Here is a 72,089-nt window from a genome sequence, read left to right as displayed (position 1 = left end):
TTGCCAATAAATAATAACTGGACCCATGTATTTCCTATAATCCTGGTCTTTTTCCTTCAATATAGAATATATTTTTCAAAATTCAAGATGTGACGCCCTCGTTCGGGGCGTCGCGGTATAGGGGCCGCGCCGGGTCACCTGCGATGCAAACGGGACCTGCAGGTAAGCAAACGCATACACAAGAACGCAACTTGAAAACTGAACGCAAGAGGGACACGAGAGTGAGGGACGCGAACGAATGATCAATATCATAAGAAAGTTCCGAATACAAGGGACGCAAGTAATCACATGAAAAGGGGGCTGGCAAGTTGGGGGAAGTGGCACATACTTCCCTTATATACACCCCCGGTTTGAGAGAGCTTGACGCCCACGTCAAGCCGAGGTTTTGAGAGGTGCCGATACAAAAGTTGATGCCGAGGTTTTGGGGCGGATATTTACAAGGAGGGGAGTTAGATGTTTCCACGAAAATGTCTAGCTACCTAGGGTGATGCTAGTTACAAGTGGGAGGAGGACTTCTTTGTGTGGTTGTCATTTAGTGGCTTGTCCTCCTCTTCAGTCGGCATGTTGTAGAAGCGCAGCACAAGGGGTCTCCCGAGTCGAAGCATGATTTCTTCAGGTACCCAAGTGCATTCCTTCATAGGGCGATTTCTCCATTTGACATAGAATAATTGTCCCCGGCGTCCAAAACGCGACTTTAGGATGGCCTCCGGCTCATGTGGCGGGCCATCCTTTACATATTCGGGGAGGCTTCTACCATAGGTGTTATCCGGCACGAACCTTTTGAGTAGACTTACATGGAAGGTGTTGTGGATGTTGATGTGTGATGGGAGGTCCAGCTTGTAGGTGATGTCGTTGTAGGACTTGAGCACTTTGTATGGCCCATAGTAGCGGTGGTTGAACTTCGGGGAGAGGCCTTGAGGGAGGGTGATATTCAGGGAGCTGACGAGAACTAAGTCACCTTCTTGGAAGAGTTCGGCAGGCCTTCGCTTTTGGTTGGCGTATTTGGCGATGCGTACCTTGCTTTGCTCGAGACTCTTCTTTGCCCTTTGCATGCGGGTTTGCCATTGTTGAAGAAACTCTTCACATTCCAGATCCTGGGCATGCACGTCGCCGGTTGCCAGTGCAAGAGGTGTGATGAATTCTTTACCTATGGAGAGCTCGAAGGGGGTGTAGCCAGTGCTGCTATGGATGGAGTTGTTGTAATGGAATTCCAGGACGTCCATGTATTCGGACCAGTCCTTTTGATCTGCCTTGACGTAGCTGCGGATGTAGTCTTCAATGCCTTGGTTGACTCTTTCAGTTTGACCATCGGTTTCTGGGTGGTAGGCGGAGGAGAAGCGGAGCTGGGTGCCTAGCAGCTTGAAGAGCTCGCGCCAGAGGTCGCTGAGGAAGCGGGTGTCGCAATTAGAAACTATGGCTAAGGGGAGGCCGTGGTATTTGAAGATTTTGGCTTGCTTGGTGAAGTGGTCGACGACCACCATGATGGTAGTGTGGCCGTGGGAGGGGGGGAGGTCGACTATGAAGTCCATACTTACCATGTCCCAAGGCCGGGAGGGTGTTGGCATGGGGTGGAGGAGGCCAGCAGGCTTGACTCTTTGAGCTTTGACCAGTTGATAGGTTGGGTAGGTGCGCACGTAGTCGATGACGTCGTCCTTCATTTTTGGCCACATGTAGTGTTGATGGAGTTTGTCGTAAGATCTCTTCTGGCCACCATGTCCAGCTAGCTTGCAGTCATGAGCCTCCCACATGAGGTTTTTCTTTAGCTCTGGATCATTGGGGATGTAGATTTTTCCATGCGCGTAGAAGAGGTTATCTTTGACTTCAAAGAGACCCACTGCCGCTTTCCCAGAGATGTGGTCATTGAGCATGCGGAGGACAGCAGGATCAGCTTTTTGAGCGTCGAGGATGCGTTGGCGTAGAGTGCTGGTTGCTGTGGAGATAGCCGTGAGGGTGGGCATTCGACTGAGAGCATCTGGCATGACATTTGTAGTACCTGGTTTGTGGATGATGTCGATGTCGTATTCTGCCAGTGTATCTTGCCACCTGGCTTGCTTGGGGGTGATTTTTGGTTGTGTCTAGAAGTACTTGAGGGAGATATTATCTGTGTAGACCTTTGTGTGCTTGTCTTGGACATAGTGTCGCCACTTTCGGAGGCAGTGGACGATAGCGAGCATTTCCTTCTCATGTGTATTCCATCTTGTTTCTACATCTGTGAACTTGTGAGATTCGTAGGCGATGGGCTGATGCTCTTGCATGAGGACTCCACCAATGGCACCATCGGAGGCATCTGTATGCACTTCAAATGGTTTAGTGAAGTCGGGTAGTCGGAGGACGGGGATACTACACATGGCGATCTTCAGGTTCTCAAAGGCTTCTTCTTCTTTAGAGGTCCACTGAAAGGGTTTGTGGCCTTTGGTTATCTCTGTAAGTGGCGCAACAATCTTGCTGAAGTCGCGGATGAAACGGCGTGTGTACTGACAGAAGCCCACAAACTCTCTGACTTCTTTGATGGATGTCGGAGGGGCCCACTTGATTACGGCGTTGACTTTCTTGGGATCCACCATAATACCTTCTGATGTGACGATGAAGCCAAGGAACTCGATTTTCTGGACAGCAAAATCACACTTCTCCAGTTTGGCATACAACTGGTGTTCGCGGAGGCGTTGGAGTACTGCGGCGACATGCTTCTGGTGCTCTTCTAGATTCTTGCTGTAGATGAGTAGATCGTCAATGTAAGTAATGAGGAAGTCATCTATCATGTCCCGGAAACTATCATGGATTATTCGACAGAAAGTGCCAGGACCGCCGGTGAGACCGAACCCCAGGACCATCCATTCCCAGGAGCCGTAGCGTGTGCAGAAGGCGGTCTTCGGGATGTCTTTAGAGGCGATGCAGACTTGGTGGTAGCCTGAGCGGAGGTTGATGCGAGTGTATTGGGCACCCTGTAGTCGGTCCAGCAGATCTTCCATGAGGGGAACTGGGTACCTATTCTTGATAGTAATTTTATTGAGGGCCCGATAATCCACGCAGAGTCGCATCAAGCCGTCTTTCTTCTTGACAAAGAGGACTGGGGCCCCAAAATGAGAGCTGCTGGGCCGGATGAAACCTTGATCCTCTAATTCTTGTAGTTGCCTCTTGAGCTCCTTGAGCTCGGTGTCATTCATGCGGTAGGGTGCCTTGGCCGGGGGTGTACTCCCTAGGATGAGGTAAATTTCATGTTGAATTTGACGGGGAGGGGGAAGGTCGGGGGGAAGTTCTGGGGGCATGACATCTTTGTACTTCTTGAGGATGGGGGTAAGTGAGGGGTCACCCACTTTGGCCTGCTCGATGGTGATGGAGTTGAGCCTTGCTCTGGGCTGCTCTTGTGCTTACATGATGCAGAGGTGAACTTGAGCTCCTTTCTTGAGAGCCCGCTCTGCTTGCTTTGCACTCATGAGATTGAGTCTGGGGGGCGAGTGTTTGGGGACTTTCTGTTTACCTTTCATCGCTGCTAACTGAGCGGGGTCTTGGCGATTGATGGGGGGGGGTTGGTTTGAGGATGCACCTGACGTGTGAAAGCTTGCTTTGTTGTGAGTCTAGCGCCTTAGACTGTAACTGCTTTGCCTTGATTGTTCAGAAGCAATTGGTCCACCTTCATGCCTAGGAGTGCAATGAGATACTTGTCGTTGAAGGACAGACAAATGATTTCCTCGAAGTCGTCCATTGGTACCACTATGAAATCAAGTCGACATGTGAATTCACCCATCTCAATCCTGACTTGACGGGCTGCCTTGACATTGCTATCCTTTCCTTGGGCAAACTTGACAGTGGTTTCATTTACGGTGGTGAGGCGTAGGCCCAGGCGAGCGGCGCACTGCAGGGATAGAAAGTTGTGTGTAGCGCCTGAGTCTACCATGATCCATTGTGGCTGGGATCCGATTGTTGCCTGAACATACAGGTTCTGGATGTCCGCTATCGCTGCTGCCATGCATTGAGGGTGGAGGGATACCGCTCCAATTCGGGGTTGTTGGTCAGCAACAGGGGTATCCTTTTCTTCGATTCTTATGTTGGGGAGGGAGGGTGGTTCTTCTATTTGGAGGGTGTTGACCCTGCTAGATGAGGATGATGCCTGATTTCTCTTGCGGACACATGCGTAGTTGGGTCCATGGGCGATTCTGCAGTCATTGCACCAAATGCGATCGGGGTGCGATTGGTTATTGTTGCCGTTGTAAGTATTGTTGTAAGAATTGCGTGCAAAAAAGGTGCGTGGGACTAAGGCGCCATTTCCGCGACCTAATCTCAGGTTGCCATTGGGTGGTGGTGGGCGGGGGTCATTGCTTTTGTTATTGGTTATAACTTCTCGGCCTCGCCCAGCGGGTGGGTTAGCTCTGTTGCTGGGAGGAAAACCTGGGGTTGAACTTGTGTCGCGTAGTTTTTCGGCCATATTGGCGGCCACTTCCCAGGTGTTGGGATTCTTCTTCTCTACCTCGCGACGGGCCCAGGGCTTAAGGCCGTACAGGAAGCCATGTAACCTGTCTGCTGTGTGCATCAATGGAAGTTGGAGCATGAGTCGTCGATATTTGACAATGTAGTCTGATATGTGTCCGTCTTGGCGTAGATCGCGCCACGAATCCTTGACTTTGTTGCCTTCATTCTCTGGGACAAAGTAGCTGAGCATGTCTCTTTGTAGGTCTTCCCAGTCCTCCCAGTGCTTTGATGGCTGTTCAGTGAGGAACCATACATAGGCGTCGTCGGCCAGGAAGGTTTTGGCCACTTGCACCCATCTGCGTCTGCCTATGTTGTTCCACTGCATGTAGTCTACTACCTCTCTGAACCACTTGTTGAGTTCTAGTGAGGTGCGATGGCCTTTGTATTTCTCTGGGGGGATGGGTTTGAATTTGCCCAGTCTGTTTTCATCTTCTAGAGTTCTCTCAGGGCTGTAGTATCGCCCTTCGCTTCGGTCATCCCGGTAGTTTTCATCTTCATCTTCGTCGACTGTCTCTAATCTTCCGAGCCGCGGTCGTCTTTGTGTGTTTCGCCGCGCGTTGACATTACTAGGCCCCGAGCGATCTTCATGTCGCTGGCCTAGCTATGCTTGCAGTAGATCGCTCAGATTAGCGGACACCACGTTGATTTGGTGTTCTACGGAGGCCATGATGCGTGCCTCCAGTCTTTCATCCATTGAGTCTTGGTGGTCTTGTCGCGACTTCTTCTCTTTGTTCTTCTTGGGGGCTCTATGCGGTTCCGGTTCAATCCTGTATCCTTCTTCATCTTCTTGATTTCCCGCCATTGGGGTGCTCTTGTGGCCGGAGCCGAGGGAAATTCAAAAATATCAAAAAACTGAAAAATTGTGCGAAAACGGCTTGAAAACGTTGGAAAACTGTGAAAACTGCGCAAAACGGGGTCCTAAACGACGCAAACCGCAAAAAATGGCTCAAAAACGGTGAAAACCGGTCCCAAACGGTGTAAGACGGGGCAAAACGAGGTAAAACGTTGAAAACCGCTGGGGAACGTGGAGAAACGCGTCAAAACGGGCCAAGAATGCGGAGAACGCGCTGAAAACGGGGCGAAACGCAGGTCAAACGAGGCAAAACGGTGAAAAACTGTGGGGAACGTGGAGAAAACGCAAGGAACAGGGCAAAACGGGGCAACCACGCGAGGGACGTGGTGAAACGGGGCAAAACGGGGCAACACAGGCCGAGAACCCGGAGAAAACGTGGAAAAATGAAGCAGACGGGCCGAAAACGTGGTGACAACCACGGGCCACGGGCCGATGTCGGGTCGGCGGGGACTCAAGCCGAAGCTCTGATACCAAGTGTGACGCCCTCGTTCGGGGCGTCGCGGGATAGGGGCCGCGCCGGCTCACCTGCGATGCAAACGGGACCTACAGGTAAGCAAACGCATACACAAGAACGCAACTTGAAAACAGAACGCAGGAGGGACACGAGAGTGAGGGACGCGAACGAATGATCAATATCATAAGAAAGTGCCGAATACAAGGGACGCAAGTAATCACATGAAAACGGGGCTGGCAAGTTGGGGGAAGTGGCACATACTTCCCTTATACAAGATATGCCTCAATCCCTTGTGGATAACTAACGGACTATCTATCCCTCACATGGTCCGCTATAGGTGCCACATCTGGATATCCTAACGGTAATTTTGGTTTCCCTTGATCATCTCTTTGCCACAACTTAATTCCTGTTTCCCTTGGCATCGAGTCACGTGATTTAGGGTGAATTTTGTAGTGCATTACTAAGATTTCACCTTGCGTATAGAAATGAAATTAGAGTGTCCAACTAGAGCATCTTCTTCGACACACATATACCCTTTTAACAAAGGATTTGAAGTCAAAAACTTGCATCATCAACGATCGTGCCGGAGCTGAGCTTTCACAGTTTTGGAAATATTCCATCAAATATGGAAAAGTGAATGCCATGCTTGTTTGCAATATCTTTGAGAGCCTACTACAAATTGCATGTGTATGACCCACACCATTAAGAATTCCAAATGCACAATTTTGAAAACACCTTTTGCTACTAGCAAGGATAAGTATGTAAATAAATATCAATTCTTAATCTCTCCTACACAACAACTATATATTTGTAGCCAAAAATTATCACGTAGTTTTTGAAATATAGGAGTGGAAATTGGTATCCACAACACATTGAAAGGAAGTTGATTGTAAGTTAGCAATATCTTCATTACATCCTTCGATAGCCAATTATGGTGTTTTTATTGATGCATTCCTCTCACGCTCTCACTTCATTTTGTGCTCACGAGCTCGTCTGTGTTTCATTTCTATAGAAATAACATGTGTGATCCTCCATTTAAATTGTGGAGCTTAGGCATTAAATCACCCAAACCTGATCAAAGCAATAGTGACATCTAATGAGGTCCAAAAGCATGGCTTAGGGGCTCAAAAGGAAGGTCTTTATGTATCTTCCTCCAACAAGAAGATCCATGCAAGACCATCATCAAATAACACACTTTGTTTGCAGTTCAAACTTGAGCTTGCTTTACACGAGAGGAGACTTAACTACGGATCACAATTGGAAATCGATTACTCCTAGAACTAATTAGGTTGCTAACGATTAAATAATAGTGTTCCAAGAGCTCAAAGACTTGATCAAACTAATCATTAGAGCTATATAAATAGGCATAAGGCATGTAGAGGACAGAGCATAGCCTAGTACTAAGGATCAAATTAGATGATCAGAAAGAACTGATCATGCTTAAGACTCTAACACAAACACAAGCGATCCGTTCATAGTTGAAATGTGCATAAAGAACCTTCTTACTTCATCTTCAAATGAGCTCCTTTTATAGAATAAGCGAGAGATTTCTTGCTTACATCATCTGTGAGGTGTGATAGGTTCTTCAAATCAGCCCAAATAGAGAGGATCATGGACAAAGGTCGCATGCACTTTTTTAGGGGCTATTTTGATCCCCTAAATGGACTCATTTGCAAGTATACTAGGTATAGAAACCTCTTTGGGACATATATGTACGGATGGGCATCATCTAGGATGTCTGAGCATGCATAGCTAGTTAGGAAAGGACTCCATAAGTGGTGTGGAATATGTCACGCACCCTAACAATCAAGGTACCTGCAATCTTCCTATACAAGGTAGCATTCTGAAGTACTCGACAAGCATCATTCCCCAACCTCAACTTTTGATCTAAGGGCATTTGGGTAGGCTTACAATCACCCTACTTTGTTCACATTTCTGAAGCATACTACGTTTGTGAGAGCCATATGGACACATTCTTGTGTGCAAATAACCTCAATGCCCAAAAAGTAGCACGAATCTCTTAGACCTTTCATAGCACCGTTTTAGATGAAATGGAAAAATCCCACAACTTTGAGACTGATTTCAATGCCTATGGAGTCCTAGGAATTTCTTGTTTGATTTCAGTTCTTTTTTGTTTAACTTGGCAATTTTCAAAATAAGGTTTGTTGCCAAGTCCTTGTGCTACATTTATGGAAAAGTGAATGCCATGCATGTTTGCAATATCTTTGAGAGCCTGCTACAAATTGCATGTATGCCCGCATGTGTATGACCCACACCATTAACAATTCCAAATGCACAATTTTGAAAACACCTTTTGCTACTAGCAAGGATAAGTATGTAAATAAATATCAATTCTTAATATCTCCTACACAACAACTATATAGTTGTAGCCAAAAATTATCACGTAGTTTTTGAAAGATAGGAGTGGAAATTGGTATCCACAACACATTGAGAGGAAGTTGATTGTAAGTTAGGAATATCTTCATTACATCCTTCGATAGCGAATGATGGTGTTTTTATTGATGCATTCCTCTCACGCTCTCGCTTCATTTTGTGCTCACGAGCTCGTCTGTGTTTCATTTCTATAGAGATAACACGTGTGATCCTCTGTTTAAGTTGTGGAGCTTAGGCATTAAATCACCCAAACCTGATCAAAGCAATAGTGACATCTAATGAGGTCCAAGAGCATGGCTTAGGGGCTCAAAAGGAAGGTCTTTATGTATCTTCCTCCAACAAGAAGATCCATGCAAGACGATCATCAAATAACACACTTTGTTTGCAGTTCAAACTTGAGCTTGCTTTACACCAGAGGAGACTTAACTACGGATCACAATTGGAAATCGATTACTCCTAGAACTAATTAGGTTGCTAACGATTAAATAATAGTGTTCCAAGAGCTCAAAGACTTGCTCAAACTAATCATTAGAGCTATATAAATAGGCATAAGGCATGTAGAGGACAGAGCATAGCCTAGTACTAAGGATCAAATTAGATGATCAGAAAGAACTGATCATGCTTAAGACTCTAACACAAACGCAAGCGATCCATTCATAGTTGAAATGTGCATAAAGAACCTTCTTACTTCATCTTCAAATGAGCTCCTTTTATAGAATAAGAGAGAGATTTCTTGCTTACATCATCTGTGAGGTGTGATAGGTTCTTCAAATCAGCCCAAATAGAGAGGATCATGGACAAAGGTGGCATGCACTTCTTTAGGGGCTATTTTGATCCTCTAAATGGACTCACTTGCAAGTATACTAGGTATAGAAACCTCTTTGGGACATATATGTACGGATGGGCATCATCTAGGATGTCTGAGCATGCATAGGTAGTTAGGGAAGGGCTCCATAAGTGGTGTGGAATATGTCACACACCCTAACAATCAAGGTACCTGCAATCTTCCTATACAAGGTAGCATTCTCAAGTACTCGACAAGCATCATTCCCCAACTTCAACTTCTGATCTAAGGGCATTGTAGTAGGCTTACAATCACCCTACTTTGTTCACATTTCCGAAGCATAATACGTTTGTGAGAGCCATATGGACACATTCTTGTGTGCAAATAATCTCAATGCCCAAAAAGTAGCACGAATCTCTTAGACCTTTCATAGCACCGTTTTAGATGAAATGGAAAAATCCCACAACATTGAGACTGATTTCAATGCCTATGGAGTCCTAGGAATTTCTTGTTTGATTTCAGTTCTTTTTTGTTTAACTTGGCAATTTTCTAAATAAGGTTTGTTGCCAAGTCCTTGTGCTGCATTAGACAAGGAGATCGATTCTATGGAAAATGTGGTTTTGAGAAACACGATTTCATGTCAGTGTTCATAAACACCTCATAAAAATCATACAAAGAATGGGGGGTGGAAACACCAAGATATGAATATAAAATGTTATTCATTTTCTCGTTTTAAGCTACCTTGTGCCTTCTCCACAACATCGGGTGGGATCTCAATTGCTTTTGCAAGTCTTCCACCCTTGTAGTCCATGATCACACAACTACACTCCCGACGATTTGGGTCAGCAAGATTGAAACACCAATTCTCTTTTCAAAAATCCCCATATATTCTTCAATGATTGTGGGATTTCTTTTTTGATGTTTCGGTGCTCAATAAGCTGCCTTGTAGTTAGGAGAGGAGCTACATCAACGTTTGACTCTGTAACTCTTAGCTTAGTGAGATCGGATATTCTGGATATGTGGGTCTCACAAGAACAAAATTCCCTTTCCTTGCATCGATTCGAGGTCTAAAAGAATCCAATGGCCTTGCACTTTGAGAGCTAACACAGTTATCATTCAATTCTTCGCATCCTTGGAGCTCACCTGTGTCTTCCTCTATTCGTTGCATTTGATGACTCTCTGTGGTCTTTGGCCAAAATGCATGCTCTAGAGATATTCACCGATGTGTTTGTTACTAGGTTGTTCAAGCTCACTAATTATGTTTTGCCAATAAATAATAACTCGACCCATGTATTTCCTATAATCCTGGTCTTTTTCCTTCAATAGAGAATATATCTTTCAAAATTCAAGAAAGATATGCCTCAATCCCTTGTGGATAACTAACGGACTGTCTATCCCTCGCATGGCTCGCTATAGGTACCACATCTGGATAGCCTAACGGTAATTCTGGTTTCCCTTGATCGTCTCTTTGCCACAACCTAATTCCTGTTTCCCTTGGCATCGAGTCACGTGATTTAGGGTGAATTTTGTAGTGCATTACTAAGATATCGAAAACCTTGCGTATAGAAATGAAATTGGAGTGGCTTAGAGTGTCCAACTAGAGCATCTTCTTCGGCACACATGTACCCCCTTTAACAAAGGATTTGAAGTCAGAAACTTGCGTCATCAACGATGGTGCCGGAGCTGAGCTTTCACAGTTTCGGAAATGTTCCATCAAATATGGAAAAGTGAATGCCATGCATGTTTGCAATATCTTTGAGAGCCTACTACAAATTGCATGTATGCCCGCATGTGTATGACCCACACCATTAAGAATTCCAAATGCACAATTTTGAAAACACCTTTTGCTACTAGCAAGGATAAGTATGTAAATAAATATCAATTCTTAATCTCTCCTACACAACAACTATATAGTTGTAGCCAAAAATTATCACGTAGTTTTTGAAATATAGGAGTGGAAATTGGTATCGACAACACATTGAGAGGAAGTTGATTGTAAGTTAGCAATATCTTCATTACATCCTTCGATAGCCAATGATGGTGTTTTTATTGATACATTCCTCTCATGCTCTCGCTTCATTTTGTGCTCACGAGCTCGTCTGTGTTTCATTTCTATAGAAATGACATGTGTGATCGTCCGTTTAAGTTGTGGAGCTCAGGCATTAAATCACCCAAACCTGATCAAAGCAATAGTGACATCTAATGAGGTCCAAAAGCATGGCTTAGGGGCTCAAAAGGAAGGTCTTTCTGTATCTTCCTCCAACAAGAAGATCCATGCAAGACGATCATCAAATAACACACTTTGTTTGCAGTTCAACCTTGAGCTTGCTTTACACCAGAGGAGACTTAACTACGGATCACAATTGGAAATTGATTACTCCTAGAACTAATTAGGTTGCTAACGATTAAATAATAGTGTTCCAAGAGCTCAAAGACTTGCTCAAACTAATCATTAGAGCTATATAAATAGGCATAAGGCATGTAGAGGACAGAGCATAGCCTAGTACTAAGGATCAAATTAGATGATCAGAAAGAACTGATCATGCTTAAGACTCTAACACAAACACAAGCGATCCATTCATAGTTGAAATGTGCATAAAGAACCTTCTTACTTCATATTCAAATGAGCTCCTTTTATAGAATAAGAGAGAGATTTCTTGCTTACATCATCTGTGAGGTGTGATAGGTTCTTCAAATCAGCCCAAATAGACAGGATCATGGGCAAAGGTCGCATGCACTTTTTTAGGGGCTATTTTGATCCTCTAAATGGACTCACTTGCAAGTGTACTAGCTATAGAAACCTCTTTGGGACATATATGTACGGATGGGCATCATCTAGGATGTTTGAGCATGCATAGGTAGTTAGGGAAGGGCTCCATAAGTGGTGTGGAATATGTCACACACCCTAACAATCAAGGTACCTGCAATCTTCCTATACAAGGTAGCATTCTCAAGTACTCGACAAGCATCATTCCCCAACTTCAACTTCTGATCTAAGGGCATTGTAGTAGGCTTACAATCACCCTACTTTGTTCACATTTCCGAAGCATAATACGTTTGTGAGAGCCATATGGACACATTCTTGTGTGCAAATAATCTCAATGCCCAAAAAGTAGAACGAATCTCTTAAACCTTTCATAGCACCGTTTTAGATGAAATGGAAAAATCCCACAACTTTGAGACTGATTTCAATGCCTATGGAGTCCTAGGAATTTCTTGTTCGATTTCAGTTCTTTTTTGTAGGTTTGTTGCCAAGTCCTTGTGCTGCATTAGACAAGGAGATCGATTGTCAAGAAAATGTGGTTTTGAAAAACACGATTTCATGTCCGTGTTCATAAACACCTCATAAAAATCATACAAAGAATGGGGGGTGGAAACACCAAGATATGAATATAAAATGTTATTCATTTTCTCGTTTTAAGCTACCTTGTGCCTTCTCCAGGACATCGGGTGGGATCTCAATTGCTTTTGCAAGTCTTCTACCCTTGTAGTCCATGATCACACAACTACACTCCCGACGATTTGGGTCAGCAAGATTGAAACACCAATTCTCTTTTCAAAAATCCCCATATATTGTTCAATGATTGTGAGATTTCTTTTTTGATGTTTCGGTGCTCAATAAGCTGCCTTATAGTTAGGAGAGGAGCTATCTACATCAAAGTTTGACTCTGTAACTCTTAGCTTAGTGAGATCGGATATTCTGGATATGTGGGTCTCACAAGAACAAAATTCCCTTTCCTTGCATCGATTCGAGGTCTAAAAGAATCCAATGGCCTTGCACTTTGAGAGCTAACACAGTGATCATTCAATTCTTCGCATCCTTGGAGCTCACCTGTGTCTTCCTCTATATAGGTGCCAATCTGGATATCCTAACGGTAATTTTGGTTTCCTTGATCATCTCTTTGCCACAACTTAATCCTGTTTCCTTGGCTCGAGTCACGTGATTTAGGGTGAATTTTGTAGTGCATTACTAAGATTTCACCTTGCGTATAGAATGAAATGAGTGTTAGAGTGTCCACTAGAGCATCTTCTTCGACACACATGTACCCCTTTAACAAAAGGATTTGAAGTAAAAAACTTGCATCATCAACGATCGTGCCGGAGCTAGCTTTCACAGTTCGGATGGAGATCCATCAAATATGGAAAAAGTGAATGCCATGCTTGTTTGCAATATCTTTGAGAGCCTGCTACAAAATTGCATTGCATGTGTATGACCCACACCATTAAGAATTCAAATGCACAATTTGAAAACACCCTTTTGCTACTAGCAAGGATAAGTATTAAATAAATATCAATTCTTAATCTCTCCTACACAACAACTAATATTTGTAGCCAAAAATATCACGTAGTTTTTGAAATATAGGAGTGGAAATTGGTATCCACAACCATTGAAAGGAAGTTGATGTAAGTTAGCAATATCTTCATTACCATCTTCGATAGCCAATTATGGTGTTTTTATTGATGCATTCCTCTCACGCTCTCACTTCATTTTGTGCTCCGAGCTCGTTGTGTTTCATTTCTATAGAAATACACGTGTGATCCTCCATTTAAATTGTGGAGCTTAGGCATTAAATCACCCAAACCTGATCAAAGCAATAGTGACATCTAATGAGGTCCAAAAGCATGGTCTTAGGGGCTCAAAAGGAAGGTCTTTATGTATCTTCCTCCAACAAGAAGATCCATGCAAGACATCATCAAATAACACACTTGGTTTGCAGTTCAAACTTGAGCTTGCTTTACACGAGAGGAGACTTAAACTCGGATCACAATTGGAAATCGATTGCTCCTAGAACTAATTAGGGTTGCTAACGATTAATAATAGTGTTCAAGAGCTCAAAGACTTGACAAACTAATCATTAGAGCTATATAAATAGGCATAAGGCATGTAGAGGACAGAGCATAGCCTAGTACTAAGGATCAAATTTAGATGATCAGAAAGAACTGATCATGCTTAAGACTCTAACACAAACACAAGCGATCCATTCATAGTTGAAATGTGCATAAAGAACCTTCTTACTTCATCTTCAAATGAGCTCCTTTAATAGAATAAGAGAGAGATTCTTGCTTACATCATTGTGAGGTGTGATAGGTTCTTCAAATCAGCCAAATAGAGAGGATCATGGGCAAAGGTCGCATGCACTTTTTTTCCTGGTCTTTTTCTTCAATAGAGAATATATCTTTCAAATTCAAGAAAGATATGCCTCAATCCCTTGTGGATGACTAACGGACTTTCTATCCCTCGCATGGCGCTATAGGTGCCACATCTGGATAGCCTAACGTTAATTTTGGTTTCCCTTGATCATCTCTTTGCCACAACTTAATCCTGTTTCCCTTGGCATCGAGTCACGTGATTTAGGGTGAATTTCGTAGTGCATTACTAAGATTCACCTTGCGTATAGAAATGAAATTGGAGTGTCTTAGAGTGTCTAACTAGAGCATCTTCTTCGGCACACATGTACCCTTTAACAAAGGATTTGAAGTCAGAAACTTGCGTCATCAACGATGGTGCCGGAGAGCTGTGCTTTCACAGTTTCCGAAATGTTCCATCAAATATGGAAAAGTGAATGCCATGCATGTTTGCAATATCTTTGAGAGCCTACTACTACAAATTGCATGTATGCCCGCATGTGTATGACCCACACCATTAAGAATTCCAAATGCACAATTTTGAAAACACCTTCTGCTACTAGCAAGGATAAGTATCTAAATAAATATCAATTCTTAATCTCTCCTACACAACAACTATATAGTTGTTGCCAAAAATTATCACGTAGTTTTTGAAATATAGGAGTGGAAATTGGTATCCACAACACATTGAGAGGAAGTTGATTGTAAGTTAGCAATATCTTCATTACATCCTTCGATAGCCAATGATGGTGTTTTTATTGATGCATTCCTCTCACGCTCTCGCTTCATTTTGTGCTCACGAGCTCGTCTGTGTTTCATTTCTATAGAATGACATGTGTGATCGTCCGTTTAAGTTGTGGAGCTCAGGCATTAATCACCCAAACCTGATCAAAGCAATAGTGACATCTAATGAGGTCCAAAGCATGGCTTAGGGGCTCAAAAGGAAGGTCTTTATGTATCTTCCTCCAACAAGAAGATCCATGCAAGACGATTCATCAAATAACACACTTTGTTTGCAGTTCAAACTTGAGCTTGCTTTACACGAGAGGAGACTTAACTACGGATCACAATTGGAAATCGATTACTCCTAGCTAGAACTAATTAGGTTGCTAACGATTAAATAATAGTGTTCCAAGAGCTCAGAGACTTGCTCAAACTAATCATTAGAGCTATATAACAGGCATAAGGCATGTAGAGGACAGAGCATATATGGCCTAGTACTAAGGATCAAATTAGATGATCAGAAAGAACTGATCACGCTTAAGACTCTAAACAAAACACAAGCGATCCATTCATAGTTGAAATGTGCATAAAGAACCTTCTTACTTCATCTTCAAATGAGCTCCTTTTATAGAATAAGCGAGAGATTTCTTGCTTACATCATCTGTGAGGTGTGATAGGTTCTTCGAATCAGCCCAAATAGAGAGGATCATTGGCAAAAGGTCGCATGCGCTTTTTTAGGGGCTTTTTTGATCCTCTAAATGGACGACTCACTTGCAAGTGTACTAGGTGTAGAAACCTCTTTGGGACATATATGTACGGATGGGCATCATCTAGGATGTCTGAGCATGCATAGGTAGTTAGGGAAGGGCTCCATAAGTGGTGTGGAATATGCCACACACCCTAACAATCAAGGTACCTGCAATCTTCCTATACAAGGTAGCATTCTCAAGTACTCGACAAGCATCATTCCCCCAACTTCAACTTTGATCTAAGGGCATTGTTGTAGGCTTACAATCACCCTACTTTGTTCACATTTCCGAAGCATAATACGTTTGTGAGAGCCATATGGACACATTCTTGTGTGCAAATAATCTCAATGCCCAAAAAGTAGCACAAATCTCTTAGACCTTTCATAGCACCGTTTTGGATGAAATGGAAAAAATCCCAAACTTTGAGACTGATTTCAATGCCTATGGAGTCCTAGGAATTTCTTGTTTGATTTCAGTTCTTTTTTGTTTAACTTGGCAATTTTCTAAATAAGGTTTGTTGCCAAGTCCTTGTGCTACATTAGACAAAGAGATAGATTCTCAAGAAAATGTGGTTTTGAGAAACACACGATTTCATGTCGGTGTTCATAAACACCTCATAAAAATCATACAAAGAATGGGGGGTGGAAACACCAAGATATGAATATAAAATGTTATTCATTTTCTCGTTTTAAGCTACCTTGTGCCTTCTCCACGACATCGGGTGGGATCTCAATTGCTTTTGCAAGTCTTCCACCCTTGTAGTCCATGATCACACAACTACACTCCCACGATTTGGGTCAGCAAGATTGAAACACCAATTCTCTTTTCAAAAATCCCCACCTATTCTTCGATGATTGTGGGATTTCTTTTTTGATGTTTCGGTGCTCAATAAGCTGCCTTGTAGTTCGGAGAGGAGCTATCTACATCAACGTTTGACTCTGTAACTCTTAGCTGAGTGAGATCGGATATTCTCGATATGTGGGTCTCACAAGAACAAATTCCCTTTCCTTGCATCGATTCGAGGTCTAAAAGAATCCAATGCCTTGCACTTTGAGAGCTAACATAGTGATCATTCAATTCTTCGCTTCTTGGAGCTCATCTGTGTCTTCCTCTATTTTGTTGCATTCGATGACTCTCTGTGGTCTTTGGGCAAAAATGCATGCTCTAGAGATATTCACCGATGTGTTTGTTACTAGGTTGTTCAAGCTCACTAATTATGTTTTGCCAATAAATAATAACTGGACCCATGTATTTCCTATAATCCTGGTCTTTTTCCTTCAATAGAGAATATATCTTTCAAAATTCAAGAGAGATATGCCTCAATCCCTTGTGGATAACTAACGGACTATCTATCCCTCGCATGGTCCGCTATAGGTGCCACATCTGGATAGCCTAACGGTAATTCTGGTTTCCCTTGATCATCTCTTTGCCACAACTTAATTCCTGTTTCCCTTGGCATCGAGTCACGTGATTTAGGGTGAATTTTGTAGTGCATTACTAAGATATCGAAAACCTTGCGTATAGAAACGAAATTGGAGTGGCTTAGAGTGTCCAACTGGAGCATCTTCTTCGGCACACATGTACCCCCTTTAACAAAGGATTTGAAGTCAGAAACTTGCGTCATCAACGATGGTGCCGGAGCTGAGCTTTCACAGTTTCGGAAATGTCCCATCAAATATGGAAAAGTGAATGCCATGCATGTTTGCAATATCTTTGAGAGCCTACTACAAATTGCACGTATGCCCGCATGTGTATGACCCACACCATTAGGAATTCCAAATGCACAATTTTGAAAACACCTTTTGCTACTAGCAAGGATAAGTATCTAATAAATATCAATTCTTAATCTCTCCTACACAACAACTATATAGTTGTAGCCAAAAATTATCACGTAGTTTTTGAAATATAGGAGTGGAAATTGGTATCCACAACACATTGAGAGGAAGTTGATTGTAAGTTAGCAATATCTTCATTACATCCTTCGATAGCCAATGATGGTGTTTTTATTGATGCATTCCTCTCACGCTCTCGCTTCATTTTGTGCTCACGAGCTCGTCTGTGTTTCATTTCTATAGAAATAACATGTGTGATCCTCCGTTTAAGTTGTGGAGCTTAGGCATTAAATCACCCAAACCTGATCAAAGCAATAGTGACATCTAATGAGGTCCAAAACCATGGCTTAGGGGCTCAAAGGGAAGGTCTTTATGTATCTTCCTCCAACAAGAAGATCCATGCAAGACGATCATCAAATAACACACTTTGTTTGCAGTTCAAACTCGAGCTTGCTTTACACGAGAGGAGACTTAACTACGGATCACAATTGGAAATCGATTACTCCTAGCTAGAACTAATTAGGTTGCTAACGATTAAATAATAGTGTTCCAAGAGCTCAAAGACTTGCTCAAACTAATCATTAGAGCTATATAAACAGGCATAAGGCATGTAGAGGACAGAGCATATAGCCTGTACTAAGGATCAAATTAGATGATCAGAAAGAACTGATCACGCTTAAGACTCTAACACAAACACAAGCGATCCATTCATAGTTGAAATGTGCATAAAGAACCTTCTTACTTCATCTTCAAATGAGCTCCTTTTATAGAATAAGCGAGAGATTTCTTGCTTACATCATCTGTGAGGTGTGATAGGTTCTTCGAATCAGCCCAAATAGAGAGGATCATGGGCAAAGGTCGCATGCGCTTTTTTAGGGGCTATTTTGATCCTCTAAATGGACGACTCACTTGCAAGTGTACTAGGTGTAGAAACCTCTTTGGGACATATATGTACGGATGGGCATCATCTAGGATGTCTGAGCATGCATAGGTAGTTAGGGAAGGGCTCCATAAGTGGTGTGGAATATGCCACACACCCTAACAATCAAGGTAACTGCAATCTTCCTATACAAGGTAGCATTCTCAAGTACTCGACAAGCATCATTCCCCCAACTTCAACTTCTGATCTAAGGGCATTGTTGTAGGCTTACAATCACCCTACTTTGTTCACATTTCCGAAGCATAATACGTTTGTGAGAGCCATATGGACACATTCTTGTGTGCAAATAATCTCAATGCCCAAAAAGTAGCACAAATCTCTTAGACCTTTCATAGCACCGTTTTGGATGAAATGGAAAGATCCCACAACTTTGAGACTGATTTCAATGCTATGGAGTCCTAGGAATTTCTTGTTTGATTTCAGTTCTTTTTTGTTTAACTTGGCAATTTTCTAAATAAGGTTTGTTGCCAAGTCCTTGTGCTACATTAGACAAAGAGATAGATTCTCAAGAAAATGTGGTTTTGAGAAAACACGATTTCATGTCGGTGTTCATAAACACCTCATAAAAATCATACAAAGAATGGGGGTGGGAAACACCAAGATATGAATATAAAATGTTATTCATTTTCTCGTTTTAAGCTACCTTGTGCCTTCTCACGACATCGGGTGGGATCTCAATTGCTTTTGCAAGTCTTCCACCCTTGTAGTCCATGATCACACAACTACACTCCCACGATTTGGGTCAGCAAGATTGAAACACCAATTCTCTTTTCAAAAATCCCCACCTATTCTTCAATGATTGTGGGATTTCTTTTTTGATGTTTCGGTGCTCAATAAGCTGCCTTGTAGTTAGGAGAGGAGCTATCTACATCAACGTTTGACTCTGTAACTCTTAGTGAGTGAGTGAGATCGGATATTCTCGATATGTGGGTCTCACAAGAACCAAATTCCCTTTCCTTGCATCGATTCGAGGTCTAAAAGAATCCAATGGCCTTGCACTTTGAGAGCTAACATAGTGATCATTCAATTCTTCGCATTCTTGGAGCTCATCTGTGTCTTCCTCTATTTTGTTGCATTCGATGACTCTCTGTGGTCTTTGGCCAAAATGCATGCTCTAGAGATATTCACCGATGTGTTTGTTACTAGGTTGTTCAAGCTCACTAATTATGTTTTGCAATAAATAATAACTGGACCCATGTACTTCCTATAATCCTGGTCTTTTTCCTTCAATAGAGGAATATATCTTTCAAAATTCAAGAAAGATATGCCTCAATCCCTTGTGGATGACTAACGGACTATCTATCCCTCGCATGGCCCGCTATAGGTGCCACATCTGGATAGCCTAACGGTAATTTGGTTTCCCTTGATCATCTCTTTGCCACAACTTAATTCCTGTTTCCCTTGGCATCGAGTCACGTGATTTAGGGTGAATTTCGTAGTGCATTACTAAGATTTCACCTTGCGTATAGAAATGAAATTGGAGTGTCTTAGAGTGTCTAACTAGAGCATCTTCTTCGGCACACATGTACCCTTTAACAAAGGATTTGAAGTCAGAAACTTGCGTCATCAACGATGGTGCCGGAGCTGAGCTTTCACAGTTTCGGAAATGTTCATCAAATATGGAAAAAGTGAATGCCATGCATGTTTGCAATATCTTTGAGAGCCTACTACAAATTGCATGTATGCCCGCATGTGTATGACCCACACCATTAAGAATTCCAAATGCACAATTTTGAAAACACCTTCTGCTACTAGCAAGGATAAGTATTAAATAAATATCAATTCTTAATCTCTCCTACACAACAACTATATAGTTGTTGCCAAAAATTATCACGTAGTTTTTGAAATATAGGAGTGGAAATTGTATCCACAACACATTGAGAGGAAGTTGATTGTAAGTTAGCAATATCTTCATTACATCCTTCGATAGCCAATGATGGTGTTTTTATTGATGCATTCCTCTCACGCTCTCGCTTCATTTTGTGCTCACGAGCTCGTCTGTGTTTCATTTCTATAGAAATGACATGTGTGATCGTCCGTTTAAGTTGTGGAGCTCAGGCATTAAATCACCCAAACCTGATCAAAGCAATAGTGACATCTAATGAGGTCCAAAAGCATGGCTTAGGGGCTCAAAAGGAAGGTCTTTATGTATCTTCCTCCAACAAGAAGATCCATGCAAGACGATCATCAAATAACACACTTTGTTTGCAGTTCAAACTTGAGCTTGCTTTACACGAGAGGAGACTTAAACTACGGATCACAATTGGAAATCGATTACCTAGCTAGAACTAATTAGGTTGCTAACGATTATTAAATATTAGTGTTCCAAGAGCTCAGAGACTTGCTCAAACTAATCATTAGAGCTATATAAACAGGCATAAGGCATGTAGAGGACAGAGCATATATGGCTAGTACTAAGGATCAAATTAGATGATCAGAAAGAACTGATCACGCTTAAGACTCTAACACAAACACAAGCGATCCATTCATAGTTGAAATGTGCATAAAGAACCTTCTTACTTCATCTTCAAATGAGCTCCTTTTATAGAATAAGCGAGAGATTTCTTGCTTACATCATCTGTGAGGTGTGATAGGTTCTTCGAATCAGCCCAAATAGAGAGGATCATGGGCAAAGGTCGCATGCGCTTTTTAGGGGCTATTTTGATCCTCTAAATGGACGACTCACTTGCAAGTGTACTAGGTGTAGAAACCTCTTTGGGACATATATGTACGGATGGCATCATCTAGGATGTCTGAGCATGCATAGGTAGTTAGGGAAGGGCTCCATAAGTGGTGTGGAATATGCCACACACCCTAACAATCAAGGTACCTGCAATCTTCCTATACAAGGTAGCATTCTCAAGTACTCGACAAGCATCATTCCCCCAACTTCAACTTCTGATCTAAGGGCATTGTTGTAGGCTTACAATCACCCTACTTTGTTCACATTTCCGAAGCATAATACGTTTGTGAGAGCCATATGGACACATTCTTGTGTGCAAATAATCTCAATGCCCAAAAAGTAGCACAAATCTTTAGACCTTTCATAGCACCGTTTTGGATGAAATGGAAAGATCCCACAACTTTGAGACTGATTTCAATGCCTATGGAGTCCTAGGAATTTCTTGTTTGATTTCAGTTCTTTTTTGTTTAACTTGGCAATTTTCTAAATAAGGTTTGTTGCCAAGTCCTTGTGCTACATTAGACAAAGAGATAGATTCTCAAGAAAATGTGGTTTTGAGAAACACGATTTCATGTCGGTGTTCATAAACACCTCATAAAAATCATACAAAGAATGGGGGGTGGAAACACCAAGATATGAATATAAAATGTTATTCATTTTCTCGTTTTAAGCTACCTTGTGCCTTCTCCACGACATCGGGTGGGATCTCAATTGCTTTTGCAAGTCTTCCACCCTTGTAGTCCATGATCACACAACTACACTCCCACGATTTGGGTCAGCAAGATTGAAACACCAATTCTCTTTTCAAAAATCCCCACGTATTCTTCGATGATTGTGGGATTTCTTTTTTGATGTTTCGGTGCTCAATAAGCTGCCTTGTAGTTCGGAGAGGAGCTATCTACATCAACGTTTGACTCTGTAACTCTTAGCTGAGTGAGATCGGATATTCTCGATATGTGGGTCTCACAAGAACAAATTCCCTTTCCTTGCATCGATTCGAGGTCTAAAAGAATCCAATGACCTTGCACTTTGAGAGCTAACATAGTGATCATTCAATTCTTCGCATTCTTGGAGCTCATCTGTGTCGTCCTCTATTTTGTTGCATTCGATGACTCTCTGTGGTCTTTGGCCAAAATGCATGCTCTAGAGATATTCACCCATGTGTTTTTTACTAGGTTGTTCAAGCTCACTAATTATGTTTTGCCAATAAATAATAACTGGACCCATGTACTTCCTATAATCCTGGTCTTTTTCCTTCAATAGAGAATATATCTTTCAAAATTCAAGAAAGATATGCCTCAATCCCTTGTGGATGACTAACGGACTATCTATCCCTCGCATGGCCCGCTATAGGTGCCACATCTGGATAGCCTAACGGTAATTTTGGTTTCCCTTGATCATCTCTTTGCCACAACTTAATTCCTGTTTCCCTTGGCATCGAGTCACGTGATTTAGGGTGAATTTCGTAGTGCATTACTAAGATTTCACCTTGCGTATAGAAATGAAATTGGAGTGTCTTAGAGTGTCTAACTAGAGCATCTTCTTCGGCACACATGTACCCTTTAACAAAGGATTTGAAGTCAGAAACTTGCGTCATCAACGATGGTGCCGGAGCTGAGCTTTCACAGTTTCGGAAATGTTCCATCAAATATGGAAAAGTGAATGCCATGCATGTTTGCAATATCTTTGAGAGCCTACTACAAATTGCATGTATGCCCGCATGTGTATGACCCACACCATTAAGAATTCCAAATGCACAATTTTGAAAACACCTTCTGCTACTAGCAAGGATAAGTATCTAAATAAATGTCAATTCTTAATCTCTCCTACACAACAACTATATAGTTGTTGCCAAAAATTATCACGTAGTTTTTGAAATATAGGAGTGGAAATTGGTATCCACAACACATTGAGAGGAAGTTGATTGTAAGTTAGCAATATCTTCATTACATCCTTCGATAGCCAATGATGGTGTTTTTATTGATACATTCCTCTCACGCTCTCGCTTCATTTTGTGCTCACGAGCTCGTCTGTGTTTCATTTCTATAGAAATGACATGTGTGATCGTCCGTTTAAGTTGTGGAGCTCAGGCATTAAATCACCCAAACCTGATCAAAGCAATAGTGACATCTAATGAGGTCCAAAAGCATGGCTTAGGGGCTCAAAAGGAAGGTCTTTATGTATCTTCCTCCAACAAGAAGATCCATGCAAGACGATCATCAAATAACACACTTTGTTTGCAGTTCAAACTTGAGCTTGCTTTACACGAGAGGAGACTTAACTACGGATCACAATTGGAAATCGATTACTCCTAGCTAGAACTAATTAGGTTGCTAACGATTAAATAATAGTGTTCCAAGAGCTCAGAGACTTGCTCAAACTAATCATTAGAGCTATATAAACAGGCATAAGGCATGTAGAGGACAGAGCATATATGGCCTAGTACTAAGGATCAAATTAGATGATCAGAAAGAACTGATCACGCTTAAGACTCTAACACAAACACAAGCGATCCATTCATAGTTGAAATGTGCATAAAGAACCTTCTTACTTCATCTTCAAATGAGCTCCTTTTATAGAATAAGCGAGAGATTTCTTGCTTACATCATCTGTGAGGTGTGATAGGTTCTTCGAATCAGCCCAAATAGAGAGGATCATGGGCAAAGGTCGCATGCGCTTTTTTAGGGGCTATTTTGATCCTCTAAATGGACGACTCACTTGCAAGTGTACTAGGTGTAGAAACCTCTTTGGGACATATATGTACGGATGGGCATCATCTAGGATGTCTGAGCATGCATAGGTAGTTAGGGAAGGGCTCCATAAGTGGTGTGGAATATGCCACACACCCTAACAATCAAGGTACCTGCAATCTTCCTATACAAGGTAGCATTCTCAAGTACTCGACAAGCATCATTCCCCCAACTTCAACTTCTGATCTAAGGGCATTGTTGTAGGCTTACAATCACCCTACTTTGTTCACATTTCCGAAGCATAATACGTTTGTGAGAGCCATATGGACACATTCTTGTGTGCAAATAATCTCAATGCCCAAAAAGTAGCACAAATCTCTTAGACCTTTCATAGCACCGTTTTGGATGAAATGGAAAGATCCCACAACTTTGAGACTGATTTCAATGCCTATGGAGTCCTAGGAATTTCTTGTTTGATTTCAGTTCTTTTTTGTTTAACTTGGCAATTTTCTAAATAAGGTTTGTTGCCAAGTCCTTGTGCTACATTAGACAAAGAGATAGATTCTCAAGAAAATGTGGTTTTGAGAAACACGATTTCATGTCGGTGTTCATAAACACCTCATAAAAATCATACAAAGAATGGGGGGTGGAAACACCAAGATATGAATATAAAATGTTATTCATTTTCTCGTTTTAAGCTACCTTGTGCCTTCTCCACGACATCGGGTGGGATCTCAATTGCTTTTGCAAGTCTTCCACCCTTGTAGTCCATGATCACACAACTACACTCCCCACGATTTGGGTCAGCAAGATTGAAACACCAATTCTCTTTTCAAAAATCCCCACCTATTCTTCGATGATTGTGGGATTTCTTTTTTGATGTTTCGGTGCTCAATAAGCTGCCTTGTAGTTCGGAGAGGAGCTATCTACATCAACGTTTGACTCTGTAACTCTTAGCTGAGTGAGATCGGATATTCTCGATATGTGGGTCTCACAAGAACCAAATTCCCTTTCCTTGCATCGATTCGAGGTCTAAAAGAATCCAATGACCTTGCACTTTGAGAGCTAACATAGTGATCATTCAATTCTTCGCATTCTTGGAGCTCATCTGTGTCGTCCTCTATTTTGTTGCATTCGATGACTCTCTGTGGTCTTTGGCCAAAATGCATGCTCTAGAGATATTCACCCATGTGTTTTTTACTAGGTTGTTCAAGCTCACTAATTATGTTTTGCCAATAAATAATAACTGGACCCATGTACTTCCTATAATCCTGGTCTTTTTCCTTCAATAGAGAATATATCTTTCAAAATTCAAGAAAGATATGCCTCAATCCCTTGTGGATGACTAACGGACTATCTATCCCTCGCATGGCCCGCTATAGGTGCCACATCTGGATAGCCTAACGGTAATTTTGGTTTCCCTTGATCATCTCTTTGCCACAACTTAATTCCTGTTTCCCTTGGCATCGAGTCACGTGATTTAGGGTGAATTTCGTAGTGCATTACTAAGATTTCACCTTGCGTATAGAAATGAAATTGGAGTGTCTTAGAGTGTCTAACTAGAGCATCTTCTTCGGCACGCATGTACCCTTTAACAAAGGATTTGAAGTCAGAAACTTGCGTCATCAACGATGGTGCCGGAGCTGAGCTTTCACAGTTTCGGAAATGTTCCATCAAATATGGAAAAGTGAATGCCATGCATGTTTGCAATATCTTTGAGAGCCTACTACAAATTGCATGTATGCCCGCATGTGTATGACCCACACCATTAAGAATTCCAAATGCACAATTTTGAAAACACCTTCTGCTACTAGCAAGGATAAGTATCTAAATAAATGTCAATTCTTAATCTCTCCTACACAACAACTATATAGTTGTTGCCAAAAATTATCACGTAGTTTTTGAAATATAGGAGTGGAAATTGGTATCCACAACACATTGAGAGGAAGTTGATTGTAAGTTAGCAATATCTTCATTACATCCTTCGATAGCCAATGATGGTGTTTTTATTGATACATTCCTCTCACGCTCTCGCTTCATTTTGTGCTCACGAGCTCGTCTGTGTTTCATTTCTATAGAAATGACATGTGTGATCGTCCGTTTAAGTTGTGGAGCTCAGGCATTAAATCACCCAAACCTGATCAAAGCAATAGTGACATCTAATGAGGTCCAAAAGCATGGCTTAGGGGCTCAAAAGGAAGGTCTTTATGTATCTTCCTCCAACAAGAAGATCCATGCAAGACGATCATCAAATAACACACTTTGTTTGCAGTTCAAACTTGAGCTTGCTTTACACGAGAGGAGACTTAACTACGGATCACAATTGGAAATCGATTACTCCTAGCTAGAACTAATTAGGTTGCTAACGATTAAATAATAGTGTTCCAAGAGCTCAGAGACTTGCTCAAACTAATCATTAGAGCTATATAAACAGGCATAAGGCATGTAGAGGACAGAGCATATATGGCCTAGTACTAAGGATCAAATTAGATGATCAGAAAGAACTGATCACGCTTAAGACTCTAACACAAACACAAGCGATCCATTCATAGTTGAAATGTGCATAAAGAACCTTCTTACTTCATCTTCAAATGAGCTCCTTTTATAGAATAAGCGAGAGATTTCTTGCTTACATCATCTGTGAGGTGTGATAGGTTCTTCGAATCAGCCCAAATAGAGAGGATCATGGGCAAAGGTCGCATGCGCTTTTTTAGGGGCTATTTTGATCCTCTAAATGGACGACTCACTTGCAAGTGTACTAGGTGTAGAAACCTCTTTGGGACATATATGTACGGATGGGCATCATCTAGGATGTCTGAGCATGCATAGGTAGTTAGGGAAGGGCTCCATAAGTGGTGTGGAATATGCCACACACCCTAACAATCAAGGTACCTGCAATCTTCCTATACAAGGTAGCATTCTCAAGTACTCGACAAGCATCATTCCCCAACTTCAACTTCTGATCTAAGGGCATTGTTGTAGGCTTACAATCACCCTACTTTGTTCACATTTCCGAAGCATAATACGTTTGTGAGAGCCATATGGACACATTCTTGTGTGCAAATAATCTCAATGCCCAAAAGTAGCACAAATCTCTTAGACCTTTCATAGCACCGTTTTGGATGAAATGGAAAAATCCCACAACTTTGAGACTGATTTCAATGCCTATGGAGTCCTAGGAATTTCTTGTTTGATTTCAGTTCTTTTTTGTTTAACTTGGCAATTTTCTAAATAAGGTTTGTTGCCAAGTCCTTGTGCTACATTAGACAAAGAGATAGATTCTCAAGAAAATGTGGTTTTGAGAAACACGATTTCATGTCGGTGTTCATAAACACCTCATAAAAATCATACAAAGAATGGGGGGTGGAAACACCAAGATATGAATATAAAATGTTATTCATTTTCTCGTTTTAAGCTACCTTGTGCCTTCTCCACGACATCGGGTGGGATCTCAATTGCTTTTGCAAGTCTTCCACCCTTGTAGTCCATGATCACACAACTACACTCCCCACGATTTGGGTCAGCAAGATTGAAACACCAATTCTCTTTTCAAAAATCCCCACGTATTCTTCGATGATTGTGGGATTTCTTTTTTGATGTTTCGGTGCTCAATAAGCTGCCTTGTAGTTCGGAGAGGAGCTATCTACATCAACGTTTGACTCTGTAACTCTTAGCTGAGTGAGATCGGATATTCTCGATATGTGGGTCTCACAAGAACCAAATTCCCTTTCCTTGCATCGATTCGAGGTCTAAAAGAATCCAATGACCTTGCACTTTGAGAGCTAACATAGTGATCATTCAATTCTTCGCATTCTTGGAGCTCATCTGTGTCGTCCTCTATTTTGTTGCATTCGATGACTCTCTGTGGTCTTTGGCCAAAATGCATGCTCTAGAGATATTCACCCATGTGTTTTTTACTAGGTTGTTCAAGCTCACTAATTATGTTTTGCCAATAAATAATAACTGGACCCATGTACTTCCTATAATCCTGGTCTTTTTCCTTCAATAGAGAATATATCTTTCAAAATTCAAGAAAGATATGCCTCAATCCCTTGTGGATGACTAACGGACTATCTATCCCTCGCATGGCCCGCTATAGGTGCCACATCTGGATAGCCTAACGGTAATTTTGGTTTCCCTTGATCATCTCTTTGCCACAACTTAATTCCTGTTTCCCTTGGCATCGAGTCACGTGATTTAGGGTGAATTTCGTAGTGCATTACTAAGATTTCACCTTGCGTATAGAAATGAAATTGGAGTGTCTTAGAGTGTCTAACTAGAGCATCTTCTTCGGCACCATGTACCCTTTAACAAAGGATTTGAAGTCAGAAACTTGCGTCATCAACGATGGTGCCGGAGCTGAGCTTTCACAGTTTCGGAAATGTTCCATCAAATATGGAAAAGTGAATGCCATGCATGTTTGCAATATCTTTGAGAGCCTACTACAAATTGCATGTATGCCCGCATGTGTATGACCCACACCATTAAGAATTCCAAATGCACAATTTTGAAAACACCTTCTGCTACTAGCAAGGATAAGTATCTAAATAAATGTCAATTCTTAATCTCTCCTACACAACAACTATATAGTTGTTGCCAAAAATTATCACGTAGTTTTTGAAATATAGGAGTGGAAATTGGTATCCACAACACATTGAGAGGAAGTTGATTGTAAGTTAGCAATATCTTCATTACATCCTTCGATAGCCAATGATGGTGTTTTTATTGATACATTCCTCTCACGCTCTCGCTTCATTTTGTGCTCACGAGCTCGTCTGTGTTTCATTTCTATAGAAATGACATGTGTGATCGTCCGTTTAAGTTGTGGAGCTCAGGCATTAAATCACCCAAACCTGATCAAAGCAATAGTGACATCTAATGAGGTCCAAAAGCATGGCTTAGGGGCTCAAAAGGAAGGTCTTTATGTATCTTCCTCCAACAAGAAGATCCATGCAAGACGATCATCAAATAACACACTTTGTTTGCAGTTCAAACTTGAGCTTGCTTTACACGAGAGGAGACTTAACTACGGATCACAATTGGAAATCGATTACTCCTAGCTAGAACTAATTAGGTTGCTAACGATTAAATAATAGTGTTCCAAGAGCTCAGAGACTTGCTCAAACTAATCATTAGAGCTATATAAACAGGCATAAGGCATGTAGAGGACAGAGCATATATGGCCTAGTACTAAGGATCAAATTAGATGATCAGAAAGAACTGATCACGCTTAAGACTCTAACACAAACACAAGCGATCCATTCATAGTTGAAATGTGCATAAAGAACCTTCTTACTTCATCTTCAAATGAGCTCCTTTTATAGAATAAGCGAGAGATTTCTTGCTTACATCATCTGTGAGGTGTGATAGGTTCTTCGAATCAGCCCAAATAGAGAGGATCATGGGCAAAGGTCGCATGCGCTTTTTTAGGGGCTATTTTGATCCTCTAAATGGACGACTCACTTGCAAGTGTACTAGGTGTAGAAACCTCTTTGGGACATATATGTACGGATGGGCATCATCTAGGATGTCTGAGCATGCATAGGTAGTTAGGGAAGGGCTCCATAAGTGGTGTGGAATATGCCACACACCCTAACAATCAAGGTACCTGCAATCTTCCTATACAAGGTAGCATTCTCAAGTACTCGACAAGCATCATTCCCCAACTTCAACTTCTGATCTAAGGGCATTGTTGTAGGCTTACAATCACCCTACTTTGTTCACATTTCCGAAGCATAATACGTTTGTGAGAGCCATATGGACACATTCTTGTGTGCAAATAATCTCAATGCCCAAAAAGTAGCACAAATCTCTTAGACCTTTCATAGCACCGTTTTGGATGAAATGGAAAGATCCCACAACTTTGAGACTGATTTCAATGCCTATGGAGTCCTAGGAATTTCTTGTTTGATTTCAGTTCTTTTTTGTTTAACTTGGCAATTTTCTAAATAAGGTTTGTTGCCAAGTCCTTGTGCTACATTAGACAAAGAGATAGATTCTCAAGAAAATGTGGTTTTGAGAAACACGATTTCATGTCGGTGTTCATAAACACCTCATAAAAATCATACAAAGAATGGGGGGTGGAAACACCAAGATATGAATATAAAATGTTATTCATTTTCTCGTTTTAAGCTACCTTGTGCCTTCTCCACGACATCGGGTGGGATCTCAATTGCTTTTGCAAGTCTTCCACCCTTGTAGTCCATGATCACACAACTACACTCCCCACGATTTGGGTCAGCAAGATTGAAACACCAATTCTCTTTTCAAAAATCCCCACCTATTCTTCGATGATTGTGGGATTTCTTTTTTGATGTTTCGGTGCTCAATAAGCTGCCTTGTAGTTCGGAGAGGAGCTATCTACATCAACGTTTGACTCTGTAACTCTTAGCTGAGTGAGATCGGATATTCTCGATATGTGGGTCTCACAAGAACCAAATTCCCTTTCCTTGCATCGATTCGAGGTCTAAAAGAATCCAATGACCTTGCACTTTGAGAGCTAACATAGTGATCATTCAATTCTTCGCATTCTTGGAGCTCATCTGTGTCGTCCTCTATTTTGTTGCATTCGATGACTCTCTGTGGTCTTTGGCCAAAATGCATGCTCTAGAGATATTCACCCATGTGTTTTTTACTAGGTTGTTCAAGCTCACTAATTATGTTTTGCCAATAAATAATAACTGGACCCATGTACTTCCTATAATCCTGGTCTTTTTCCTTCAATAGAGAATATATCTTTCAAAATTCAAGAAAGATATGCCTCAATCCCTTGTGGATGACTAACGGACTATCTATCCCTCGCATGGCCCGCTATAGGTGCCACATCTGGATAGCCTAACGGTAATTTTGGTTTCCCTTGATCATCTCTTTGCCACAACTTAATTCCTGTTTCCCTTGGCATCGAGTCACGTGATTTAGGGTGAATTTCGTAGTGCATTACTAAGATTTCACCTTGCGTATAGAAATGAAATTGGAGTGTCTTAGAGTGTCTAACTAGAGCATCTTCTTCGGCACACATGTACCCTTTAACAAAGGATTTGAAGTCAGAAACTTGCGTCATCAACGATGGTGCCGGAGCTGAGCTTTCACAGTTTCGGAAATGTTCATCAAATATGGAAAAGTGAATGCCATGCATGTTTGCAATATCTTTGAGAGCCTACTACAAATTGCATGTATGCCCGCATGTGTATGACCCACACCATTAAGAATTCCAAATGCACAATTTTGAAAACACCTTCTGCTACTAGCAAGGATAAGTATCTAAATAAATATCAATTCTTAATCTCTCCTACACAACAACTATATAGTTGTTGCCAAAAATTATCACGTAGTTTTTGAAATATAGGAGTGGAAATTGGTATCCACAACACATTGAGAGGAAGTTGATTGTAAGTTAGCAATATCTTCATTACATCCTTCGATAGCCAATGATGGTGTTTTTATTGATACATTCCTCTCACGCTCTCGCTTCATTTTGTGCTCACGAGCTCGTCTGTGTTTCATTTCTATAGAAATGACATGTGTGATCGTCCGTTTAAGTTGTGGAGCTCAGGCATTAAATCACCCAAACCTGATCAAAGCAATAGTGACATCTAATGAGGTCCAAAAGCATGGCTTAGGGGCTCAAAAGGAAGGTCTTTATGTATCTTCCTCCAACAAGAAGATCCATGCAAGACGATCATCAAATAACACACTTTGTTTGCAGTTCAAACTTGAGCTTGCTTTACACGAGAGGAGACTTAACTACGGATCACAATTGGAAATCGATTACTCCTAGCTAGAACTAATTAGGTTGCTAACGATTAAATAATAGTGTTCCAAGAGCTCAGAGACTTGCTCAAACTAATCATTAGAGCTATATAAACAGGCATAAGGCATGTAGAGGACAGAGCATATATGGCCTAGTACTAAGGATCAAATTAGATGATCAGAAAGAACTGATCACGCTTAAGACTCTAACACAAACACAAGCGATCCATTCATAGTTGAAATGTGCATAAAGAACCTTCTTACTTCATCTTCAAATGAGCTCCTTTTATAGAATAAGCGAGAGATTTCTTGCTTACATCATCTGTGAGGTGTGATAGGTTCTTCGAATCAGCCCAAATAGAGAGGATCATGGGCAAAGGTCGCATGCGCTTTTTTAGGGGCTATTTTGATCCTCTAAATGGACGACTCACTTGCAAGTGTACTAGGTGTAGAAACCTCTTTGGGACATATATGTACGGATGGGCATCATCTAGGATGTCTGAGCATGCATAGGTAGTTAGGGAAGGGCTCCATAAGTGGTGTGGAATATGCCACACACCCTAACAATCAAGGTACCTGCAATCTTCCTATACAAGGTAGCATTCTCAAGTACTCGACAAGCATCATTCCCCCAACTTCAACTTCTGATCTAAGGGCATTGTTGTAGGCTTACAATCACCCTACTTTGTTCACATTTCCGAAGCATAATACGTTTGTGAGAGCCATATGGACACATTCTTGTGTGCAAATAATCTCAATGCCCAAAAAGTAGCACAAATCTCTTAGACCTTTCATAGCACCGTTTTGGATGAAATGGAAAGATCCCACAACTTTGAGACTGATTTCAATGCCTATGGAGTCCTAGGAATTTCTTGTTTGATTTCAGTTCTTTTTTGTTTAACTTGGCAATTTTCTAAATAAGGTTTGTTGCCAAGTCCTTGTGCTACATTAGACAAAGAGATAGATTCTCAAGAAAATGTGGTTTTGAGAAACACGATTTCATGTCGGTGTTCATAAACACCTCATAAAAATCATACAAAGAATGGGGGGTGGAAACACCAAGATATGAATATAAAATGTTATTCATTTTCTCGTTTTAAGCTACCTTGTGCCTTCTCCACGACATCGGGTGGGATCTCAATTGCTTTTGCAAGTCTTCCACCCTTGTAGTCCATGATCACACAACTACACTCCCCACGATTTGGGTCAGCAAGATTGAAACACCAATTCTCTTTTCAAAAATCCCCACCTATTCTTCGATGATTGTGGGATTTCTTTTTTGATGTTTCGGTGCTCAATAAGCTGCCTTGTAGTTCGGAGAGGAGCTATCTACATCAACGTTTGACTCTGTAACTCTTAGCTGAGTGAGATCGGATATTCTCGATATGTGGGTCTCACAAGAACCAAATTCCCTTTCCTTGCATCGATTCGAGGTCTAAAAGAATCCAATGACCTTGCACTTTGAGAGCTAACATAGTGATCATTCAATTCTTCGCATTCTTGGAGCTCATCTGTGTCGTCCTCTATTTTGTTGCATTCGATGACTCTCTGTGGTCTTTGGCCAAAATGCATGCTCTAGAGATATTCACCATGTGTTTTTTACTAGGTTGTTCAAGCTCACTAATTATGTTTTGCCAATAAATAATAACTGGACCCATGTACTTCCTATAATCCTGGTCTTTTTCCTTCAATAGAGAATATATCTTTCAAAATTCAAGAAAGATATGCCTCAATCCCTTGTGGATGACTAACGGACTATCTATCCCTCGCATGGCCCGCTATAGGTGCCACATCTGGATAGCCTAACGGTAATTTTGGTTTCCCTTGATCATCTCTTTGCCACAACTTAATTCCTGTTTCCCTTGGCATCGAGTCACGTGATTTAGGGTGAATTTCGTAGTGCATTACTAAGATTTCACCTTGCGTATAGAAATGAAATTGGAGTGTCTTAGAGTGTCTAACTAGAGCATCTTCTTCGGCACACATGTACCCTTTAACAAAGGATTTGAAGTCAGAAACTTGCGTCATCAACGATGGTGCCGGAGCTGAGCTTTCACAGTTTCGGAAATGTTCATCAAATATGGAAAAGTGAATGCCATGCATGTTTGCAATATCTTTGAGAGCCTACTACAAATTGCATGTATGCCCGCATGTGTATGACCCACACCATTAAGAATTCCAAATGCACAATTTTGAAAACACCTTCTGCTACTAGCAAGGATAAGTATCTAAATAAATATCAATTCTTAATCTCTCCTACACAACAACTATATAGTTGTTGCCAAAAATTATCACGTAGTTTTTGAAATATAGGAGTGGAAATTGGTATCCACAACACATTGAGAGGAAGTTGATTGTAAGTTAGCAATATCTTCATTACATCCTTCGATAGCCAATGATGGTGTTTTTATTGATACATTCCTCTCACGCTCTCGCTTCATTTTGTGCTCACGAGCTCGTCTGTGTTTCATTTCTATAGAAATGACATGTGTGATCGTCCGTTTAAGTTGTGGAGCTCAGGCATTAAATCACCCAAACCTGATCAAAGCAATAGTGACATCTAATGAGGTCCAAAAGCATGGCTTAGGGGCTCAAAAGGAAGGTCTTTATGTATCTTCCTCCAACAAGAAGATCCATGCAAGACGATCATCAAATAACACACTTTGTTTGCAGTTCAAACTTGAGCTTGCTTTACACGAGAGGAGACTTAACTACGGATCACAATTGGAAATCGATTACTCCTAGCTAGAACTAATTAGGTTGCTAACGATTAAATAATAGTGTTCCAAGAGCTCAGAGACTTGCTCAAACTAATCATTAGAGCTATATAAACAGGCATAAGGCATGTAGAGGACAGAGCATATATGGCCTAGTACTAAGGATCAAATTAGATGATCAGAAAGAACTGATCACGCTTAAGACTCTAACACAAACACAAGCGATCCATTCATAGTTGAAATGTGCATAAAGAACCTTCTTACTTCATCTTCAAATGAGCTCCTTTTATAGAATAAGCGAGAGATTTCTTGCTTACATCATCTGTGAGGTGTGATAGGTTCTTCGAATCAGCCCAAATAGAGAGGATCATGGGCAAAGGTCGCATGCGCTTTTTTAGGGGCTATTTTGATCCTCTAAATGGACGACTCACTTGCAAGTGTACTAGGTGTAGAAACCTCTTTGGGACATATATGTACGGATGGGCATCATCTAGGATGTCTGAGCATGCATAGGTAGTTAGGGAAGGGCTCCATAAGTGGTGTGGAATATGCCACACACCCTAACAATCAAGGTACCTGCAATCTTCCTATACAAGGTAGCATTCTCAAGTACTCGACAAGCATCATTCCCCCAACTTCAACTTCTGATCTAAGGGCATTGTTGTAGGCTTACAATCACCCTACTTTGTTCACATTTCCGAAGCATAATACGTTTGTGAGAGCCATATGGACACATTCTTGTGTGCAAATAATCTCAATGCCCAAAAAGTAGCACAAATCTCTTAGACCTTTCATAGCACCGTTTTGGATGAAATGGAAAAATCCCACAACTTTGAGACTGATTTCAATGCCTATGGAGTCCTAGGAATTTCTTGTTTGATTTCAGTTCTTTTTTGTTTAACTTGGCAATTTTCTAAATAAGGTTTGTTGCCAAGTCCTTGTGCTACATTAGACAAAGAGATAGATTCTCAAGAAAATGTGGTTTTGAGAAACACGATTTCATGTCGGTGTTCATAAACACCTCATAAAAATCATACAAAGAATGGGGGGTGGAAACACCAAGATATGAATATAAAATGTTATTCATTTTCTCGTTTTAAGCTACCTTGTGCCTTCTCCACGACATCGGGTGGGATCTCAATTGCTTTTGCAAGTCTTCCACCCTTGTAGTCCATGATCACACAACTACACTCCCCACGATTTGGGTCAGCAAGATTGAAACACCAATTCTCTTTTCAAAAATCCCCACCTATTCTTCGATGATTGTGGGATTTCTTTTTTGATGTTTCGGTGCTCAATAAGCTGCCTTGTAGTTCGGAGAGGAGCTATCTACATCAACGTTTGACTCTGTAACTCTTAGCTGAGTGAGATCGGATATTCTCGATATGTGGGTCTCACAAGAACCAAATTCCCTTTCCTTGCATCGATTCGAGGTCTAAAAGAATCCAATGACCTTGCACTTTGAGAGCTAACATAGTGATCATTCAATTCTTCGCATTCTTGGAGCTCATCTGTGTCGTCCTCTATTTTGTTGCATTCGATGACTCTCTGTGGTCTTTGGCCAAAATGCATGCTCTAGAGATATTCACCCATGTGTTTTTTACTAGGTTGTTCAAGCTCACTAATTATGTTTTGCCAATAAATAATAACTGGACCCATGTACTTCCTATAATCCTGGTCTTTTTCCTTCAATAGAGAATATATCTTTCAAAATTCAAGAAAGATATGCCTCAATCCCTTGTGGATGACTAACGGACTATCTATCCCTCGCATGGCCCGCTATAGGTGCCACATCTGGATAGCCTAACGGTAATTTTGGTTTCCCTTGATCATCTCTTTGCCACAACTTAATTCCTGTTTCCCTTGGCATCGAGTCACGTGATTTAGGGTGAATTTCGTAGTGCATTACTAAGATTTCACCTTGCGTATAGAAATGAAATTGGAGTGTCTTAGAGTGTCTAACTAGAGCATCTTCTTCGGCACACATGTACCCTTTAACAAAGGATTTGAAGTCAGAAACTTGCGTCATCAACGATGGTGCCGGAGCTGAGCTTTCACAGTTTCGGAAATGTTTCATCAAATATGGAAAAGTGAATGCCATGCATGTTTGCAATATCTTTGAGAGCCTACTACAAATTGCATGTATGCCCGCATGTGTATGACCCACACCATTAAGAATTCCAAATGCACAATTTTGAAAACACCTTCTGCTACTAGCAAGGATAAGTATCTAAATAAATATCAATTCTTAATCTCTCCTACACAACAACTATATAGTTGTTGCCAAAAATTATCACGTAGTTTTTGAAATATAGGAGTGGAAATTGGTATCCACAACACATTGAGAGGAAGTTGATTGTAAGTTAGCAATATCTTCATTACATCCTTCGATAGCCAATGATGGTGTTTTTATTGATACATTCCTCTCACGCTCTCGCTTCATTTTGTGCTCACGAGCTCGTCTGTGTTTCATTTCTATAGAAATGACATGTGTGATCGTCCGTTTAAGTTGTGGAGCTCAGGCATTAAATCACCCAAACCTGATCAAAGCAATAGTGACATCTAATGAGGTCCAAAAGCATGGCTTAGGGGCTCAAAAGGAAGGTCTTTATGTATCTTCCTCCAACAAGAAGATCCATGCAAGACGATCATCAAATAACACACTTTGTTTGCAGTTCAAACTTGAGCTTGCTTTACACGAGAGGAGACTTAACTACGGATCACAATTGGAAATCGATTACTCCTAGCTAGAACTAATTAGGTTGCTAACGATTAAATAATAGTGTTCCAAGAGCTCAGAGACTTGCTCAAACTAATCATTAGAGCTATATAAACAGGCATAAGGCATGTAGAGGACAGAGCATATATGGCCTAGTACTAAGGATCAAATTAGATGATCAGAAAGAACTGATCACGCTTAAGACTCTAACACAAACACAAGCGATCCATTCATAGTTGAAATGTGCATAAAGAACCTTCTTACTTCATCTTCAAATGAGCTCCTTTTATAGAATAAGCGAGAGATTTCTTGCTTACATCATCTGTGAGGTGTGATAGGTTCTTCGAATCAGCCCAAATAGAGAGGATCATGGGCAAAGGTCGCATGCGCTTTTTTAGGGGCTATTTTGATCCTCTAAATGGACGACTCACTTGCAAGTGTACTAGGTGTAGAAACCTCTTTGGGACATATATGTACGGATGGGCATCATCTAGGATGTCTGAGCATGCATAGGTAGTTAGGGAAGGGCTCCATAAGTGGTGTGGAATATGCCACACACCCTAACAATCAAGGTACCTGCAATCTTCCTATACAAGGTAGCATTCTCAAGTACTCGACAAGCATCATTCCCCCAACTTCAACTTCTGATCTAAGGGCATTGTTGTAGGCTTACAATCACCCTACTTTGTTCACATTTCCGAAGCATAATACGTTTGTGAGAGCCATATGGACACATTCTTGTGTGCAAATAATCTCAATGCCCAAAAAGTAGCACAAATCTCTTAGACCTTTCATAGCACCGTTTTGGATGAAATGGAAAAATCCCACAACTTTGAGACTGATTTCAATGCCTATGGAGTCCTAGGAATTTCTTGTTTGATTTCAGTTCTTTTTTGTTTAACTTGGCAATTTTCTAAATAAGGTTTGTTGCCAAGTCCTTGTGCTACATTAGACAAAGAGATAGATTCTCAAGAAAATGTGGTTTTGAGAAACACGATTTCATGTCGGTGTTCATAAACACCTCATAAAAATCATACAAAGAATGGGGGGTGGAAACACCAAGATATGAATATAAAATGTTATTCATTTTCTCGTTTTAAGCTACCTTGTGCCTTCTCCACGACATCGGGTGGGATCTCAATTGCTTTTGCAAGTCTTCCACCCTTGTAGTCCATGATCACACAACTACACTCCCCACGATTTGGGTCAGCAAGATTGAAACACCAATTCTCTTTTCAAAAATCCCCACCTATTCTTCGATGATTGTGGGATTTCTTTTTTGATGTTTCGGTGCTCAATAAGCTGCCTTGTAGTTCGGAGAGGAGCTATCTACATCAACGTTTGACTCTGTAACTCTTAGCTGAGTGAGATCGGATATTCTCGATATGTGGGTCTCACAAGAACCAAATTCCCTTTCCTTGCATCGATTCGAGGTCTAAAAGAATCCAATGACCTTGCACTTTGAGAGCTAACATAGTGATCATTCAATTCTTCGCATTCTTGGAGCTCATCTGTGTCGTCCTCTATTTTGTTGCATTCGATGACTCTCTGTGGTCTTTGGCCAAAATGCATGCTCTAGAGATATTCACCCATGTGTTTTTTACTAGGTTGTTCAAGCTCACTAATTATGTTTTGCCAATAAATAATAACTGGACCCATGTACTTCCTATAATCCTGGTCTTTTTCCTTCAATAGAGAATATATCTTTCAAAATTCAAGAAAGATATGCCTCAATCCCTTGTGGATGACTAACGGACTATCTATCCCTCGCATGGCCCGCTATAGGTGCCACATCTGGATAGCCTAACGGTAATTTTGGTTTCCCTTGATCATCTCTTTGCCACAACTTAATTCCTGTTTCCCTTGGCATCGAGTCACGTGATTTAGGGTGAATTTCGTAGTGCATTACTAAGATTTCACCTTGCGTATAGAAATGAAATTGGAGTGTCTTAGAGTGTCTAACTAGAGCATCTTCTTCGGCACACATGTACCCTTTAACAAAGGATTTGAAGTCAGAAACTTGCGTCATCAACGATGGTGCCGGAGCTGAGCTTTCACAGTTTCGGAAATGTTTCATCAAATATGGAAAAGTGAATGCCATGCATGTTTGCAATATCTTTGAGAGCCTACTACAAATTGCATGTATGCCCGCATGTGTATGACCCACACCATTAAGAATTCCAAATGCACAATTTTGAAAACACCTTCTGCTACTAGCAAGGATAAGTATCTAAATAAATATCAATTCTTAATCTCTCCTACACAACAACTATATAGTTGTTGCCAAAAATTATCACGTAGTTTTTGAAATATAGGAGTGGAAATTGGTATCCACAACACATTGAGAGGAAGTTGATTGTAAGTTAGCAATATCTTCATTACATCCTTCGATAGCCAATGATGGTGTTTTTATTGATACATTCCTCTCACGCTCTCGCTTCATTTTGTGCTCACGAGCTCGTCTGTGTTTCATTTCTATAGAAATGACATGTGTGATCGTCCGTTTAAGTTGTGGAGCTCAGGCATTAAATCACCCAAACCTGATCAAAGCAATAGTGACATCTAATGAGGTCCAAAAGCATGGCTTAGGGGCTCAAAAGGAAGGTCTTTATGTATCTTCCTCCAACAAGAAGATCCATGCAAGACGATCATCAAATAACACACTTTGTTTGCAGTTCAAACTTGAGCTTGCTTTACACGAGAGGAGACTTAACTACGGATCACAATTGGAAATCGATTACTCCTAGCTAGAACTAATTAGGTTGCTAACGATTAAATAATAGTGTTCCAAGAGCTCAGAGACTTGCTCAAACTAATCATTAGAGCTATATAAACAGGCATAAGGCATGTAGAGGACAGAGCATATATGGCCTAGTACTAAGGATCAAATTAGATGATCAGAAAGAACTGATCACGCTTAAGACTCTAACACAAACACAAGCGATCCATTCATAGTTGAAATGTGCATAAAGAACCTTCTTACTTCATCTTCAAATGAGCTCCTTTTATAGAATAAGCGAGAGATTTCTTGCTTACATCATCTGTGAGGTGTGATAGGTTCTTCGAATCAGCCCAAATAGAGAGGATCATGGGCAAAGGTCGCATGCGCTTTTTTAGGGGCTATTTTGATCCTCTAAATGGACGACTCACTTGCAAGTGTACTAGGTGTAGAAACCTCTTTGGGACATATATGTACGGATGGGCATCATCTAGGATGTCTGAGCATGCATAGGTAGTTAGGGAAGGGCTCCATAAGTGGTGTGGAATATGCCACACACCCTAACAATCAAGGTACCTGCAATCTTCCTATACAAGGTAGCATTCTCAAGTACTCGACAAGCATCATTCCCCCAACTTCAACTTCTGATCTAAGGGCATTGTTGTAGGCTTACAATCACCCTACTTTGTTCACATTTCCGAAGCATAATACGTTTGTGAGAGCCATATGGACACATTCTTGTGTGCAAATAATCTCAATGCCCAAAAAGTAGCACAAATCTCTTAGACCTTTCATAGCACCGTTTTGGATGAAATGGAAAAATCCCACAACTTTGAGACTGATTTCAATGCCTATGGAGTCCTAGGAATTTCTTGTTTGATTTCAGTTCTTTTTTGTTTAACTTGGCAATTTTCTAAATAAGGTTTGTTGCCAAGTCCTTGTGCTACATTAGACAAAGAGATAGATTCTCAAGAAAATGTGGTTTTGAGAAACACGATTTCATGTCGGTGTTCATAAACACCTCATAAAAATCATACAAAGAATGGGGGGTGGAAACACCAAGATATGAATATAAAATGTTATTCATTTTCTCGTTTTAAGCTACCTTGTGCCTTCTCCACAACATCGGGTGGGATCTCAATTGCTTTTGCAAGTCTTCCACCCTTGTAGTCCATGATCACACAACTACACTCCCCACGATTTGGGTCAGCAAGATTGAAACACCAATTCTCTTTTCAAAAATCCCCACCTATTCTTCGATGATTGTGGGATTTCTTTTTTGATGTTTCGGTGCTCAATAAGCTGCCTTGTAGTTCGGAGAGGAGCTATCTACATCAACGTTTGACTCTGTAACTCTTAGCTGAGTGAGATCGGATATTCTCGATATGTGGGTCTCACAAGAACCAAATTCCCTTTCCTTGCATCGATTCGAGGTCTAAAAGAATCCAATGACCTTGCACTTTGAGAGCTAACATAGTGATCATTCAATTCTTCGCATTCTTGGAGCTCATCTGTGTCGTCCTCTATTTTGTTGCATTCGATGACTCTCTGTGGTCTTTGGCCAAAATGCATGCTCTAGAGATATTCACCATGTGTTTTTTACTAGGTTGTTCAAGCTCACTAATTATGTTTTGCCAATAAATAATAACTGGACCCATGTACTTCCTATAATCCTGGTCTTTTTCCTTCAATAGAGAATATATCTTTCAAAATTCAAGAAAGATATGCCTCAATCCCTTGTGGATGACTAACGGACTATCTATCCCTCGCATGGCCCGCTATAGGTGCCACATCTGGATAGCCTAACGGTAATTTTGGTTTCCCTTGATCATCTCTTTGCCACAACTTAATTCCTGTTTCCCTTGGCATCGAGTCACGTGATTTAGGGTGAATTTCGTAGTGCATTACTAAGATTTCACCTTGCGTATAGAAATGAAATTGGAGTGTCTTAGAGTGTCTAACTAGAGCATCTTCTTCGGCACACATGTACCCTTTAAAACAAATTTGTTAAAGGGTACATGTGTGCCGAAGAAGATGCTCTAGTTAGACACTCTAAGACACTCCAATTTCATTTCTATACGCAAGGTGAAATCTTAGTAATGCACTACGAAATTCACCCTAAATCACGTGACTCGATGCCAAGGAAAACAGGAATTAAGTTGTGGCAAAGAGATGATCAAGGGAAACCAAAATTACCGTTAGGCTATCCAGATGTGGCACCTATAGGGGGCCATGCGAGGGATAGATAGTCCGTTAGTCATCCACAAGGGATTGAGGCATATCTTTCTTGAATTTTGAAAGATATATTCTCTATTGAAGGAAAAAGACCAGGATTATAGGAAATACATGGGTCCAGTTATTATTTATTGGCAAAACATAATTAGTGAGCTTGAACAACCTAGTAACAAACACATCGGTGAATATCTCTAGAGCATGCATTTTGGCCAAAGACCACAGAGAGTCATCGAATGCAACAAAATAGAGGAAGACACAGATGAGCTCCAAGGATGCGAAGAATTGAATGATCACTATGTTAGCTCTCAAAGTGCAAGACCATTGGATTCTTTTAGACCTCGAATCGATGCAAGGAAAGGGAATTTGGTTCTTGTGAGACCCACATATCGAGAATATCCGATCTCACTCAGCTAAGAGTTACAGAGTCAAACGTTGATGTAGATAGCTCCTCTCCGAACTACAAGGCAGCTTATTGAGCACCGAAACATCAAAAAAGAAATCCCACAATCATTGAAGAATAGGTGGGGATTTTTGAAAAGAGAATTGGTGTTTCAATCTTGCTGACCCAAATCGTGGGGAGTGTAGTTGTGTGATCATGGACTACAAGGGTGGAAGACTTGCAAAAGCAATTGAGATCCCACCCGATGTTGTGGAGAAGGCACAAGGTAGCTTAAAACGAGAAAATGAATAACATTTTATATTCATATCTTGGTGTTTCCACCCCCCATTCTTTGTATGATTTTTATGAGGTGTTTATGAACACCGACATGAAATCGTGTTTCTCAAAACCACATTTTCTTGAGAATCTATCTCTTTGTCTAATGTAGCACAAGGACTTGGCAACAAACCTTATTTAGAAAATTGCCAAGCTAAACAAAAAAGAACTGAAATCAAACAAGAAATTCCTAGGACTCCATAGGCATTGAAATCAGTCTCAAAGTTGTGGGATTTTTCCATTTCATCCAAAACGGTGCTATGAAAGGTCTAAGAGATTTGTGCTACTTTTTGGGCATTGAGATTATTTGCACACAAGAATGTGTCCATATGGCTCTCACAAACGTATTATAATGCTTCGGAAATGTGAACAAAGTAGGTGATTGTAAGCCTACAACAATGCCCTTAGATCAGAAGTTGAAGTTGGGGGAATGATGCTTGTCGAGTACTTGAGAATGCTACCTTGTATAGGAAGATTGCAGGTACCTTGATTGTTAGGGTGTGTGGCATATTCCACACCACTTATGGAGCCCTTCCCTAACTACCTATGCATGCTCAGACATCCTAGATGATGCCCATCCGTACATATATGTCCCAAAGAGGTTTCTACACCTAGTACACTTGCAAGTGAGTCGTCCATTTAGAGGATCAAAATAGCCCCTAAAAAAGCGCATGCGACCTTTGCCCATGATCCTCTCTATTTGGGCTGATTCGAAGAACCTATCACACCTCACAGATGATGTAAGCAAGAAATCTCTCGCTTATTCTATAAAAGGAGCTCATTTGAAGATGAAGTAAGAAGGTTCTTTATGCACATTTCAACTATGAATGGATCGCTTGTGTTTGTGTTAGAGTCTTAAGCGTGATCAGTTCTTTCTGATCATCTAATTTGATCCTTAGTACTAGGCCATATATGCTCTGTCCTCTACATGCCTTATGCCTGTTTATATAGCTCTAATGATTAGTTTGAGCAAGTCTCTGAGCTCTTGGAACACAATTATTTAATCGTTAGCAACCTAATTAGTTCTAGCTAGGAGTAATCGATTTCCAATTGTGATCCGTAGTTAAGTCTCCTCTCGTGTAAAGCAAGCTCAAGTTTGAACTGCAAACAAAGTGTGTTATTTGATGATCGTCTTGCATGGATCTTCTTGTTGGAGGAAGATACATAAAGACCTTCCTTTTGAGCCCCTAAGCCATGCTTTTGGACCTCATTAGATGTCACTATTGCTTTGATCAGGTTTGGGTGATTTAATGCCTGAGCTCCACAACTTAAACGGACGGACGATCACACATGTCATTTCTATAGAAATGAAACACAGACGAGCTCGTGAGCACAAAATGAAGCGAGAGCGTGAGAGGAATGTATCGATAAAAACACCATCATTGGCTATCGAAGGATGTAATGAAGATATTGCTAACTTACAATCAACTTCCTCTCAATGTGTTGTGGATACCTTTCCACTCCTATATTTCAAAAACTACGTGATAATTTTTGGCAACAACTATATAGTTGTTGTGTAGGAGAGATTAAGAATTGATATTTATTTAGATACTTATCCTTGCTAGTAGCAGAAGGTGTTTTCAAAATTGTGCATTTGGAATTCTTAATGGTGTGGGTCATACACATGCGGGCATACATGCAATTTGTAGTAGGCTCTCAAAGATATTGCAAACATGCATGGCATTCACTTTTCCATATTTGATGAACATTTCCGAAACTGTGAAAGCTCAGCTCCGGCACCATCGTTGATGACGCAAGTTTCTGACTTCAAATCCTTTGTTAAAGGGTACATGTGTGCCGAAGAAGATGCTCTAGTTAGACACTCTAAGACACTCCAATTTCATTTCTATACGCAAGGTGAAATCTTAGTAATGCACTACGAAATTCACCCTAAATCACGTGACTCGATGCCAAGGAAACAGGAATTAAGTTGTGGCAAAGAGATGATCAAGGGAAACCAAAATTACCGTTAGGCTATCCAGATGTGGCACCTATAGGGGGCCATGCGAGGGATAGATAGTCCGTTAGTCATCCACAAGGGATTGAGGCATATCTTTCTTGAATTTTGAAAGATATATTCTCTATTGAAGGAAAAAGACCAGGATTATAGGAAATACATGGGTCCAGTTATTATTTATTGGCAAAACATAATTAGTGAGCTTGAACAACCTAGTAACAAAACACATCGGTGAATATCTCTAGAGCATGCATTTTGGCCAAAGACCACAGAGAGTCATCGAATGCAACAAAATAGAGGAAGACACAGATGAGCTCCAAGGATGCGAAGAATTGAATGATCACTATGTTAGCTCTCAAAGTGCAAGACCATTGGATTCTTTTAGACCTCGAATCGATGCAAGGAAAGGGAATTTGGTTCTTGTGAGACCCACATATCGAGAATATCCGATCTCACTCAGCTAAGAGTTACAGAGTCAAACGTTGATGTAGATAGCTCCTCTCCGAACTACAAGGCAGCTTATTGAGCACCGAAACATCAAAAAAGAAATCCCACAATCATTGAAGAATAGGTGGGGATTTTTGAAAAGAGAATTGGTGTTTCAATCTTGCTGACCCAAATCGTGGGGAGTGTAGTTGTGTGATCATGGACTACAAGGGTGGAAGACTTGCAAAAGCAATTGAGATCCCACCCGATGTTGTGGAGAAGGCACAAGGTAGCTTAAAACGAGAAAATGAATAACATTTTATATTCATATCTTGGTGTTTCCACCCCCCATTCTTTGTATGATTTTTATGAGGTGTTTATGAACACCGACATGAAATCGTGTTTCTCAAAACCACATTTTCTTGAGAATCTATCTCTTTGTCTAATGTAGCACAAGGACTTGGCAACAAACCTTATTTAGAAAATTGCCAAGCTAAACAAAAAAGAACTGAAATCAAACAAGAAATTCCTAGGACTCCATAGGCATTGAAATCAGTCTCAAAGTTGTGGGATTTTTCCATTTCATCCAAAACGGTGCTATGAAAGGTCTAAGAGATTTGTGCTACTTTTTGGGCATTGAGATTATTTGCACACAAGAATGTGTCCATATGGCTCTCACAAACGTATTATGCTTCGGAAATGTGAACAAAGTAGGGTGATTGTAAGCCTACAACAATGCCCTTAGATCAGAAGTTGAAGTTGGGGGAATGATGCTTGTCGAGTACTTGAGAATGCTACCTTGTATAGGAAGATTGCAGGTACCTTGATTGTTAGGGTGTGTGGCATATTCCACACCACTTATGGAGCCCTTCCCTAACTACCTATGCATGCTCAGACATCCTAGATGATGCCCATCCGTACATATATGTCCCAAAGAGGTTTCTACACCTAGTACACTTGCAAGTGAGTCGTCCATTTAGAGGATCAAAATAGCCCCTAAAAAAGCGCATGCGACCTTTGCCCATGATCCTCTCTATTTGGGCTGATTCGAAGAACCTATCACACCTCACAGATGATGTAAGCAAGAAATCTCTCGCTTATTCTATAAAAGGAGCTCATTTGAAGATGAAGTAAGAAGGTTCTTTATGCACATTTCAACTATGAATGGATCGCTTGTGTTTGTGTTAGAGTCTTAAGCGTGATCAGTTCTTTCTGATCATCTAATTTGATCCTTAGTACTAGGCCATATATGCTCTGTCCTCTACATGCCTTATGCCTGTTTATATAGCTCTAATGATTAGTTTGAGCAAGTCTCTGAGCTCTTGGAACACAATTATTTAATCGTTAGCAACCTAATTAGTTCTAGCTAGGAGTAATCGATTTCCAATTGTGATCCGTAGTTAAGTCTCCTCTCGTGTAAAGCAAGCTCAAGTTTGAACTGCAAACAAAGTGTGTTATTTGATGATCGTCTTGCATGGATCTTCTTGTTGGAGGAAGATACATAAAGACCTTCCTTTTGAGCCCCTAAGCCATGCTTTTGGACCTCATTAGATGTCACTATTGCTTTGATCAGGTTTGGGTGATTTAATGCCTGAGCTCCACAACTTAAACGGACGATCACACATGTCATTTCTATAGAAATGAAACACAGACGAGCTCGTGAGCACAAAATGAAGCGAGAGCGTGAGAGGAATGTATCAATAAAAACACCATCATTGGCTATCGAAGGATGTAATGAAGATATTGCTAACTTACAATCAACTTCCTCTCAATGTGTTGTGGATACCGATTTCCACTCCTATATTTCAAAAACTACGTGATAATTTTTGGCAACAACTATATAGTTGTTGTGTAGGAGAGATTAAGAATTGATATTTATTTAGATACTTATCCTTGCTAGTAGCAGAAGGTGTTTTCAAAATTGTGCATTTGGAATTCTTAATGGTGTGGGTCATACACATGCGGGCATACATGCAATTTGTAGTAGGCTCTCAAAGATATTGCAAACATGCATGGCATTCACTTTTCCATATTTGATGAAACATTTCCGAAACTGTGAAAGCTCAGCTCCGGCACCATCGTTGATGACGCAAGTTTCTGACTTCAAATCCTTTGTTAAAGGGTACATGTGTGCCGAAGAAGATGCTCTAGTTAGACACTCTAAGACACTCCAATTTCATTTCTATACGCAAGGTGAAATCTTAGTAATGCACTACGAAATTCACCCTAAATCACGTGACTCGATGCCAAGGAAAACAGGAATTAAGTTGTGGCAAAGAGATGATCAAGGGAAACCAAAATTACCGTTAGGCTATCCAGATGTGGCACCTATAGGGGGCCATGCGAGGGATAGATAGTCCGTTAGTCATCCACAAGGGATTGAGGCATATCTTTCTTGAATTTTGAAAGATATATTCTCTATTGAAGGAAAAAGACCAGGATTATAGAAATACATGGGTCCAGTTATTATTTATTGGCAAAACATAATTAGTGAGCTTGAACAACCTAGTAACAAACACATCGGTGAATATCTCTAGAGCATGCATTTTGGCCAAAGACCACAGAGAGTCATCGAATGCAACAAAATAGAGGAAGACACAGATGAGCTCCAAGATGCGAAGAATTGAATGATCACTATGTTAGCTCTCAAAGTGCAAGACCATTGGATTCTTTTAGACCTCGAATCGATGCAAGGAAAGGGAATTTGGTTCTTGTGAGACCCACATATCGAGAATATCCGATCTCACTCAGCTAAGAGTTACAGAGTCAAACGTTGATGTAGATAGCTCCTCTCCGAACTACAAGGCAGCTTATTGAGCACCGAAACATCAAAAAAGAAATCCCACAATCATTGAAGAATAGGTGGGGATTTTTGAAAAGAGAATTGGTGTTTCAATCTTGCTGACCCAAATCGTGGGGAGTGTAGTTGTGTGATCATGGACTACAAGGGTGGAAGACTTGCAAAAGCAATTGAGATCCCACCCGATGTTGTGGAGAAGGCACAAGGTAGCTTAAAACGAGAAAATGAATAACATTTTATATTCATATCTTGGTGTTTCCACCCCCCATTCTTTGTATGATTTTTATGAGGTGTTTATGAACACCGACATGAAATCGTGTTTCTCAAAACCACATTTTCTTGAGAATCTATCTCTTTGTCTAATGTAGCACAAGGACTTGGCAACAAACCTTATTTAGAAAATTGCCAAGTAAACAAAAAAGAACTGAAATCAAACAAGAAATTCCTAGGACTCCATAGGCATTGAAATCAGTCTCAAAGTTGTGGGATTTTTCCATTTCATCCAAAACGGTGCTATGAAAGGTCTAAGAGATTTGTGCTACTTTTTGGGCATTGAGATTATTTGCACACAAGAATGTGTCCATATGGCTCTCACAAACGTATTATGCTTCGGAAATGTGAACAAAGTAGGGTGATTGTAAGCCTACAACAATGCCCTTAGATCAGAAGTTGAAGTTGGGGGAATGATGCTTGTCGAGTACTTGAGAATGCTACCTTGTATAGGAAGATTGCAGGTACCTTGATTGTTAGGGTGTGTGGCATATTCCACACCACTTATGGAGCCCTTCCCTAACTACCTATGCATGCTCAGACATCCTAGATGATGCCCATCCGTACATATATGTCCCAAAGAGGTTTCTACACCTAGTACACTTGCAAGTGAGTCGTCCATTTAGAGGATCAAAATAGCCCCTAAAAAAGCGCATGCGACCTTTGCCCATGATCCTCTCTATTTGGGCTGATTCGAAGAACCTATCACACCTCACAGATGATGTAAGCAAGAAATCTCTCGCTTATTCTATAAAAGGAGCTCATTTGAAGATGAAGTAAGAAGGTTCTTTATGCACATTTCAACTATGAATGGATCGCTTGTGTTTGTGTTAGAGTCTTAAGCGTGATCAGTTCTTTCTGATCATCTAATTTGATCCTTAGTACTAGGCCATATATGCTCTGTCCTCTACATGCCTTATGCCTGTTTATATAGCTCTAATGATTAGTTTGAGCAAGTCTCTGAGCTCTTGGAACACAATTATTTAATCGTTAGCAACCTAATTAGTTCTAGCTAGGAGTAATCGATTTCCAATTGTGATCCGTAGTTAAGTCTCCTCTCGTGTAAAGCAAGCTCAAGTTTGAACTGCAAACAAAGTGTGTTATTTGATGATCGTCTTGCATGGATCTTCTTGTTGGAGGAAGATACATAAAGACCTTCCTTTTGAGCCCCTAAGCCATGCTTTTGGACCTCATTAGATGTCACTATTGCTTTGATCAGGTTTGGGTGATTTAATGCCTGAGCTCCACAACTTAAACGGACGATCACACATGTCATTTCTATAGAAATGAAACACAGACGAGCTCGTGAGCACAAAATGAAGCGAGAGCGTGAGAGGAATGTATCAATAAAAACACCATCATTGGCTATCGAAGGATGTAATGAAGATATTGCTAACTTACAATCAACTTCCTCTCAATGTGTTGTGGATACCGATTTCCACTCCTATATTTCAAAAACTACGTGATAATTTTTGGCAACAACTATATAGTTGTTGTGTAGGAGAGATTAAGAATTGATATTTATTTAGATACTTATCCTTGCTAGTAGCAGAAGGTGTTTTCAAAATTGTGCATTTGGAATTCTTAATGGTGTGGGTCATACACATGCGGGCATACATGCAATTTGTAGTAGGCTCTCAAAGATATTGCAAACATGCATGGCATTCACTTTTCCATATTTGATGAAACATTTCCGAAACTGTGAAAGCTCAGCTCCGGCACCATCGTTGATGACGCAAGTTTCTGACTTCAAATCCTTTGTTAAAGGGTACATGTGTGCCGAAGAAGATGCTCTAGTTAGACACTCTAAGACACTCCAATTTCATTTCTATACGCAAGGTGAAATCTTAGTAATGCACTACGAAATTCACCCTAAATCACGTGACTCGATGCCAAGGAAACAGGAATTAAGTTGTGGCAAAGAGATGATCAAGGGAAACCAAAATTACCGTTAGGCTATCCAGATGTGGCACCTATAGGGGCCATGCGAGGGATAGATAGTCCGTTAGTCATCCACAAGGGATTGAGGCATATCTTTCTTGAATTTTGAAAGATATATTCTCTATTGAAGGAAAAAGACCAGGATTATAGGAAATACATGGGTCCAGTTATTATTTATTGGCAAAACATAATTAGTGAGCTTGAACAACCTAGTAACAAACACATCGGTGAATATCTCTAGAGCATGCATTTTGGCCAAAGACCACAGAGAGTCATCGAATGCAACAAAATAGAGGAAGACACAGATGAGCTCCAAGATGCGAAGAATTGAATGATCACTATGTTAGCTCTCAAAGTGCAAGACCATTGGATTCTTTTAGACCTCGAATCGATGCAAGGAAAGGGAATTTGGTTCTTGTGAGACCCACATATCGAGAATATCCGATCTCACTCAGCTAAGAGTTACAGAGTCAAACGTTGATGTAGATAGCTCCTCTCCGAACTACAAGGCAGCTTATTGAGCACCGAAACATCAAAAAAGAAATCCCACAATCATTGAAGAATAGGTGGGGATTTTTGAAAAGAGAATTGGTGTTTCAATCTTGCTGACCCAAATCGTGGGGAGTGTAGTTGTGTGATCATGGACTACAAGGGTGGAAGACTTGCAAAAGCAATTGAGATCCCACCCGATGTTGTGGAGAAGGCACAAGGTAGCTTAAAACGAGAAAAATGAATAACATTTTATATTCATATCTTGGTGTTTCCACCCCCCATTCTTTGTATGATTTTTATGAGGTGTTTATGAACACCGACATGAAATCGTGTTTCTCAAAACCACATTTTCTTGAGAATCTATCTCTTTGTCTAATGTAGCACAAGGACTTGGCAACAAACCTTATTTAGAAAATTGCCAAGTTAAACAAAAAAGAACTGAAATCAAACAAGAAATTCCTAGGACTCCATAGGCATTGAAATCAGTCTCAAAGTTGTGGGATTTTTCCATTTCATCCAAAACGGTGCTATGAAAGGTCTAAGAGATTTGTGCTACTTTTTGGGCATTGAGATTATTTGCACACAAGAATGTGTCCATATGGCTCTCACAAACGTATTATGCTTCGGAAATGTGAACAAAGTAGGGTGATTGTAAGCCTACAACAATGCCCTTAGATCAGAAGTTGAAGTTGGGGAATGATGCTTGTCGAGTACTTGAGAATGCTACCTTGTATAGGAAGATTGCAGGTACCTTGATTGTTAGGGTGTGTGGCATATTCCACACCACTTATGGAGCCCTTCCCTAACTACCTATGCATGCTCAGACATCCTAGATGATGCCCATCCGTACATATATGTCCCAAAGAGGTTTCTACACCTAGTACACTTGCAAGTGAGTCGTCCATTTAGAGGATCAAAATAGCCCCTAAAAAAGCGCATGCGACCTTTGCCCATGATCCTCTCTATTTGGGCTGATTCGAAGAACCTATCACACCTCACAGATGATGTAAGCAAGAAATCTCTCGCTTATTCTATAAAAGGAGCTCATTTGAAGATGAAGTAAGAAGGTTCTTTATGCACATTTCAACTATGAATGGATCGCTTGTGTTTGTGTTAGAGTCTTAAGCGTGATCAGTTCTTTCTGATCATCTAATTTGATCCTTAGTACTAGGCCATATATGCTCTGTCCTCTACATGCCTTATGCCTGTTTATATAGCTCTAATGATTAGTTTGAGCAAGTCTCTGAGCTCTTGGAACACAATTATTTAATCGTTAGCAACCTAATTAGTTCTAGCTAGGAGTAATCGATTTCCAATTGTGATCCGTAGTTAAGTCTCCTCTCGTGTAAAGCAAGCTCAAGTTTGAACTGCAAACAAAGTGTGTTATTTGATGATCGTCTTGCATGGATCTTCTTGTTGGAGGAAGATACATAAAGACCTTCCTTTTGAGCCCCTAAGCCATGCTTTTGGACCTCATTAGATGTCACTATTGCTTTGATCAGGTTTGGGTGATTTAATGCCTGAGCTCCACAACTTAAACGGACGATCACACATGTCATTTCTATAGAAATGAAACACAGACGAGCTCGTGAGCACAAAATGAAGCGAGAGCGTGAGAGGAATGTATCAATAAAAACACCATCATTGGCTATCGAAGGATGTAATGAAGATATTGCTAACTTACAATCAACTTCCTCTCAATGTGTTGTGGATACCGATTTCCACTCCTATATTTCAAAAACTACGTGATAATTTTTGGCAACAACTATATAGTTGTTGTGTAGGAGAGATTAAGAATTGATATTTATTTAGATACTTATCCTTGCTAGTAGCAGAAGGTGTTTTCAAAATTGTGCATTTGGAATTCTTAATGGTGTGGGTCATACACATGCGGGCATACATGCAATTTGTAGTAGGCTCTCAAAGATATTGCAAACATGCATGGCATTCACTTTTCCATATTTGATGAAACATTTCCGAAACTGTGAAAGCTCAGCTCCGGCACCATCGTTGATGACGCAAGTTTCTGACTTCAAATCCTTTGTTAAAGGGTACATGTGTGCCGAAGAAGATGCTCTAGTTAGACACTCTAAGACACTCCAATTTCATTTCTATACGCAAGGTGAAATCTTAGTAATGCACTACGAAATTCACCCTAAATCACGTGACTCGATGCCAAGGAAAACAGGAATTAAGTTGTGGCAAAGAGATGATCAAGGGAAACCAAAATTACCGTTAGGCTATCCAGATGTGGCACCTATAGGGGCCATGCGAGGGATAGATAGTCCGTTAGTCATCCACAAGGGATTGAGGCATATCTTTCTTGAATTTTGAAAGATATATTCTCTATTGAAGGAAAAAGACCAGGATTATAGGAAATACATGGGTCCAGTTATTATTTATTGGCAAAACATAATTAGTGAGCTTGAACAACCTAGTAACAAACACATCGGTGAATATCTCTAGAGCATGCATTTTGGCCAAAGACCACAGAGAGTCATCGAATGCAACAAAATAGAGGAAGACACAGATGAGCTCCAAGGATGCGAAGAATTGAATGATCACTATGTTAGCTCTCAAAGTGCAAGACCATTGGATTCTTTTAGACCTCGAATCGATGCAAGGAAAGGGAATTTGGTTCTTGTGAGACCCACATATCGAGAATATCCGATCTCACTCAGCTAAGAGTTACAGAGTCAAACGTTGATGTAGATAGCTCCTCTCCGAACTACAAGGCAGCTTATTGAGCACCGAAACATCAAAAAAGAAATCCCACAATCATTGAAGAATAGGTGGGGATTTTTGAAAAGAGAATTGGTGTTTCAATCTTGCTGACCCAAATCGTGGGGAGTGTAGTTGTGTGATCATGGACTACAAGGGTGGAAGACTTGCAAAAGCAATTGAGATCCCACCCGATGTTGTGGAGAAGGCACAAGGTAGCTTAAAACGAGAAAATGAATAACATTTTATATTCATATCTTGGTGTTTCCACCCCCCATTCTTTGTATGATTTTTATGAGGTGTTTATGAACACCGACATGAAATCGTGTTTCTCAAAACCACATTTTCTTGAGAATCTATCTCTTTGTCTAATGTAGCACAAGGACTTGGCAACAAACCTTATTTAGAAAATTGCCAAGTTAAACAAAAAAGAACTGAAATCAAACAAGAAATTCCTAGGACTCCATAGGCATTGAAATCAGTCTCAAAGTTGTGGGATTTTTCCATTTCATCCAAAACGGTGCTATGAAAGGTCTAAGAGATTTGTGCTACTTTTTGGGCATTGAGATTATTTGCACACAAGAATGTGTCCATATGGCTCTCACAAACGTATTATGCTTCGGAAATGTGAACAAAGTAGGGTGATTGTAAGCCTACAACAATGCCCTTAGATCAGAAGTTGAAGTTGGGGGAATGATGCTTGTCGAGTACTTGAGAATGCTACCTTGTATAGGAAGATTGCAGGTACCTTGATTGTTAGGGTGTGTGGCATATTCCACACCACTTATGGAGCCCTTCCCTAACTACCTATGCATGCTCAGACATCCTAGATGATGCCCATCCGTACATATATGTCCCAAAGAGGTTTCTACACCTAGTACACTTGCAAGTGAGTCGTCCATTTAGAGGATCAAAATAGCCCCTAAAAAAGCGCATGCGACCTTTGCCCATGATCCTCTCTATTTGGGCTGATTCGAAGAACCTATCACACCTCACAGATGATGTAAGCAAGAAATCTCTCGCTTATTCTATAAAAGGAGCTCATTTGAAGATGAAGTAAGAAGGTTCTTTATGCACATTTCAACTATGAATGGATCGCTTGTGTTTGTGTTAGAGTCTTAAGCGTGATCAGTTCTTTCTGATCATCTAATTTGATCCTTAGTACTAGGCCATATATGCTCTGTCCTCTACATGCCTTATGCCTGTTTATATAGCTCTAATGATTAGTTTGAGCAAGTCTCTGAGCTCTTGGAACACAATTATTTAATCGTTAGCAACCTAATTAGTTCTAGCTAGGAGTAATCGATTTCCAATTGTGATCCGTAGTTAAGTCTCCTCTCGTGTAAAGCAAGCTCAAGTTTGAACTGCAAACAAAGTGTGTTATTTGATGATCGTCTTGCATGGATCTTCTTGTTGGAGGAAGATACATAAAGACCTTCCTTTTGAGCCCCTAAGCCATGCTTTTGGACCTCATTAGATGTCACTATTGCTTTGATCAGGTTTGGGTGATTTAATGCCTGAGCTCCACAACTTAAACGGACGATCACACATGTCATTTCTATAGAAATGAAACACAGACGAGCTCGTGAGCACAAAATGAAGCGAGAGCGTGAGAGGAATGTATCAATAAAAACACCATCATTGGCTATCGAAGGATGTAATGAAGATATTGCTAACTTACAATCAACTTCCTCTCAATGTGTTGTGGATACCAATTTCCACTCCTATATTTCAAAAACTACGTGATAATTTTTGGCAACAACTATATAGTTGTTGTGTAGGAGAGATTAAGAATTGATATTTATTTAGATACTTATCCTTGCTAGTAGCAGAAGGTGTTTTCAAAATTGTGCATTTGGAATTCTTAATGGTGTGGGTCATACACATGCGGGCATACATGCAATTTGTAGTAGGCTCTCAAAGATATTGCAAACATGCATGGCATTCACTTTTCCATATTTGATGAAACATTTCCGAAACTGTGAAAGCTCAGCTCCGGCACCATCGTTGATGACGCAAGTTTCTGACTTCAAATCCTTTGTTAAAGGGTACATGTGTGCCGAAGAAGATGCTCTAGTTAGACACTCTAAGACACTCCAATTTCATTTCTATACGCAAGGTGAAATCTTAGTAATGCACTACGAAATTCACCCTAAATCACGTGACTCGATGCCAAGGAAACAGGAATTAAGTTGTGGCAAAGAGATGATCAAGGGAAACCAAAATTACCGTTAGGCTATCCAGATGTGGCACCTATAGGGGGCCATGCGAGGGATAGATAGTCCGTTAGTCATCCACAAGGGATTGAGGCATATCTTTCTTGAATTTTGAAAGATATATTCTCTATTGAAGGAAAAAGACCAGGATTATAGGAAATACATGGGTCCAGTTATTATTTATTGGCAAAACATAATTAGTGAGCTTGAACAACCTAGTAACAAACACATCGGTGAATATCTCTAGAGCATGCATTTTGGCCAAAGACCACAGAGAGTCATCGAATGCAACAAAATAGAGGAAGACACAGATGAGCTCCAAGGATGCGAAGAATTGAATGATCACTATGTTAGCTCTCAAAGTGCAAGACCATTGGATTCTTTTAGACCTCGAATCGATGCAAGGAAAGGGAATTTGGTTCTTGTGAGACCCACATATCGAGAATATCCGATCTCACTCAGCTAAGAGTTACAGAGTCAAACGTTGATGTAGATAGCTCCTCTCCGAACTACAAGGCAGCTTATTGAGCACCGAAACATCAAAAAAGAAATCCCACAATCATCGAAGAATAGGTGGGGATTTTTGAAAAGAGAATTGGTGTTTCAATCTTGCTGACCCAAATCGTGGGGAGTGTAGTTGTGTGATCATGGACTACAAGGGTGGAAGACTTGCAAAAGCAATTGAGATCCCACCCGATGTTGTGGAGAAGGCACAAGGTAGCTTAAAACGAGAAAATGAATAACATTTTATATTCATATCTTGGTGTTTCCACCCCCCATTCTTTGTATGATTTTTATGAGGTGTTTATGAACACCGACATGAAATCGTGTTTCTCAAAACCACATTTTCTTGAGAATCTATCTCTTTGTCTAATGTAGCACAAGGACTTGGCAACAAACCTCATTTAGAAAATTGCCAAGTTAAACAAAAAAGAACTGAAATCAAACAAGAAATTCCTAGGACTCCATAGGCATCGAAATCAGTCTCGAAGTTGTGGGATTTTTCCATTTCATCCAAAACGGTGCTATGAAAGGTCTAAGAGATTTGTGCTACTTTTTGGGCATTGAGATTATTTGCACACAAGAATGTGTCCATATGGCTCTCACAAACGTATTATGCTTCGGAAATGTGAACAAAGTAGGGTGATTGTAAGCCTACAACAATGCCCTTAGATCAGAAGTTGAAGTTGGGGAATGATGCTTGTCGAGTACTTGAGAATGCTACCTTGTATAGGAAGATTGCAGGTACCTTGATTGTTAGGGTGTGTGGCATATTCCACACCACTTATGGAGCCCTTCCCTAACTACCTATGCATGCTCAGACATCCTAGATGATGCCCATCCGTACATATATGTCCCAAAGAGGTTTCTACACCTAGTACACTTGCAAGTGAGTCGTCCATTTAGAGGATCAAAATAGCCCCTAAAAAAGCGCATGCGACCTTTGCCCATGATCCTCTCTATTTGGGCTGATTCGAAGAACCTATCACACCTCACAGATGATGTAAGCAAGAAATCTCTCGCTTATTCTATAAAAGGAGCTCATTTGAAGATGAAGTAAGAAGGTTCTTTATGCACATTTCAACTATGAATGGATCGCTTGTGTTTGTGTTAGAGTCTTAAGCGTGATCAGTTCTTTCTGATCATCTAATTTGATCCTTAGTACTAGGCCATATATGCTCTGTCCTCTACATGCCTTATGCCTGTTTATATAGCTCTAATGATTAGTTTGAGCAAGTCTCTGAGCTCTTGGAACACAATTATTTAATCGTTAGCAACCTAATTAGTTCTAGCTAGGAGTAATCGATTTCCAATTGTGATCCGTAGTTAAGTCTCCTCTCGTGTAAAGCAAGCTCAAGTTTGAACTGCAAACAAAGTGTGTTATTTGATGATCGTCTTGCATGGATCTTCTTGTTGGAGGAAGATACATAAAGACCTTCCTTTTGAGCCCCTAAGCCATGCTTTTGGACCTCATTAGATGTCACTATTGCTTTGATCAGGTTTGGGTGATTTAATGCCTGAGCTCCACAACTTAAACGGACGATCACACATGTCATTTCTATAGAAATGAAACACAGACGAGCTCGTGAGCACAAAATGAAGCGAGAGCGTGAGAGGAATGTATCAATAAAAACACCATCATTGGCTATCGAAGGATGTAATGAAGATATTGCTAACTTACAATCAACTTCCTCTCAATGTGTTGTGGATACCGATTTCCACTCCTATATTTCAAAAACTACGTGATAATTTTTGGCAACAACTATATAGTTGTTGTGTAGGAGAGATTAAGAATTGATATTTATTTAGATACTTATCCTTGCTAGTAGCAGAAGGTGTTTTCAAAATTGTGCATTTGGAATTCTTAATGGTGTGGGTCATACACATGCGGGCATACATGCAATTTGTAGTAGGCTCTCAAAGATATTGCAAACATGCATGGCATTCACTTTTCCATATTTGATGAACATTTCCGAAACTGTGAAAGCTCAGCTCCGGCACCATCGTTGATGACGCAAGTTTCTGACTTCAAATCCTTTGTTAAAGGGTACATGTGTGCCGAAGAAGATGCTCTAGTTAGACACTCTAAGACACTCCAATTTCATTTCTATACGCAAGGTGAAATCTTAGTAATGCACTACGAAATTCACCCTAAATCACGTGACTCGATGCCAAGGGAAACAGGAATTAAGTTGTGGCAAAGAGATGATCAAGGGAAACCAAAATTACCGTTAGGCTATCCAGATGTGGCACCTATAGGGGCCATGCGAGGGATAGATAGTCCGTTAGTCATCCACAAGGGATTGAGGCATATCTTTCTTGAATTTTGAAAGATATATTCTCTATTGAAGGAAAAAGACCAGGATTATAGGAAGTACATGGGTCCAGTTATTATTTATTGGCAAAACATAATTAGTGAGCTTGAACAACCTAGTAAAAAACACATGGGTGAATATCTCTAGAGCATGCATTTTGGCCAAAGACCACAGAGAGTCATCGAATGCAACAAAATAGAGGACGACACAGATGAGCTCCAAGAATGCGAAGAATTGAATGATCACTATGTTAGCTCTCAAAGTGCAAGGTCATTGGATTCTTTTAGACCTCGAATCGATGCAAGGAAAGGGAATTTGGTTCTTGTGAGACCCACATATCGAGAATATCCGATCTCACTCAGCTAAGAGTTACAGAGTCAAACGTTGATGTAGATAGCTCCTCTCCTAACTACAAGGCAGCTTATTGAGCACCAAAACATCAAAAAAGAAATCCCACAATCATTGAAGAATACGTGGGGATTTTTGAAAAGAGAATTGGTGTTTCAATCTTGCTGACCCAAATCGTCGGGAGTGTAGTTGCGTGATCATGGACTACAAGGGTGGAAGACTTGCAAAAGCAATTGAGATCCCACCCGATGTTGTGGAGAAGGCACAAGGTAGCTTAAAACGAGAAAATGAATAACATTTTATATTCATATCTTGGTGTTTCCACCCCCCATTCTTTGTATGATTTTTATGAGGTGTTCATGAACACCGACATGAAATCGTGTTTCTCAAAACCACATTTTCTTGAGAATCTATCTCTTTGTCTAATGTAGCACAAGGACTTGGCAACAAACCTCATTTAGAAAATTGCCAAGTTAAACAAAAAAGAACTGAAATCGAACAAGAAATTCCTAGGACTCCATAGGCATCGAAATCAGTCTCGAAGTTGTGGGATTTTTCCATTTCATCTAAAACGGTGCTATGAAAGGTCTAAGAGATTCGTGCTACTTTTTGGGCATTGAGATTATTTGCACACAAGAACGTGTCCATATGGCTCTCACAAACGTATTATGCTTCGGAAATGTGAACAAAGTAGGGTGATTGTAAGCCTACTACAATGCCCTTAGATCAGAAGTTGAAGTTGGGGAATGATGCCTGTCGAGTACTTGAGAATGCTACCTTGTATAGGAAGATTGCAGTTAGGGTGTGTGACATATTCCACACCACTGATGGAGCCCTTCCCTAACTACCTATGCATGCTCAGACATCCTAGATGATGCCCATCCGTACATATATGTCCCAAAGAGGTTTCTATACCTAGTACACTTGCAAGTGAGTCGTCCGTTTAGAGGATCAAAATAGCCCCTAAAAAAAGGGCATGCGACCTTTGCCCATGATCCTCTCTATTTGGGCTGATTTGAAGAACCTATCACACCTCACAGATGATGTAAGCAAGAAATCTCTCGCTTATTCTATAAAAGGAGCTCATTTGAAGATGAAGTAAGAAGGTTCTTTATGCACATTTCAACTATGAATGGATCGCTTGTGTTTGTGTTAGAGTCTTAAGCGTGATCAGTTCTTTCTGATCATCTAATTTGATCCTTAGTACTAGGCCATATATGCTCTGTCCTCTACATGCCTTATGCCTGTTTATATAGCTCTAATGATTAGTTTGAGCAAGTCTCTGAGCTCTTGGAACACTATTATTTAATCGTTAGCAACCTAATTAGTTCTAGCTAGGAGTAATCGATTTCCAATTGTGATCCGTAGTTAAGTCTCCTCTCGTGTAAAGCAAGCTCAAGTTTGAACTGCAAACAAAGTGTGTTATTTGATGATCGTCTTGCATGGATCTTCTTGTTGGAGGAAGATACATAAAGACCTTCCTTTTGAGCCCCTAAGCCATGCTTTTGGACCTCATTAGATGTCACTATTGCTTTGATCAGGTTTGGGTGATTTAATGCCTGAGCTCCACAACTTAAACGGACGATCACACATGTCATTTCTATAGAAATGAAACACAGACGAGCTCGTGAGCACAAAATGAAGCGAGAGCGTGAGAGGAATGTATCAATAAAAACACCATCATTGGCTATCGAAGGATGTAATGAAGATATTGCTAACTTACAATCAACTTCCTCTCAATGTGTTGTGGATACCAATTTCCACTCCTATATTTCAAAAACTACGTGATAATTTTTGGCAACAACTATATAGTTGTTGTGTAGGAGAGATTAAGAATTGATATTTATTTAGATACTTATCCTTGCTAGTAGCAGAAGGTGTTTTCAAAATTGTGCATTTGGAATTCTTAATGGTGTGGGTCATACACATGCGGGCATACATGCAATTTGTAGTAGGCTCTCAAAGATATTGCAAACATGCATGGCATTCACTTTTCCATATTTGATGAAACATTTCCGAAACTGTGAAAGCTCAGCTCCGGCACCATCGTTGATGACGCAAGTTTCTGACTTCAAATCCTTTGTTAAAGGGTACATGTGTGCCGAAGAAGATGCTCTAGTTAGACACTCTAAGACACTCCAATTTCATTTCTATACGCAAGGTGAAATCTTAGTAATGCACTACGAAATTCACCCTAAATCACGTGACTCGATGCCAAGGGAAACAGGAATTAAGTTGTGGCAAAGAGATGATCAAGGGAAACCAAAATTACCGTTAGGCTATCCAGATGTGGCACCTATAGCGGGCCATGCGAGGGATAGATAGTCCGTTAGTCATCCACAAGGGATTGAGGCATATCTTTCTTGAATTTTGAAAGATATATTCTCTATTGAAGGAAAAAGACCAGGATTATAGGAAGTACATGGGTCCAGTTATTATTTATTGGCAAAACATAATTAGTGAGCTTGAACAACCTAGTAAAAAACACATGGTGAATATCTCTAGAGCATGCATTTTGGCCAAAGACCACAGAGAGTCATCGAATGCAACAAAATAGAGGACGACACAGATGAGCTCCAAGAATGCGAAGAATTGAATGATCACTATGTTAGCTCTCAAAGTGCAAGGTCATTGGATTCTTTTAGACCTCGAATCGATGCAAGGAAAGGGAATTTGGTTCTTGTGAGACCCACATATCGAGAATATCCGATCTCACTCAGCTAAGAGTTACAGAGTCAAACGTTGATGTAGATAGCTCCTCTCCGAACTACAAGGCAGCTTATTGAGCACCGAAACATCAAAAAAGAAATCCCACAATCATCGAAGAATACGTGGGGATTTTTGAAAAGAGAATTGGTGTTTCAATCTTGCTGACCCAAATCGTGGGGAGTGTAGTTGTGTGATCATGGACTACAAGGGTGGAAGACTTGCAAAAGCAATTGAGATCCCACCCGATGTCGTGGAGAAGGCACAAGGTAGCTTAAAACGAGAAAATGAATAACATTTTATATTCATATCTTGGTGTTTCCACCCCCCATTCTTTGTATGATTTTTATGAGGTGTTTATGAACACCGACATGAAATCGTGTTTCTCAAAACCACATTTTCTTGAGAATCTATCTCTTTGTCTAATGTAGCACAAGGACTTGGCAACAAACCTTATTTAGAAAATTGCCAAGTTAAACAAAAAAGAACTGAAATCAAACAAGAAATTCCTAGGACTCCATAGGCATTGAAATCAGTCTCAAAGTTGTGGGATTTTTCCATTTCATCCAAAACGGTGCTATGAAAGGTCTAAGAGATTTGTGCTACTTTTTGGGCATTGAGATTATTTGCACACAAGAATGTGTCCATATGGCTCTCACAAACGTATTATGCTTCGGAAATGTGAACAAAGTAGGGTGATTGTAAGCCTACAACAATGCCCTTAGATCAGAAGTTGAAGTTGGGGGAATGATGCTTGTCGAGTACTTGAGAATGCTACCTTGTATAGGAAGATTGCAGGTACCTTGATTGTTAGGGTGTGTGGCATATTCCACACCACTTATGGAGCCCTTCCCTAACTACCTATGCATGCTCAGACATCCTAGATGATGCCCATCCGTACATATATGTCCCAAAGAGGTTTCTACACCTAGTACACTTGCAAGTGAGTCGTCCATTTAGAGGATCAAAATAGCCCCTAAAAAAGCGCATGCGACCTTTGCCCATGATCCTCTCTATTTGGGCTGATTCGAAGAACCTATCACACCTCACAGATGATGTAAGCAAGAAATCTCTCGCTTATTCTATAAAAGGAGCTCATTTGAAGATGAAGTAAGAAGGTTCTTTATGCACATTTCAACTATGAATGGATCGCTTGTGTTTGTGTTAGAGTCTTAAGCGTGATCAGTTCTTTCTGATCATCTAATTTGATCCTTAGTACTAGGCCATATATGCTCTGTCCTCTACATGCCTTATGCCTGTTTATATAGCTCTAATGATTAGTTTGAGCAAGTCTCTGAGCTCTTGGAACACTATTATTTAATCGTTAGCAACCTAATTAGTTCTAGCTAGGAGTAATCGATTTCCAATTGTGATCCGTAGTTAAGTCTCCTCTCGTGTAAAGCAAGCTCAAGTTTGAACTGCAAACAAAGTGTGTTATTTGATGATCGTCTTGCATGGATCTTCTTGTTGGAGGAAGATACATAAAGACCTTCCTTTTGAGCCCCTAAGCCATGCTTTTGGACCTCATTAGATGTCACTATTGCTTTGATCAGGTTTGGGTGATTTAATGCCTGAGCTCCACAACTTAAACGGACGATCACACATGTCATTTCTATAGAAATGAAACACAGACGAGCTCGTGAGCACAAAATGAAGCGAGAGCGTGAGAGGAATGTATCAATAAAAACACCATCATTGGCTATCGAAGGATGTAATGAAGATATTGCTAACTTACAATCAACTTCCTCTCAATGTGTTGTGGATACCAATTTCCACTCCTATATTTCAAAAACTACGTGATAATTTTTGGCAACAACTATATAGTTGTTGTGTAGGAGAGATTAAGAATTGATATTTATTTAGATACTTATCCTTGCTAGTAGCAGAAGGTGTTTTCAAAATTGTGCATTTGGAATTCTTAATGGTGTGGGTCATACACATGCGGGCATACATGCAATTTGTAGTAGGCTCTCAAAGATATTGCAAACATGCATGGCATTCACTTTTCCATATTTGATGAAACATTTCCGAAACTGTGAAAGCTCAGCTCCGGCACCATCGTTGATGACGCAAGTTTCTGACTTCAAATCCTTTGTTAAAGGGTACATGCGTGCCGAAGAAGATGCTCTAGTTAGACACTCTAAGACACTCCAATTTCATTTCTATACGCAAGGTGAAATCTTAGTAATGCACTACGAAATTCACCCTAAATCACGTGACTCGATGCCAAGGGAAACAGGAATTAAGTTGTGGCAAAGAGATGATCAAGGGAAACCAAAATTACCGTTAGGCTATCCAGATGTGGCACCTATAGCGGGCCATGCGAGGGATAGATAGTCCGTTAGTCATCCACAAGGGATTGAGGCATATCTTTCTTGAATTTTGAAAGATATATTCTCTATTGAAGGAAAAAGACCAGGATTATAGGAAGTACATGGGTCCAGTTATTATTTATTGGCAAAACATAATTAGTGAGCTTGAACAACCTAGTAAAAAACACATGGTGAATATCTCTAGAGCATGCATTTTGGCCAAAGACCACAGAGAGTCATCGAATGCAACAAAATAGAGGACGACACAGATGAGCTCCAAGAATGCGAAGAATTGAATGATCACTATGTTAGCTCTCAAAGTGCAAGACATTGGATTCTTTTAGACCTCGAATCGATGCAAGGAAAGGGAATTTGGTTCTTGTGAGACCCACATATCGAGAATATCCGATCTCACTCAGCTAAGAGTTACAGAGTCAAACGTTGATGTAGATAGCTCCTCTCCGAACTACAAGGCAGCTTATTGAGCACCGAAACATCAAAAAAGAAATCCCACAATCATCGAAGAATAGTGGGGATTTTTGAAAAGAGAATTGGTGTTTCAATCTTGCTGACCCAAATCGTGGGGAGTGTAGTTGTGTGATCATGGACTACAAGGGTGGAAGACTTGCAAAAGCAATTGAGATCCCACCCGATGTCGTGGAGAAGGCACAAGGTAGCTTAAAACGAGAAAATGAATAACATTTTATATTCATATCTTGGTGTTTCCACCCCCCATTCTTTGTATGATTTTTATGAGGTGTTTATGAACACCGACATGAAATCGTGTTTCTCAAAACCACATTTTCTTGAGAATCTATCTCTTTGTCTAATGTAGCACAAGGACTTGGCAACAAACCTTATTTAGAAAATTGCCAAGTTAAACAAAAAAGAACTGAAATCAAACAAGAAATTCCTAGGACTCCATAGGCATTGAAATCAGTCTCAAAGTTGTGGGATCTTTTCATTTCATCCAAAACGGTGCTATGAAAGGTCTAAGAGATTTGTGCTACTTTTTGGGCATTGAGATTATTTGCACACAAGAATGTGTCCATATGGCTCTCACAAACGTATTATGCTTCGGAAATGTGAACAAAGTAGGGTGATTGTAAGCCTACAACAATGCCCTTAGATCAGAAGTTGAAGTTGGGGGAATGATGCTTGTCGAGTACTTGAGAATGCTACCTTGTATAGGAAGATTGCAGGTACCTTGATTGTTAGGGTGTGTGGCATATTCCACACCACTTATGGAGCCCTTCCCTAACTACCTATGCATGCTCAGACATCCTAGATGATGCCCATCCGTACATATATGTCCCAAAGAGGTTTCTACACCTAGTACACTTGCAAGTGAGTCGTCCATTTAGAGGATCAAAATAGCCCCTAAAAAAGCGCATGCGACCTTTGCCCATGATCCTCTCTATTTGGGCTGATTCGAAGAACCTATCACACCTCACAGATGATGTAAGCAAGAAATCTCTCGCTTATTCTATAAAAGGAGCTCATTTGAAGATGAAGTAAGAAGGTTCTTTATGCACATTTCAACTATGAATGGATCGCTTGTGTTTGTGTTAGAGTCTTAAGCGTGATCAGTTCTTTCTGATCATCTAATTTGATCCTTAGTACTAGGCCATATATGCTCTGTCCTCTACATGCCTTATGCCTGTTTATATAGCTCTAATGATTAGTTTGAGCAAGTCTCTGAGCTCTTGGAACACTATTATTTAATCGTTAGCAACCTAATTAGTTCTAGCTAGGAGTAATCGATTTCCAATTGTGATCCGTAGTTAAGTCTCCTCTCGTGTAAAGCAAGCTCAAGTTTGAACTGCAAACAAAGTGTGTTATTTGATGATCGTCTTGCATGGATCTTCTTGTTGGAGGAAGATACATAAAGACCTTCCTTTTGAGCCCCTAAGCCATGCTTTTGGACCTCATTAGATGTCACTATTGCTTTGATCAGGTTTGGGTGATTTAATGCCTGAGCTCCACAACTTAAACGGACGATCACACATGTCATTTCTATAGAAATGAAACACAGACGAGCTCGTGAGCACAAAATGAAGCGAGAGCGTGAGAGGAATGTATCAATAAAAACACCATCATTGGCTATCGAAGGATGTAATGAAGATATTGCTAACTTACAATCAACTTCCTCTCAATGTGTTGTGGATACCAATTTCCACTCCTATATTTCAAAAACTACGTGATAATTTTTGGCAACAACTATATAGTTGTTGTGTAGGAGAGATTAAGAATTGACATTTATTTAGATACTTATCCTTGCTAGTAGCAGAAGGTGTTTTCAAAATTGTGCATTTGGAATTCTTAATGGTGTGGGTCATACACATGCGGGCATACATGCAATTTGTAGTAGGCTCTCAAAGATATTGCAAACATGCATGGCATTCACTTTTCCATATTTGATGAAACATTTCCGAAACTGTGAAAGCTCAGCTCCGGCACCATCGTTGATGACGCAAGTTTCTGACTTCAAATCCTTTGTTAAAGGGTACATGTGTGCCGAAGAAGATGCTCTAGTTAGACACTCTAAGACACTCCAATTTCATTTCTATACGCAAGGTGAAATCTTAGTAATGCACTACGAAATTCACCCTAAATCACGTGACTCGATGCCAAGGGAAACAGGAATTAAGTTGTGGCAAAGAGATGATCAAGGGAAACCAAAATTACCGTTAGGCTATCCAGATGTGGCACCTATAGCGGGCCATGCGAGGGATAGATAGTCCGTTAGTCATCCACAAGGGATTGAGGCATATCTTTCTTGAATTTTGAAAGATATATTCTCTATTGAAGGAAAAAGACCAGGATTATAGGAAGTACATGGGTCCAGTTATTATTTATTGGCAAAACATAATTAGTGAGCTTGAACAACCTAGTAAAAAACACATGGGTGAATATCTCTAGAGCATGCATTTTGGCCAAAGACCACAGAGAGTCATCGAATGCAACAAAATAGAGGACGACACAGATGAGCTCCAAGAATGCGAAGAATTGAATGATCACTATGTTAGCTCTCAAAGTGCAAGGTCATTGGATTCTTTTAGACCTCGATCGAATCGATGCAAGGAAAGGGAATTTGGTTCTTGTGAGACCCACATATCGAGAATATCCGATCTCACTCAGCTAAGAGTTACAGAGTCAAACGTTGATGTAGATAGCTCCTCTCCGAACTACAAGGCAGCTTATTGAGCACCGAAACATCAAAAAAGAAATCCCACAATCATCGAAGAATAGGTGGGGATTTTTGAAAAGAGAATTGGTGTTTCAATCTTGCTGACCCAAATCGTGGGGAGTGTAGTTGTGTGATCATGGACTACAAGGGTGGAAGACTTGCAAAAGCAATTGAGATCCCACCCGATGTCGTGGAGAAGGCACAAGGTAGCTTAAAACGAGAAAATGAATAACATTTTATATTCATATCTTGGTGTTTCCACCCCCCATTCTTTGTATGATTTTTATGAGGTGTTTATGAACACCGACATGAAATCGTGTTTCTCAAAACCACATTTTCTTGAGAATCTATCTCTTTGTCTAATGTAGCACAAGGACTTGGCAACAAACCTTATTTAGAAAATTGCCAAGTTAAACAAAAAAGAACTGAAATCAAACAAGAAATTCCTAGGACTCCATAGGCATTGAAATCAGTCTCAAAGTTGTGGGATCTTTCCATTTCATCCAAAACGGTGCTATGAAAGGTCTAAGAGATTTGTGCTACTTTTTGGGCATTGAGATTATTTGCACACAAGAATGTGTCCATATGGCTCTCACAAACGTATTATGCTTCGGAAATGTGAACAAAGTAGGGTGATTGTAAGCCTACAACAATGCCCTTAGATCAGAAGTTGAAGTTGGGGGAATGATGCTTGTCGAGCACTTGAGAATGCTACCTTGTATAGGAAGATTGCAGGTACCTTGATTGTTAGGGTGTGTGGCATATTCCACACCACTTATGGAGCCCTTCCCTAACTACCTATGCATGCTCAGACATCCTAGATGATGCCCATCCGTACATATATGTCCCAAAGAGGTTTCTACACCTAGTACACTTGCAAGTGAGTCGTCCATTTAGAGGATCAAAATAGCCCCTAAAAAAGCGCATGCGACCTTTGCCCATGATCCTCTCTATTTGGGCTGATTCGAAGAACCTATCACACCTCACAGATGATGTAAGCAAGAAATCTCTCGCTTATTCTATAAAAGGAGCTCATTTGAAGATGAAGTAAGAAGGTTCTTTATGCACATTTCAACTATGAATGGATCGCTTGTGTTTGTGTTAGAGTCTTAAGCGTGATCAGTTCTTTCTGATCATCTAATTTGATCCTTAGTACTAGGCCATATATGCTCTGTCCTCTACATGCCTTATGCCTGTTTATATAGCTCTAATGATTAGTTTGAGCAAGTCTCTGAGCTCTTGGAACACTATTATTTAATCGTTAGCAACCTAATTAGTTCTAGCTAGGAGTAATCGATTTCCAATTGTGATCCGTAGTTAAGTCTCCTCTCGTGTAAAGCAAGCTCAAGTTTGAACTGCAAACAAAGTGTGTTATTTGATGATCGTCTTGCATGGATCTTCTTGTTGGAGGAAGATACATAAAGACCTTCCTTTTGAGCCCCTAAGCCATGCTTTTGGACCTCATTAGATGTCACTATTGCTTTGATCAGGTTTGGGTGATTTAATGCCTGAGCTCCACAACTTAAACGGACGATCACACATGTCATTTCTATAGAAATGACATGTGTGATCGTCCGTTTAAGTTGTGGAGCTCAGGCATTAAATCACCCAAACCTGATCAAAGCAATAGTGACATCTAATGAGGTCCAAAAGCATGGCTTAGGGCTCAAAAGGAAGGTCTTTATGTATCTTCCTCCAACAAGAAGATCCATGCAAGACGATCATCAAATAACACACTTTGTTTGCAGTTCAAACTTGAGCTTGCTTTACACGAGAGGAGACTTAACTACGGATCACAATTGGAACGATTACTCCTAGCTAGAACTAATTAGGTTGCTAACGATTAAATAATAGTGTTCCAAGAGCTCAGAGACTTGCTCAAACTAATCATTAGAGCTATATAAACAGGCATAAGGCATGTAGAGGACAGAGCATATATGGCCTAGTACTAAGGATCAAATTAGATGATCAGAAAGAACTGATCACGCTTAAGACTCTAACACAAACACAAGCGATCCATTCATAGTTGAAATGTGCATAAAGAACCTTCTTACTTCATCTTCAATGAGCTCCTTTTATAGAATAAGCGAGAGATTTCTTGCTTACATCATCTGTGAGGTGTGATAGGTTCTTCGAATCAGCCCAAATAGAGAGGATCATGGGCAAAGGTCGCATGCGCTTTTTTAGGGCTATTTTGATCCTCTAAATGGACGACTCACTTGCAAGTGTACTAGGTGTAGAAACCTCTTTGGGACATATATGTACGGATGGGCATCATCTAGGATGTCTGAGCATGCATAGGTAGTTAGGGAAGGGCTCCATAAGTGGTGTGGAATATGCACACACCCTAACAATCAAGGTACCTGCAATCTTCCTATACAAGGTAGCATTCTCAAGTCTCGACAAGCATCATTCCCCCAACTTCAACTTCTGATCTAAGGGCATTGTTGTAGGCTTACAATCACCCTACTTTGTTCACATTTCCGAAGCATAATACGTTTGTGAGAGCCATATGGACACATTCTTGTGTGCAAATAATCTCAATGCCCAAAAAGTAGCACAAATCTCTTAGACCTTTCATAGCACCGTTTTGGATGAAATGGAAAAATCCCACAACTTTGAGACTGATTTCAATGCCTATGGAGTCCTAGGAATTTCTTGTTTGATTTCAGTTCTTTTTTGTTTAACTTGGCAATTTTCTAAATAAGGTTTGTTGCCAAGTCCTTGTGCTACATTAGACAAAGAGATAGATTCTCAAGAAAATGTGGTTTTGAGAAACACGATTTCATGTCGGTGTTCATAAACACCTCATAAAAATCATACAAAGAATGGGGGTGGAAACACCAAGATATGAATATAAAATGTTATTCATTTTCTCGTTTTAAGCTACCTTGTGCCTTCTCCACAACATCGGGTGGGATCTCAATTGCTTTTGCAAGTCTTCCACCCTTGTAGTCCATGATCACGCAACTACACTCCCGACGATTTGGGTCAGCAAGATTGAAACACCAATTCTCTTTTCAAAAATCCCCACGTATTCTTCAATGATTGTGGGATTTCTTTTTTGATGTTTTGGTGCTCAATAAGCTGCCTTGTAGTTAGGAGAGGAGCTATCTACCTCAACGTTTGACTCTGTAACTCTTAGCTGAGTGAGATCGAATATTCTGGATATGTGGGTCTCACAAGAACAAAATTCCCTTTCCTTGCATCGATTCGAGGTCTAAAAGAATCCAATGGCCTTGCACTTTGAGAGCTAACAGAGTGATCATTCAATTCTTCGCATCCTTGGAGCTCCTCTGTGTCTTCCTCTATTCGTTGCATTCGATGACTCTCTGTGGTCTTTGCCCAAAATGCATGCTCTAGAGATATTCACCGATGTGTTTGTTACTAGGTTGTTCAAGCTCACTAATTATGTTTTGCCAATAAATAATAACTGGACCCATGTATATTTCCTTCCTGTAATCCTGGTCTTTTTCCTTCAATAGAGAATATATCTTTCAGAATTCAAGAGAGATATGCCTCAATCCCTTGTGGATAACTAACGGACTATCTATCCCTCGCATGGTCCGCCATAGGTGCCACATCTGGATAGCCTAAACGGTAATTCTGGTTTCCCTTCATCGTCTCTTTGCCACAACCTAATTCCTGTTTCCCTTGGCATCGAGTCACGTGATTTAGGGTGAATTTCGTAGTGCATTACTAAGATTTCACCTTGCGTATAGAAATGAAATTGGAGTGTCTTAGAGTGTCTAACTAGAGCATCTTCTTCGGCACACATGTACCCTTTAACAAAGGATTTGAAGTCAGAAACTTGCGTCATCAACGATGGTGCCGGAGCTGAGCTTTCACAGTTTCGGAAATGTTTCATCAAATATGGAAAAGTGAATGCCATGCATGTTTGCAATATCTTTGAGAGCCTACTACAAATTGCATGTATGCCCGCATGTGTATGACCCACACCATTAAGAATTCCAAATGCACAATTTTGAAAACACCTTCTGCTACTAGCAAGGATAAGTATCTAAATAAATATCAATTCTTAATCTCTCCTACACAACAACTATATAGTTGTTGCCAAAAATTATCACGTAGTTTTTGAAATATAGGAGTGGAAATCGGTATCCACAACACATTGAGAGGAAGTTGATTGTAAGTTAGCAATATCTTCATTACATCCTTCGATAGCCAATGATGGTGTTTTTATTGATACATTCCTCTCACGCTCTCGCTTCATTTTGTGCTCACGAGCTCGTCTGTGTTTCATTTCTATAGAAATGACATGTGTGATCGTCCGTTTAAGTTGTGGAGCTCAGGCATTAAATCACCCAAACCTGATCAAAGCAATAGTGACATCTAATGAGGTCCAAAAGCATGGCTTAGGGGCTCAAAAGGAAGGTCTTTATGTATCTTCCTCCAACAAGAAGATCCATGCAAGACGATCATCAAATAACACACTTTGTTTGCAGTTCAAACTTGAGCTTGCTTTACACGAGAGGAGACTTAACTACGGATCACAATTGGAAATCGATTACTCCTAGCTAGAACTAATTAGGTTGCTAACGATTAAATAATAGTGTTCCAAGAGCTCAGAGACTTGCTCAAACTAATCATTAGAGCTATATAAACAGGCATAAGGCATGTAGAGGACAGAGCATATATGGCCTAGTACTAAGGATCAAATTAGATGATCAGAAAGAACTGATCACGCTTAAGACTCTAACACAAACACAAGCGATCCATTCATAGTTGAAATGTGCATAAAGAACCTTCTTACTTCATCTTCAAATGAGCTCCTTTTATAGAATAAGCGAGAGATTTCTTGCTTACATCATCTGTGAGGTGTGATAGGTTCTTCGAATCAGCCCAAATAGAGAGGATCATGGGCAAAGGTCGCATGCGCTTTTTTAGGGGCTATTTTGATCCTCTAAATGGACGACTCACTTGCAAGTGTACTAGGTGTAGAAACCTCTTTGGGACATATATGTACGGATGGGCATCATCTAGGATGTCTGAGCATGCATAGGTAGTTAGGGAAGGGCTCCATAAGTGGTGTGGAATATGCCACACACCCTAACAATCAAGGTACCTGCAATCTTCCTATACAAGGTAGCATTCTCAAGTACTCGACAAGCATCATTCCCCCAACTTCAACTTCTGATCTAAGGGCATTGTTGTAGGCTTACAATCACCCTACTTTGTTCACATTTCCGAAGCATAATACGTTTGTGAGAGCCATATGGACACATTCTTGTGTGCAAATAATCTCAATGCCCAAAAAGTAGCACAAATCTCTTAGACCTTTCATAGCACCGTTTTGGATGAAATGGAAAAATCCCACAACTTT

The sequence above is a fragment of the Adiantum capillus-veneris genome, chromosome 24 (genome assembly GCF_014529385.1).
Source record: "Adiantum capillus-veneris isolate H3 chromosome 24, ASM1452938v2, whole genome shotgun sequence".
Classification (NCBI taxonomy): Eukaryota; Viridiplantae; Streptophyta; class Polypodiopsida; order Polypodiales; family Pteridaceae; genus Adiantum; species Adiantum capillus-veneris.
The sequence above is the reverse complement of the archived record's forward strand: the minus strand, read 5'-3'. Positions refer to the sequence as shown.